The sequence below is a fragment of the Panulirus ornatus genome, chromosome 31 (genome assembly GCF_036320965.1).
Source record: "Panulirus ornatus isolate Po-2019 chromosome 31, ASM3632096v1, whole genome shotgun sequence".
Lineage (NCBI taxonomy): Eukaryota > Metazoa > Arthropoda > Malacostraca > Decapoda > Palinuridae > Panulirus > Panulirus ornatus.
The window spans coordinates 17,076,005-17,148,093 of record NC_092254.1 but is presented as its reverse complement, the minus strand read 5'-3'; the positions used below and the strand labels follow the sequence as shown (position 1 = coordinate 17,148,093).

Here is a 72,089-nt window from a genome sequence, read left to right as displayed (position 1 = left end):
ATCAAACACATTCAACAAACCTTCAAAATACTCACTCCATCTCCTTCTCACATCACCACTACTTGTTATCACCTCCCCATTTCCGCCCTTCACTGAAGTTCCCATTTGCTCCCTTGTCTTATGTACTTTATTTACGTCCTTCCAGAACATCTTTTTATTCTCCCTGAAATTTAATGATACTCTCTCACCCCAACTCTCATTTGCCCTCTTTTTCGCCTCTTGCACCTTTCTCTTGACCTCCTGTCTCTTTCCTTTATACATCTCCCACTCAATTGCATTCTTTCCCTGCAAAAATCGTCCAAATGCCTCTCTTTTCTCTTTCACTAATACTCTTACTTCTTCATCCCACCACTCACTACCCTTTCTAATCAACCCACCTCCCACTCTTCTAATATATATATATATATATATATATATATATATATATATATATATATATATATATATATATATATATACATATATATATATATATATATATATATATATATATATATATATATATATATATATATATATATATATATATATATATATATATATATATATATAAATATATATATATATATATATATATATATATATATGTAAATATATATATATATATATATATATATATATATATATATATATATATATATATATATATATATATATATATATATATATATATATATATATATATATTTACATATATATATATATATATATATATATATATATATATATATATATATATATATATATATATATATATATATATATATATATATATATATATATATATATATATATATATATATATATATAAACTCACACTCATGCTCATATACATACATATATATTCCAACGTATACATACATATATCCCGCCACACAGGATATAGTATTCCCCTCCCCACCCACCCACCAGGAAAGCAACGCTAGGATGCAACAATAACGGCCAAGTCTGTTCACACTCATTCTCTAGCTGTCATGTATAATGCACCGAAACCACAGCTCCCTTTCCATATCTAAGCACAACAAAACTTTCCATTGTTTATCCCAGACGCTTCACATGGCTTGGCTCAGTCCACTGACAGCTCGTCGACCCCGTATACTACATGCTCTGTACATGACTACCCTCTTAATCAATACCCCCCCAAATGATTTTTTATGAATACTCAACAAGTTCAAGCCTCTGTAATTTGAACAAACACGTACAATGGCACTATACATTAATTCTGGCAATCCTCAGGGACTTCACCAAGGTCCTTACATACAACGAATATCCTTACCAACCACTCAACAACAAAGTCACCCCCTTATTCTGATAAATTCCACTGCAATACCATCCAAACCTGCTGCCTTGCCGGAAAGCTTTGACTACCTCTTCCCTGTTTACCAAACCATTCAACCTGACCCTCTCACTTCGCACACCACCTCGATCAAAACACTATATATTTGTAACTCTGTCATTAAACACATTCAACAAACCCTCAAAATACTCACTTCATCTTCTTACTTCTTTACTGAATATTATTGCCTCCCCATTTGCCCCCTTCACCGATGGTTCCATTTGTTCCCTAGTCTTACACACGTTATTTACCTCCTTCCAAAACATCTTTCTATTCTCCTTAAAATTCAATGATTCTTTCTCACCTCAACTCTCATTTGACCTCTTTTTGAACCATTGCGCCTTTTTCTTTAACTCCCTCCGCTTTCTTCTATACATCTCCCAATCTTTTGCACTCCTTCCTTGCAAGTATCGTCCAAACGCCTCTGTTTTCTCTTTTACTAACAACCTTACTTCATCATCCCACCACTCACTACCCTTTCTAATCTGCCCACATCCTACCTTTCTCTTGTTACATGCATCTTTTGCGTAAGCCATTACTGCCTCCCTGAGTGCATCCCATTCCTCACCTACTCCATTCACGTCACTTGCTCTCACCTTTTGCCATTCTACACTCAATCTCTCCTGGTACGTCCTCACACAAGTCTTCTTTCCAAGCTCACTTACTCTCACTACTCTCTTCTCACCGACATTCTCTCTTCTTTTCTGGAAACCTATACAAATCTTCACCTTCGCCTCCACAAGACAGTGATGAGACATCCCACCAGTTGCCCCTTTCAGCACAATAACATCCAGAAGTCTCTCCTTTACACGCCTATCAATTAACTCGTAATCCATTGACGCCCTTTGACCATCTCTCCTACTCACGTACGTGTACTTATCTCTCTTTTGAAATCAGGTATTTCCAATCACCAGTCCTTTTTCAGCACACATGTCCAAAAGCTTTTCAACATATCTATTTACAACAATGAACACCCATGTACACCAATTATACCCTCAACTGCCACATTACTCACCCTCACATTCAGATCACTCATCACTATAAGACGGTCTCGTGAATCAGAGATGACTAACACACTCACTTAGCTGCTCCCAAAACACTTGCCTCTCATGATCTTCCTTATGAACAGGTGTATAGGTACCAATAATCACCCATCTCTATCCACTTTCAGTTTTACCCATATCAATCTTGAGTTTATTTTCGTATACTCTATCACATACTCCCACAACTCCTGTTTCAGGAGTAGTGCTACCCCTTCCTTTGCTCTTGTCCTCTCACAAACCCCTGACTTTACTTCAAAAACTTTCCCAAATCACTCTATCCCTTTAACACTTGAGCTTCGTTTCACTCAGAGCCAAAACATCCAGGTTCTTTTCCTCAAACATACAATCTAGCTCTCCTTTTTTCTCGTCTTGGTTACATCCACACACACACACACACACACACACACACACACACACACACACACACACACACACACACATATAATCCTATGAGTCCACGGGGAAAATGAAACACGAAAAGCTCCCATCATCAGGGGAGACACAAGAGAGAAATATAACAGTCAGTTGATATACATCGAAGAGATGAAGCTAGGACGCCGTTTGGTAAACATGTGATGGTCCAAAACATACAACGAGCTCGTTGTATGTTTTGGACAATCACATGGCGTCCTAGCTTCGTCTCTTCGATGTATATCAACTGACTGTTATATTTCTCTCTTGTGTCTCCCCTGATGATGTGATTATTACTCGAAAGAGCACTTAGGAACTTTTCGTGTTACATTTTCCCCGTGGACTCATAGGAATATCTTGATCACGCGCAAAATTGTGATCCTTTCCAACACACATATAAATACTTATGTATTTATTATATTTTGTCGCTGTGTCCAGCGTTAGTGAGGTAAGAGACGAAAGAATTACCCAACCAACCCACATACACATGTATATACGTACACGTCTACAGACGCACATATACATACGTATATATTTCAACGTATACATATATGTACATACGTAGACATGTACATACATACACATGTACATAATTCATACTTGCTGCCATCACTCATTCCGTCGCTATCTCGCCACACATGAAATGACAGCCCCTTCCCACGGCATGCGCGCGAGGTAGCGCCAGAAAAAGACAACAAAGGCCACATTCGTTCACACTCAGTCTGTAGCTGTCATGTATAATGTACCGAAACCAAAGCTCCCTTTCCACATCCAGGCCCGACAAAACTTTCCATGGTTTAACACAGACGCTTCACATGCCCTGGTTCAATCCACTGACAGCAAGTCGATTCTGTTATAACACATCGTCCCAATTCACTATATTCCTTGCACGCCTTTCACCCTCCTGCATGTTCAGGCTCCGATCGCTCAAAATCTTTTCCACTCCATCTTTCTACCTCCAATTTGGTCTCCCACTTCTCTTCGTTCCCTCCACCTCTGACACATATATCCTCTTTGTCAATCTTTCCTCACTTTCTCTCCATATGACCAAACCATTTCAAAACACCCCCTTCTGCTCTCTCAACTACACTCTTTTTTATTACCACACATCTCTCTTACCCTTTCATTACTTACTCGATCAAACCACCTCACACCACATATTGTCCTCAAACATCTCATTTCCAGCACATCCACCCTCCTCCGCACCACCCGATCTATAGCCCATGCCTCGCAACCATATAACATTGTTGGAACTACTATTCCTTCAAACATACCCATTTTTGCTTTCTGATATAATGCTCTCGCCTTCCACACATTTTTCAACACTTCCAGAACTTTCGCCTCTTCCCCCACCCTGTGACTCACTTCCGCTTCCATGATTACATCCGCTGCCAAATCCACTCGCAGACATTTAAAACACTTCACTTCCTCCAGTTTTCCTCCATTCAAACTTACCTCCCAACTGACTTGTCCTTCAACCCTACTGTACCTAATGACATTGCTATTATTTACATTTACTCTCAGCTTTCTTCTTTCACACACTTTACTAAACTCTGTCACCCGCTTCTGCAGTTTATCACCCGTATCAGCCTCTAGCGCTGTATCATCAGCAAACAACAACTGACTCATTTCCCAAGCCCTCTCCACCTCATCCACAACAGACTGAATACTTGCCTCTCTCTCCAAAAGTCTTGCATTTACCTCCCTAAAAACCATAAAACCTCCCTAAAATCCATAAAAAAATTAAACAATCATGGAGACATCATGCACGCCTGCCGCAAACTGGCATATATATATATATATATATATATATATATATATATATATATATATATATATATATATATATATATATATATATATATATATATATATATATATATATATTCATATAAATATATATATATATATATATATATATATATATATATATATATATATATATATATATATATTTATATGTATATATATATATATATATATATATATATATATATATATATATATATATATATATATATATATATATATATATATATATATATATATATATATATATATATATATATATATATATATATATATGCATATATATATATATATATACATATATATATATATATATATATATATATATATATATATATATATATATATATATATATATATATAATATTTTTTTTTTTTTTTTTTTTTTTTTTTTTTTTTTTTTATACTTTGTCGCTGTCTCCCGCGTTTGCGAGGTAGCGCAAGGAAAGAGACGAAAGAAATGCCCCCCCCCATACACATGTACATACACACGTCCACACACGCAAATATACATACCTACACAGCTTTCCATGGTTTACCCCAGACGCTTCACATGCCTTGATTCAATCCACTGACAGCACGTCAACCCCTGTATACCACATCGATCCAATTCACTCTATTCCTTGCCCTCCTTTCACCCTCCTGCATGTTCAGGCCCCGATCACACAAAATCTTTTTCACTCCATCTTTCCACCTCCAATTTGGTCTCCCTCTTCTCCTCGTTCCCTCCACCTCCGACACATATACCCTCTTGGTCAATCTTTCCTCACTCATTCTCTCCATGTCCCCAAACCATTTCAAAACACCCTCTTCTGCTCTCTCAACCACGCTCTTTTTATTTCCACACATCTCTCTTACCCTTACGTTACTTACTCGATCAAACCACCTCACACCACACATTGTCCTCAAACATCTCATTTCCAGCACATCCATCCTCCTGCGCACAACTCTATCCATAGCCCACGCCTCGCAACCATACAACATTGTTGGAACCACTATTCCTTCAAACATACCCATTTTTGCTTTCCGAGATAATGTTCTCGACTTCCACACATTTTTCAAGGCTCCCAAAATTTTCGCCCCCTCCCCCACCCTATGATCCACTTCCGCTTCCATGGTTCCATCCGCTGACAGATCCACTCCCAGATATCTAAAAGACTTCACTTCCTCCAGTTTTTCTCCATTCAAACTCACCTCCCAATTGACTTGACCCTCAACCCTACTGTACCTAATAACCTTGCTCTTATTCACATTTACTCTTAACTTTCTTCTTCCACACACTTTACCAAACTCAGTCACCAGCTTCTGCAGTTTCTCACATGAATCAGCCACCAGCGCTGTATCATCAGCGAACAACAACTGACTCACTTCCCAAGCTCTCTCATCCCCAACAGACTTCATACTTGCCCCTCTTTCCAGGACTCTTGCATTTACCTCCCTAACAACCCCATCCATAAACAAATTAAACAACCATGGAGACATCACACACCCCTGCCGCAAACCTACATTCACTGAGAACCAATCACTTTCCTCTCTTCCTACACGTACACATGCCTTACATCCTCGATAAAAACTTTTCACTGCTTCTAACAACTTGCCTCCCACACCATATATTCTTAATACCTTCCACAGAGCATCTCTATCAACTCTATCATATGCCTTCTCCAGATCCATAAATGCTACATACAAATCCATTTGCTTTTCTAAGTATTTCTCACATACATTCTTCAAAGCAAACACCTGATCCACACATCCTCTACCACTTCTGAAACCACACTGCTCTTCCCCAATCTGATGCTCTGTACATGCCTTCACCCTCTCAATCAATACCCTCCCATACAATTTACCAGGAATACTCAACAAACTTATACCTCTGTAATTTGAGCACTCACTCTTATCCCCTTTGCCTTTGTACAATGGCACTATGCACGCATTCCGCCAATCCTCAGGCACCTCACCATGAGTCATACATACATTAAATAACCTTACCAACCAGTCAACAATACAGTCACCCCCTTTTTTAATAAATTCCACTGCAATACCATCCAAACCTGCTGCCTTGCCGGCTTTCATCTTCCGCAAAGCTTTTACTACCTCTTCTCTGTTTACCAAATCATTTTCCCTAACCCTCTCACTTTGCACACCACCTCGACCAAAACACCCTATATCTGCCACTCTGTCATCAGACACATTCAACAAACCTTCAAAATACTCATTCCATCTCCTTTTCACATCACCACTACTAGTTATCACCTCCCCATTTACGCCCTTCACTGAAGTTCCCATTTGCTCCCTTGTCTTCGCACCCTATTTACCTCCTTCCAGAACATCTTTTTATTCTCCCTAAAATTTACTGATAGTCTCTCACCCCAACTCTCATTTGCCCTCTTTTTCACCTCTTGCACCTTTCTCTTGACCTCCTGTCTCTTTCTTTTATACTTCTCCCACTCAATTGCATTTTTCCCTGCAAAAATCGTCCAAATGCCTCTCTCTTCTCTTTCACTAATACTCTTACTTCTTCATCCCACCACTCACTACCCTTTCTAAACAGCCCACCTCCCACTCTTCTCATGCCACAAGCATCTTTTGCGCAATCCATCACTGATTCCCTAAATACATCCCATCCCTCCCCCACTCCCCTTACTTCCATTGTTCTCACCTTTTTCCATTCTGTACACAGTCTCTCCTGGTACTTCCCCACGCAGGTCTCCTTCCCAAGCTCACTTACTCTCACCACCTTCTTCACCCCAACATTCACTCCTCTTTTCTGAAAACCCATACTAATCTTCACCTTTGCCTCCACAAGATAATGATCAGACATCCCTCCAGTTGCACCTCTCAGCACATTAACATCCAAAAGTCTCTCTTTCGCACGCCTGTCAATTAACACGTAATCCAATAACGCTCTCTGGCCATCTCTCCTACTTACATAAGTATACTTATGTATATCTCGCTTTTTAAACCAGGTATTCCCAATCATCTGTCCTTTTTCAGCACATAAATCTACAAGCTCTTCACCATTTCCATTTACAACACTGAACACCCCATGCATACCAATTATTCCCTCAACTGCCACATTACTCACCTTTGCATTCAAATCACCCATCACTATAACCCGGTCTCGTGCATCAAAACCGCTAACACACTCATTCAGCTGCTCCCAAAACACTTGCCTCTCATATATATATATATATATATATATATATATATATATATATATATATATATATATATATATATATATATATATATATATATATATATATATATATATATATATATATATATATATATATATATATATATATATGTATGCCTTACATCCTCGATAAAAACTTTTCACTGCTTCTAACAACTTGCCTCACACACCATATATTCTTAATACCTTCCACAGAGCATCTCAATCAACTCTATCATATGCCTTCTCCACATCCATAAATGCTACATACAAATCCATTTGCTTTTCTAGGTATTTCTCACATACATTCTTCAAAGCAAACACCTGATCCACACATCCTCTACGACTTCTGAAACCACACTGCTCTTCCCCAATCTGATGCTCTGTACATGCTTTCACCCTCTCAATCAATACCCTCCCATATAATTCACCAGGAATACTGAACAAACTTATACCTCTGTAATTTGAGCACTCACTCTTATCCCCTTTGCCTTTGTACAATGGCACTAAGCACGCATTCCGCCAATCCTCAGGCACCTCAACATGAGTCATACATACATTAAATAACCTTACCAATTATCTTGTGGCATGAGAAGAGTGGGAGGTGGGTTGATTAGAAAGGGTAGTGAGTGGTGGGATGAAGAAGTAAGATTATTAGTGAAAGAGAAGAGAGAGGCATTTGGACGATTTTTGCAGGGAAAAAATGCAATTGAGTGGGAGATGTATAAAAGAAAGAGACAGGAGGTCAAGAGAAAGGTGCAAGAGGTGAAAAAGAGGGCAAATGAGAGTTGAGGTGAGAGAGTATCCTTAAATTTTAGGGAGAATAAAAAGATGTTCTGGAAGGAGGTAAATAAAGTGTGTAAGACAGGGGAGCAAATGGGAACTTCAGTGAAGGGCGCAAGTGGGGAGGTGATAACAAGTAGTGGTGATGTGAGAAGGAGATGGAGTGAGTATTATGAAGGTTTGTTGAATGTGTTTGATGATAGAGTGGCAGATATAGGGTGTTTTGGTCGAGTTGGTGTGCAAAGTGAGAGGGTTAGGGAAAATGATTTGGTAAACAGAGAAGAGGTAGTAAAAGCTTTGCGGAAGATGAAAGCCGGCAAGGCAGCAGGTTTGGATCTTAAAAAAGGGGGTGACTGTATTGATGACTGGTTGGTAAGTTTATTTAATGTATGTATGACTCATGGTGAGATGCCTGAGGATTGGAGGAATGCTTGCATAGTGCCATTGTAGAAAGGCAAAGGGGATAAGAGTGAGTGCTCAAATTACAGAGGTATAAGTTTGTTGAGTATTCCTGGTAAATCATATGTGAGGGTATTGATTGAGAGGATGAAGGCATGTACAGAGCATCAGATTAGGGAAGAGCAGTGTGGTTTCAGAAGTGGTAGAGGATGTGTGGATCAGGTGTTTGAACAATGCATGTGAGAAATACTTAGAAAAGCAAATGGATTTGTATGTAGCATTTATGGATCTGGAGAAGGCATATGATAGAGTTGATAGAGATGCTCTGAGGAAGGTATTAAGAATATATGGTGTGGGAGGCAAGTTGTTAGAAGCAGTGAAAAGTTTTTATCGAGGATGTAAGGCATGTGTACGTGTAGGAAGAGAGGAAAGTGATTGGTTCTCAGTGAATGTAGGTTTGCGGCAGGGGTGTGTGATGTCTCCATGGTTGTTTAATTTGTTTATGGATGGGGTTGTTAGGGAGGTGAATGCAAGATTTTTGGAAAGAGGGGCAAGTATGAAGTCTGTTGTGGATGAGAGAGCTTGGGAAGTGAGTCAGTTGTTCTTCGCTGATGATACTGATGTTCGGTAAAACGCTATCAGCTGGCTATGTGCTCTGTTCGGAAACAACCGATAGTCCCCGTTGCTCACCATTGTGAGACGAAGGGTATTCGAGTACTTAGTATTTCGAATAGTTGTTTCCTATTATACAGTCCCTTAGCCTAGCGGTTAGCATGCCTGCCTCTTGCACAAGGGGTCCCAGGTATATATATATATATATATATATATATATATATATATATATATATATATATATATATATATATATATATATATATATATATATATATATATATATATATATATATATATATATATATATATATATATATATATATTATCCCTGGGGATAGGGGAGAAAGAATACTTCCCACGTATTCCCTGCGTGTCGTAGAAGGCGACTAAAAGGGGAGGGAGCGGGGGGCTGGAAATCCTCCCCTCTCAATTTTTTTTTTAATTTTCCAAAAGAAGGAACAGAGAAGGGGGCCAGGTGAGGATATTCCCTCAGTGGCCCAGTTCTCTGTTCTTAACGCTACCTCGCTAGCGCGGGAAATGGCGAATAGTTTGAAAAGAAAAAAAAAAATATATATATATATATAAATATGTATATATATATGTATATATATATATATATATATATCATACAAAGCTCCATCAGCCAGGATCGAACCTGGGACCCATTGTGCAAGAGGCAGGCATGCTAACCGCTAGGCTAAGGGACTGTATAATAGGAAACAACTATTCGAAATACTAAGTACTCGAATACCCTTCGTCTCACTATGGTGAGCAACGGGGTCTATCGGTTCTTTCCGAACAGAACACATAGCCAGCTGAGAGCGTTTTACCGAACCTGACTGTACAACGCGGAGTTATATGAATACGAATAAAGTGTATATGAACGCGCACCTTCATAGAACATACAAAGCTCCATCAGCCATATATATATATATATATATATATATATATATATATATATATATATATATATATATATTTTTTTTTTTTTCTTTCTTTCATACTATTCGCCATTTCCCGCGTTAGCAAGGTAGCGTTAAGAACAGAGGACTGGGCCTCTGAGGGAATATCCTCACTTGGCCTCGTTCTCTGTTCCTTCTTTTGGAAAATCAAAAAAAAAACGAGAGGGGAGGATTTCCAGCCCCCCGCTCCCTCCCCTTTTAGTCGCCTTCTACGACACGCAGGGAATACGTGGGAAGTATATATATATATATATATATATATATATATATATATATATATATATATATATATATATATATATATATATATATATTATCCCTGGGGATAGGGGAGAAAGAATACTTCCCACGTATTCCCTGCGTGTCGTAGAAGGCGACTAAAAGGGGAGGGAGCGGGGGGCTGGAAATCCTCCCCTCTCGTTTTTTTTTTAATTTTCCAAAAGAAGGAACAGAGAATTGGGCCAGGTGAGGGTATTCCCTCAAAGGCCCAGTCTCCTCTGTTCTTAACGCTACCTCGCTAATGCGGGAAATGGCGAATAGTTTGAAAGAAAGAAAGATATATATATATATATATATATATATATATATATATATATATATATATATATATATATATATATATATATATATATATATATATATATATCCCTGGGGATAAGGGAGAAAGAATACTTCCCACGCATTCCTCACGTGTCGTAGAAGGCGACTAAAGGGGACGGGAGCGGGGGGCCAGAAACCCTCCCCTCCTTGTATTTTAACTTTCTAAAAGGGGAAACAGAAGAAGTCACGCGAGGAGTGCTCATCCTCCTCGAAGGCTCAGATTGGGGTGTCTAAATGTGTGTGGATGTAACTAAGATGAGAAAGAAGGAGAGATAGTATGTTTGAGGAAAGGAACCTGGATGTTTTGGCTCTGAGTGAAACGAAGCTCAAGGGTAAAGGGGAAGAGTGGTTTAAGAATGTCTTAGGAGTAAAGTCAGGGGTTAGTGAGAGGACAAGAGCAAGGGAAGGAGTAGCACTACTCCTGAATCAGGAGTTGTGGGAGTATGTGATAGAGTGTAAGAAAGTAAATTCTAGATTGATATGGGGTTAACTGAAAGTTGATAGAGAGAGATGGGTGATTATTGGTGCATACGCACCTGGGCATGAGAAGAAAAATCATGAGATGCAAGTGTTTTGCGAGCAGCTGAATGAGTGTGTTACTGGTTTTGATGCACAAGACCGGGTTATAGTGATAGGTAATTTGAATGCAAAGGTGAGTAATGTGGCAGTTGAGGGAGTAATTGGTATACATGGAGATGTTCAGTGTTGTAAATGGAAATGGTGAAGAGCTTGTAGATTTATGTGCTGAAAAAGGACTGGTGATTGGGAATACCTGGTTTAAAAAGCGAGATATACATAAGTATACGTATGTAAGTGGGAGAGATGGCCAGAGAGCGTTATTGGATTACGTGTTAATTGATAGACGCACGAAAGAGAGATTTTTGGATGTTAATGTGCTGAGAGGTGCAACTGGAGGGATGTCTGATCATTATCTTGTGGAGGCGAAGGTGAAGATTTGTGGGGGTTTTCAGAAAAGAAGAATGTTGGGGTGAAGAGAGTGGTGAGAGCAAGTGAGCTTGGGAAGGAGACTTGAGTGAGGAAGTACCAGGAGAGACTGAGTACAGAATGGAAAAAGGTGAGAACAAAGGAGGTAAGAGGAGTGGGGGAGGAATGGGATGTATTTAGGGAAGCAGTGAGGGATTGCGCAAAAGATGCTTGTGGCATGAGAAGTGTGGGAGTTGGGTTTTTATTAGAAAAGGTAGTGAGTGGTGGGATGAAGAAGTAAGATTATTAGTGAAAGAGAAGAGAGAGGCATTTGAACGATTTTTGCAGGGAAAGGGTGCAAATGAGTGGGAGAGGTATAAAAGAAAGAGGCAGGAGGTCAAGAGAAAGATGCAAGAAGTGAAAAAGAGGGCAAATGAGTTGGGGTGAGAGAGTATCATTAAATTTCATGGAGAATAAAAAGATGTTTTGGAAGGAGATAAATAAAGTGCGTAAGACAAGGGAGCAAATGGGAACTTCAGTGAATGGGGCTAATCGGGAGGTGATAACAAGTAGTGGTGATGTGAGGAGATGGAGTGAGTATTTTGAAGGTTTGTTGAATGTGTTTGATGATAGAGTGGCAGATATAGGGTGTTTTGGTCGAGGTGGTGTGCAAAGTGAGAGGGTTAGGGAAAATGATTTGGTAAATAGAGAAGAGGTAGAAAAAACTTTACGGAAGATGAAAGCCGGTAAAGCAGCAGGTTTGGATGGTATTGCAGTGGAATTTATCAAAAAAGGGGGTGACTGTATTGTTGACTGGTTGGTGAGGTTATTTGATGTATGTATGATTCATGGTGAGGTGCCTGAGGATTGGCGTAATGCTTGCATAGTGCCATTGTACAAAGGCAAAGGGGATTAGAGTGAGTCCTCAAATTACAGAGGTATAAGTCTGTTGAGTATTCCTGGTAAATTATATGGGAGGGTATTGATTGAGAGGGTGAAGGCGTGTATAGAGCATCAGATTGGGGAAGAGCAGTGTGGTTTCAGAAGTGGTAGAGGATGTGTGGATCAGGTGTTTGCTTTGAAGAATGTATGTGAGACATACTTAGAAAAACAGATGGATTTGTATGTAGCATTTATGGATCTGGAGAAGGCATATGATAAAGTTGATAGAGATGCTCTGTGGAAGGTTTTAAGAATATATGGTGTGGGAGACAAGTTGTTAGAAGCAGTGAAAAGTTTTTATCTAGGATGTAAGGCATGTTTATGTGTAGGAAGAGAGGAAAGTGATTGCTTCTCAGTGAATGTAGGTTTGCGGTAGGGGTGTGTGATGTCTCCATGGTTGTTTAATTTGTTTATGGATGGGGTTGTTAGGGAGGTGAATGCAAGAGTTTTGGAAAGAGGGGCAAGTATGCAATCTGTTGTGGATTAGAGAGCTTGGGAAGTGAGTCAGTTGTTGTTCGCTGATGATACAGCGCTGGTGGCTGATTCATGTAAGAAACTGCACAAGCTGGTGACTGAGTTTGGTAAAGTGTGTGAAAGAAGAAAGTTAAGAGTAAATGTGAACAAGAGCAGGGTTATTAGGTACAGTAGGGCTGAGGGTCAAGTCAAATGGGAGGTAAGTTTGAATGGAGAAAAACTCGAGGAGGTAAAGTGTTTTAGATATCTGGGAGTGGATCTGGCAGCGGATGGAACCATGGAAGCGGAAGTGAATCATAGGGTGGGGGAGGGGGCGAAAATCCTGGGAGCCTTGAAGAATGTGTGAAAGGCGAGAACATTATCTCGGAAAGCAAAAATGGTTATGTTTGGTTCCAACAATGTTGTACGGTTGCGAGGCGTGGGCTATGGATAGAGTTGTGCGCAGGAGGGTGGATGTGCTGGAAATGAGATGTTTGAGGATAATGTGTGGTGTGAGGTGGTTTGATCGAGTAAGTAATATAAGTGTAAGAGAGATGTGTGGAAATTACAAGAGTGTGGTTGAGAGAGCAGAAGAGGGTGTTTTGAAATGGTTTGGTCACGTGGAGAGAATGAGTGCGGAAAGATTGAGCAAGAGGATATATGTGTCGGAGGTGGAGGGCACGAGGAGAAGTGGGAGACCAAATTGGAGGTGGAAAGATGGAGTGAAAAAGATTTTGAGTGATCGGGGCCTGAACATGCAGGAGGGTGAAAGGCGTGCAAGGAATAGAGTGAATTGGATCGATGTGGTATACCATGGTCGACGTGCTGTCAATGGATTGAACCAGGGCATGTGAAGCGTCTGGGGTAAACCATGGAAAGTTGTGTGGGGCCTGGATGTGGAAAGGGAGCTGTGGTTTCGGGCATTATTGCATGACAGCTAGAGACTGAGTGTGAACGAATGGGGCTTTTGTTGTCTTTTCCTAGCAATACCTCGAACACATGAGGGCGGAGGGGGATGTTATTCTATGTGTGGCGAGGTGGCGATGGGAATGAATAAAGGCAGACAGTGTGAAGTGTGTGCATGTTTGTATATGTGTGTGTTTGTGTGCGTATATATGTGTGTGTACGTTGGGATGTGTGGGTGTGTATGTTTGCGTGTGGACGTGTTTGTGTGTGCATGTGTGTGGGGGTAGGTTGGGCCATTTCTTTCGTCTGTTTCCTTGCGCTACCTCGCAGGAGCGGGAGACAGCGGCAAAAAAAAAAAAAATATATATATATATATATATATATATATATATATATATATATATATATATATATATATATATATATATATGTATATATATTCTCCCGATAATTTCATTACAAAGTTGAGAAAGCAAAGTGTCTGTCAAGACGCTTGTAAACAACAATGTTGGTCAATATTTGCCACAGTTAAGTTTCTTACTTGAGTTGTATTCCTGGCAGTCAGGGGTGGGCAGAAACATGTCATGACACGCGTCGTACTGCTCGCGGGATCCATAGTTAAGTAGTGGGCAGCATATGAACATAGAGGGGATAATTTGGGCGTCGCTTGCTCTCAGCAACGTTAGTGTAGCCAACAAGAGCATCACAAATCACTGCGGTTTTCCTGCAACATTACAGATACATGATAAAGTAGTGAAGTTTCGATAATGATAATAAACATCTGAGCTTCCTTCTTGACTTCCGTTTACATCCCTACTCGAGCTGTCATGTGTATTACCCCGAAACCATAGCTCCCTATCCACATCCCGGCCACATACATCTCTCCCTGGTATACCCGAGCGTGTCACAAGCCCTAGTTCAGTTGAGTGACAACACGTCTACCCAGGTATACCACATTTTTCCAATTCTCTTTCCCGTGTTAGCCTTCTACCCTTCCGCATGTCGAGGCCAAGATTACTCAAAATCTTTTTCACTCCATCTTTCCACCTCCAATTTGGTCTCCATTTGCTTTTCTAAGTATTTCTCACATACATTTTTCAGAGCAAACACTTGATCCACACATCCTCTACCACTTCTGAAACCACACTGCTCTTCCCCAATCTGATGCTCTGTACATGCCTTCACCCTCTCAATCAATACCCTCCCATATAATTTACCAGGAGTACTCAACAAACTTATAATTCAGTAATTTGAGCACTCACTTTTATCCCCTTTGCTTTTGTACAATGGCACTATGCAAGTATTCCTCCAATCCTCAGGCACCTCACCATGAATCATACATACGTTAAATAACCTTACCAACCAGTCAACAATACAGTCACTCCTTTTTTGATAAATTCCACTGCAATACCATTCAAACCCACTGCCTTGCCGGCTTTTATTTTCCGCAAAGCTTTTACTACCTCTTCTCTGTTTACCAAATCATTTTCCCTAACCCTCTCTCTTTGCACACCACCTCCACCAAAACACCCTATATCTGCCACTCTATTATCAAACACATTTAACAAACCTTCAAAATATTCACTTTATCTCCTCACATCACCACTATTTGTTATCACCTCCCCCATTAGCCCCCTTCACTGAAGTTCCTATTTGTTCCCTTGTCTTACGCACTTTATTTACCTCTTTCCAAAACATCTTTTTATTCTCCCTAAAATTTAATGATACTCTCTCACCCCAACTCTCATTTGCCCTCTTTTTTACCTCCTGCACCTTTCTCTTGACTTCCTGCCTCTTTCTTTTATACATATTCCAGTCATTTGTATTATTTCCTTGCAAAAATCGTCCAAATGCCTCTCTTTTCTCTTTCACTGATAATCTTTCTTTTTCATCCCACCACTCACTACCCTTTCTAATCTGCCCACCTCCCACGCTTCTCATGCCACAAGCATCTTTTGCGCAAGCCATCACTGCTTCCCTAAATACATCCCATTCCTCCCCCACTCCCCTTATCTCCTTTGTTCTTACCTTTTTCCATTGTGTACTCTCTCCATATATATTCATGTATATACATGCACATATACATGTATATACATACACGTCCACACACGCAAATGTACATACCTATACATCTCAACGTATACATATATATATGTATATATATATATATATATATATATATATATATATATATATATATATATATATATATATATATATATATATATATATATATATATATATATATATAATTTTCCAAAAGAAGGAACAGAGGGGGCCAGGTGAGGATATTCCAAAAAAGGCCCAGTCCTCTGTTCTTAACGGTACCTCGCTAACGCGGGAAATGGGGAATAGTTAAAAGGAAAAAAGAAAAGATATATATATATATATATATATATATATATATATATATATATATATATATATATATATATATATATATCTTCTTTCTTTCTTTCAAACTATTCGCCATTTCCCGCATTAGCGAGGTAGCGTTAAGAACAGAGGACTGGGCCTTTGAGGGAATACCCTCACCTGGCCCAATTCTCTGTTCCTTCTTTTTGAAAAAAAAAAAAAAAAAACGAGAGGGGAGGATTTCCAGCCCCCCGCTCCCTCCCCTTTTAGTCGCCTTCTACGACACGCAGGGAATACGTGGGAAGTATTATTAATCCCCTATCCCCAGGGATAATATATATATATATATATATATATATATATATATATATATATATATATATATATATATATATATATATATCTTTCTTTCTTTCATACTATTCGCCATTTCCCGCATTAGCGAGGTAGCGTTGAGAACAGAGGACTAGGCCCTTGAGGGAATATCCTCACCTGGGCCCCTTCTCTGTTCCCTCTTTTGGAAAAAAAAAAAAAAAAAAAAAAAAAAAAAAAAAGTGAGAGGGGAGGATTTCCAGCCCCCCGCTCCCTCCCCTTTTAGTCGCCTTCTACGACATGCAGGGAATACGTGGGAAGCATTCTTTCTCCCCCATCCCCAGGGATAATATATATATATATATATATATATATATATATATATATATATACATATATATATATATATATATATATATATCTTTCTTTCATACTATTCGCCATTTCCCGCATTAGCGAGGTAGCGGTATATATATATATATATATATATATATATATATATTTTTTTTTTTTTTTTTTTTTTTTTTATACTTTGTCGCTGTCTCCCGCGTTTGCGAGGTAGCGCAAGGAAACAGACGAAAGAAATGGCCCAAACCCCCCCCCATACACATGTACATACACACGTCCACACACGCAAATATACATACCTACACAGCTTTCCATGGTTTACCCCAGACGCTTCACATGCCTTGCTTCAATCCACTGACAGCACATCAACCTCTGTATACCACATGACTCCAATTCACTCTATTTCTTGCCCTCCTTTCACCCTCCTGCATGTTCAGGCCCCGATCACACAAAATCTTTTTCACTCCATCTTTCCACCTCCAATTTGGTCTCCCTCTTCTCCTCGTTCCCTCCACCTCCGACACATATATCCTCTTGGTCAATCTCTCCTCACTCATTCTCTCCATGTGCCCAAACCATTTCAAAACACCCTCTTCTGCTCTCTCAACCACGCTCTTTTTATTTCCACACATCTCTCTTACCCTTACGTTACTTACTCGATCAAACCACCTCACACCACACATTGTCCTCAAACATCTCATTTCCAGCACATCCATCCTCCTGCGCACATCTCTATCCATAGCCCACGCCTCGCAACCATACAACATTGTTGGAACCACTATTCCCTCAAACATACCCATTTTTGCTTTCCGAGATAATGTTCTCGACTTCCACACATTTTTCAAGGCTCCCAAAATTTTCGCCCCCTCCCCCACCCTATGATCCACTTCCGCTTCCATGGTTCCATCCGCTGACAGATCCACTCCCAGATATCTAAAACACTTCACTTCCTCCAGTTTTTCTCCATTCAAACTCACCTCCCAATTGACTTGACCCTCACCCCTACTGTACCTAATAACCTTGCTCTTATTCACATTTACTCTCAACTTTCTTCTTCCACACATTTTACCAAACTCAGTCACCAGCTTCTGCAGTTTCTCACATGAATCAGCCACCAGCGCTGTATCATCAGCGAACAATATATATATATATATATATATATATATATATATATATATATACACACACACACAGATATATACATATATACATAATTCATACTGTGTGCCCTTATTCCTTCTCGTCGCCACCCCACCTACATGGAATAACAGCCAGGTGAGGATATTCCCTCAGAGGCCCAGTCCTCTGTTCTTAACGCTACCTTGCTAATGCGGGAAATGGCGAATAGTTTGAAAGAAAATATACATATATATATATATATATATATATATATATATAGAGAGAGAGAGAGAGAGAGAGAGAGAGAGAGAGAGAGAGAGAGAGAGAGAGAGAGAGAGAGAGAGAGAGAGAGAGAGAGAGAGGAGAGAGAGATGGTGAGGGAAACGTACCTACGTAAGTGAGATGTTAATGTTAAGGTCTGGCTGGTGTTGGTCGTGACTCCTGACTGAACACCCGTCGACCTTCGCTTGTCAACTTTATAACCTTCGGTGACGTAACGAGAAGTGGCGAGTGTGTCATCATACATGTCCGGGATTTATGTGCAAACCTCACTTGAATACATGCATTGTTTTTTGGCTTGATCTCAAGATTCACCAGATATAAGTGAAGGTATTCCTGACCCTGTGGAGGGTACAGTGTGCAGGTGGACAGTAAGTTTTTCTCATTATCAAGATCGTGCAACCACAAGGCCACAGCAGCCACAGGTGTGGAAACCTTTGTGTCAGTTTATCCTTATGTTTAACAAACGTACATCCGCTTACTCTACAGTGTTTTGCCAGTGGCATATTCGCATCCAAGTGCTTATAAACAGTGGCGGCTGAGTGTGGAATACAAGTAGTGCAGAAGGAAGGACTTCTGGGACAACTATTACATATCTATAGAAATTTGTGAGTTACGTGTTTACTCCAGGTAATGTTTAGAGAACAAGATGTGTTTATACTGACTAACATTTCTTTTTTGAAAATAGAGATCTGGTACATATAATGACAGGTAAATAATTGTCAGGACACATTCAGATGATATTATGTATATTTCAGTGATAAGATTCTATCTAAATCCAAAATCAACTGGACATAAAAAACAGTTTCATTAGTCATGCCTTCACCCTCTCAATCAATACCCTCCCATATAATTTACCAGGAATACTCAACAGACTTATACATCTGAAATTTGAGCACTCACTCTTATCCCCTGTGCCTTTGTACAATGGCACTATGCACGCATTCCGCCAATCCTCAGGCACCTTACCATGAGTCATACATACCAACCAGTCAATAATACAGTCACCCCTTTTTTAATAAATTCCACTGCAATACCATCCAAACCTGCTGCCTTGCCGGCTTTCATCTTCCGCAAAGCTTTTACTACCTCTTCTCTGTTTACAAAGTCAATTTCCCCAACCCTCTCACTTTGCACATCACCTCGACCAAAACACCCTACATCTGCCACTCTATCATCAAACACATTCAACAAACCTTCAAAATACTCACTCCATCTCCTTCTCACATCACCACTACTTCTTATCACCTCCCCATTTGCGCCCTTCACTGAAGTTCCCATTTGCTCCCTTGTCTTACGCACTTTATTTACCTCCTTCCAGAACATCTTTTTATTCTCCCTTAAAATTTAATGATACTCTCTCACCCCAACTCTCATCTGCCCTCTTTTTCACCTCTTGCACCCTTCTCTTGACCTCCTGTCTCTTTCTTTTATACATCTCCCACTCAATTGCATTTTTTCCCTGCAAAAATCTTCAAAATGCCTCTCTCTTCTCTTTCACTAACAATCTTACTTCTTCATCTCACCACTCACTACCCTTTCTAATCAACCCACCTCCCACTCTTCTCATGCCACAAGCATCTTTTGCGTAATCCATCACTGATTCCCTAAATACATCCCATTCCTCCCCCACTCCCCTTACTTCCATTGTTCTCACCTTTTTCCATTCTGTACTCAGTCTCTCCTGGTACTTCCTCACACAAGTCTCCTTCCCAAGCTCACTTACTCTCACCACCCTCCTCACCCCAACATTCACTCTTCTTTTCTGAAAACCCATACAAATCTTCACCTTAGCCTCCACAAGATAATGATCAGACGTCCCTCCAGTTGCACCTCTCAGCACATTAACATCCAAAAGTCTCTCTTTCGCGCGGCTGTCAATTAACACGTAATCCAATAACGCTCTCTGGCCATCTCTCCTACTTACATACGTATACTTATGTATATCTCGCTTTTTAAACCAGGTATTCCCAATCACCAGTCCTTTTTCAGCACACAAATCTACAAGCTCTTCACCATTTCCATTTACAACACTGAACACCCAATGTATACCAATTATTCCCTCAACTGCCACATTACTCACCTTTGCATTCAAATCACCCATCACTATAACCCGGTCTCGTGCATCAAAACCACTAACACATTCATTCAGCTGCTCCCAAAACACTTGCCTCTCATGATCTTTCTCCTCATGCCCAGGTGCATATGCACCAATAATCACCCATCTCTCTCCATCAACTTTCATGGTAAACATGTGAATCACATGTTTACCAAATGTGAATTACTTCCGCTTCCTTGGTTCCATTCGCTGCTAAAATCACTCCCAGATATCTAAAACACTTCACTCAATCCAATTTTTCTCCATTCAAAGTTTTATCCCAGTTAACTTGTCCCTCAACCTTACTTAGCCTAATAACCTTGTTCTTATTCACATTTACTCTCAACTTTTTTCCTTTTACACACTTTACCAATCTAAGTCATCAGCTTCTGCAGCTTCTCACTCGAATCTTCTACTAGAACTGTATCATCGGCGAACAACAACTGGCTCACTTCCCATGCCCTCTCCTCCTTTACAGACTGCATACTTGCCCCTCTCTCCAAACTTGTTGCATTCACCTTCTGAACCAACCCATTCATAAGCAAGTTAAACAACCAAGGTGACATCACACACTCCTGCTGGAAACCGATATTCACTGAGAACCATTCGCTCACCTCTCTTCCTACTCGTACACATGCCTTACATCATTGGTAAAAACTTTCCACTATTTCTAACAACTTCCCTCCTATAGGATATTCTCTTATGACCTTCCACGAAGCATCTCTATCAACCCTATCACATGCCTTCTCCAAATCCATAAATGCTACATGCAAAACCATCTGTTTTTCTAAGTATTTCTCATATACATTCTTCAAAGCAAATACCTGATCCACACATCATCTACTACTTCTTAAACCACGCTGCTCTTTCCAACTTTGATGCTCTGTCATGCCTTCACCATCTCAATCAATACCCTCCCATATAATTTCCCAAGAATACTCAACAAACTTATACTTCTGTAATTTAAACACTCACCTTTATCCCCTTTGCCTTTGTACAGTGGCACTATGCATGCATTCCACCAATCCTCTGGGACTTCACCATGATCCATGCATACACTGAACATCCTTACCAACCAATCAACAACACAGTCACCCCCTTTTTTGATGAATTCTACTGCAATATCATCCAAACCCACCGCCTTGCTGGATTTCACCTTCCACGAAGCTTTCACTACCTCTTCTCTCTTAACCAAATCATTCTCCCTGACCCTATATCTGCCACTATATCATCAAACACATTCAATAAACCTTCAAAATGCATACTCCATCTCCTTCTCACTTCATCACCACCTGTTATTACTTCCCCATTTGCCCCTTCACCGATGTTCTTTCGTCTTACGCACGTTATTTTCTTCCTTCCAAGACATCTTTCTATTTTCCCTAAAGTTTAATGATACTCTCTCACCCCAACTCTCAATTGCCCTCCTTTTCAACCCTTGCACTTTCTCTTGACCTCCCGCCGCTTTCTATTAAATATCTCCCAGTCTTTTGCACTCCTTCCTTGCAAGTATCTTCCAAGCCCTTCTCTTTCCTCTTTCACTAACAACTTTACTTCTTCATCCCACCACCATTACTTTTTCTAATCTGCCCACTTCCCACCTTTCTCGTGCCACATGCAATTTTTGCACAAGCCATCACTGCTTCCTTAAATATATTCCATTTCTTCACCACTCCCCTTAAGTCGTTTGCTCTCACCCTTTGCCATTGTAAACCCAATTTCTCCTGGTACTTCCTCACACAAGTCTCTTTTCCAAGCCCACTTACTCTCACCACTCTCTTCTCTTCAGCATTCTCTCTTCTTTTCTGAAAACCTCTACATATCTTCACCTTCGCCTCCCCAAGATAGTAATCAGATATCCCTCCAAGTGCCCCTCTCAGCACATTAACATCCACAAGTCTCTCTTTTACACGCCTATCAATTAACACGTAATCCAATAATGGCCTTTGGCGAGCTTTCCTACTCACATATGTATACTTATGTATATTTCTCTTTTTAAACCAGGTATTCCCAATCACCGATCATTTTTAGCACACAAATCCACAAGGTCTTCACCATTTCCATTTACAACACTGAACATCTCATGTACGCTAATTATACTCTCAACCGCCACATCACTCAGCTTTACATTCAAATCACCCATCACTATAACCCGGTCTCGTGCATCAAAAATGCTGACACATTCACTCATCTGGTCCCGAAACACTTGCCTCTCATGATCTTTCTTCTCGTGACCAGGTGCATAGGCACCAATAATCACTCATCTCTCTCCATCCACTTTCAGTTTTACCCATATCATTCAAGAGTTTACTTTCTTACACTCTATCGCATACTCCCACAACTCCTGTTTCAGGAGTAGTGCTACTCCTTCCCTTGCTCTTGTCCTCTCACCAACCCCTAACTTTACTCCCAAGACATTTCCAAACCACTCCTTCCCTTTACCCTTGAGCCTCGTTTCAGTCAGAGCCAAAACATCCAGGTTCCTTTCCTCAAACATGCTACCTAACTCTCCTTTCTTCTCATCTTGGTTACATCCACACGTTCTTATCTTATATCTACCTGTGTTTTTTGTTGACCTCTTTATCAGTTTGGGAGCAACTGTTTTTGAAATATTAGAATCTCTAATGCTGAGGATGACGAAAGACGCAATTTATTAGTATATATATATATATCTTGTTTCCGATCGTAACATGATAATCTGTTACATTATCATCGGGTGTCAGTGTATAATTCAGAAGAATCCGAATAAGAAAACATAATTATCTAATTATTGCATTAAGGTTACATTATCTGCATTTCTTGTTGGCAGTGTGCGCAAATGTCTGCTCAGAGTATTACAACACAATGACTCACGCTGTGAAGTTTGTCAATAATAGCGACAGTGTGGCTTTTCGTCGTCATGTTGTCAAACATGGCAGCGTTGATGGTGGTGAACCTTGCTCAACACAGTCAAGTTTTCTTGATACGTTGACTGTGGTTTGACGAAGGATGCCAGACACCAGGTTCAGTGACCTATGTACTTACAACTTTTCTGGGCTGTTGTACTTGACTTGTAGTTATTAACACTGTATTCACATTTATTGAAGATATGCACATTAATACATCAAGGAAGACATATAATACAGGAAAGACTCATGCAAATAATTGTAATGTTACATACAGTGTTGCAAGTGGAAGCCATGGCGGGTATAAGCAGGCGAGAGCAGACGTGGGTGGCAGTGTTGTCAAGTTGGGCTTACAGTCACTTCATTTCTAAGGTGAGCCGCGCTACACCCCATAAATAGTCTCGTATTTCATCATTGTAGAATTATGGAAAACATAGATTTCATATATAAATCTTAACCATCATAAATAGACTCGTATTTCATCATTGTAGAATTATGGAAAACATAGATTTCATATATAAATCTTAACCATTATAAATAGTCTCGTATTTCATCATTGTAGAATTATGGAAAACATAGATTTCATATATAAATCTTAACCATCATAAATAGTCTCGTATTTCATCATTGTAGAATTATGGAAAACATAGATTTCATATATAAATCTTAACCATCATAAATAGACTCGTATTTCATCATTGTAGAATTATGGAAAACATAGATTTCATATATAAATCTTAACCATCATAAATAGACTCGTATTTCATCATTGTAGAATTATGGAAAACATAGATTTCATATATAAATCTTAACCATCATAAATAGACTCGTATTTCATCATTGTAGAATTATGGAAAACATAGATTTCATATATAAATCTTAACCATCATAAATAGACTCGTATTTCATCATTGTAGAATTATGGAAAACATAGATTTCATATATAAATCTTAACCATCATAAATAGACTCGTATTTCATCATTGTAGAATTATGGAAAACATAGATTTCATATATAAATCTTAACCATCATAAATAGACTCGTATTTCATCATTGTAGAATTATGGAAAACATAGATTTCATATATAAATCTTAACCATCATAAATAGACTCGTATTTCATCATTGTAGAATTATGGAAAACATAGATTTCATACATGAATCTTAACCATCATAAATAGTCTCGTATTTCATCATTGTAGAATTATGGAAAACATAGATTTCATATATAAATCTTAACCATCATAAATAGACTCGTATTTCATCATTGTAGAATTATGGAAAACATAGATTTCATATATAAATCTTAACCATCATAAATAGACTCGTATTTCATCATTGTAGAATTATGGAAAACATAGATTTCATATATAAATCTTAACCATCATAAATAGACTCGTATTTCATCATTGTAGAATTATGGAAAACATAGATTTCATATATAAATCTTAACCATCATAAATAGACTCGTATTTCATCATTGTAGAATTATGGAAAACATAGATTTCATATATAAATCTTAACCATCATAAATAGACTCGTATTTCATCATTGTAGAATTATGGAAAACATAGATTTCATATATAAATCTTAACCATCATAAATAGACTCGTATTTCATCATTGTAGAATTATGGAAAACATAGATTTCATACATAAATCTTAACCATCATAAATAGTCTCGTATTTCATCATTGTAGAATTATGGAAAACATAGATTTCATATATAAATCTTAACCATCATAAATAGACTCGTATTTCATCATTGTAGAATTATGGAAAACATAGATTTCATATATAAATCTTAACCATCATAAATAGACTCGTATTTCATCATTGTAGAATTATGGAAAACATAGATTTCATATATAAATCTTAACCATCATAAATAGACTCGTATTTCATCATTGTAGAATTATGGAAAACATAGATTTCATATATAAATCTTAACCATCATAAATAGACTCGTATTTCATCATTGTAGAATTATGGAAAACATAGATTTCATATATAAATCTTAACCATCATAAATAGTCTCGTATTTCATCATTGTAGAATTATGGAAAACATAGATTTCATATATAAATCTTAACCATCATAAATAGTCTCGTATTTCATCATTGTAGAATTATGGAAAACATAGATTTCATATATAAATCTTAACCATCATAAATAGTCTCGTATTTCATCATTGTAGAATTATGGAAAACATAGATTTCATATATAAATCTTAACCATCATAAATAGTCTCGTATTTCATCATTGTAGAATTATGGAAAACATAGATTTCATATATAAATCTTAACCATCATAAATAGTCTCGTATTTCATCATTGTAGAATTATGGAAAACATAGATTTCATATATAAATCTTAACCATCATAAATAGTCTCGTATTTCATCATTGTAGAATTATGGAAAACATAGATTTCATATATAAATCTTAACCATCATAAATAGTCTCGTATTTCATCATTGTAGAATTATGGAAAACATAGATTTCATATATAAATCTTAACCATCATAAATAGTCTCGTATTTCATCATTGTAGAATTATGGAAAACATAGATTTCATATATAAATCTTAACCATCATAAATAGTCTCGTATTTCATCATTGTAGAATTATGGAAAACATAGATTTCATATATAAATCTTAACCATCATAAATAGTCTCGTATTTCATCATTGTAGAATTATGGAAAACATAGATTTCATATATAAATCTTAACCATCATAAATAGTCTCGTATTTCATCATTGTAGAATTATGGAAAACATAGATTTCATATATAAATCTTAACCATCATAAATAGTCTCGTATTTCATCATTGTAGAATTATGGAAAACATAGATTTCATATATAAATCTTAACCATCATAAATAGTCTCGTATTTCATCATTGTAGAATTATGGAAAACATAGATTTCATACATGAATCTTAACCATCATAAATAGTCTCGTATTTCATCATTGTAGAATTATGGAAAACATAGATTTCATATATAAATCTTAACCATCATAAATAGTCTCGTATTTCATCATTGTAGAATTATGGAAAACATAGATTTCATATATAAATCTTAACCATCATAAATAGTCTCGTATTTCATCATTGTAGAATTATGGAAAACATAGATTTCATATATAAATCTTAACCATCATAAATAGTCTCGTATTTCATCATTGTAGAATTATGGAAAACATAGATTTCATATATAAATCTTAACCATCATAAATAGTCTCGTATTTCATCATTGTAGAATTATGGAAAACATAGATTTCATATATAAATCTTAACCATCATAAATAGTCTCGTATTTCATCATTGTAGAATTATGGAAAACATAGATTTCATATATAAATCTTAACCATCATAAATAGTCTCGTATTTCATCATTGTAGAATTATGGAAAACATAGATTTCATATATAAATCTTAACCATCATAAATAGTCTCGTATTTCATCATTGTAGAATTATGGAAAACATAGATTTCATATATAAATCTTAACCATCATAAATAGTCTCGTATTTCATCATTGTAGAATTATGGAAAACATAGATTTCATACATGAATCTTAACCATCATAAATAGTCTCGTATTTCATCATTGTAGAATTATGGAAAACATAGATTTCATATATGAATCTTAACCATCATAAATAGTCTCGTATTTCATCATTGTAGAATTATGGAAAACATAGATTTCATACATGAATCTTAACCATCATAAATAGTCTCGTATTTCATCATTGTAGAATTATGGAAAACATAGATTTCATACATGAATCTTAACCATCATAAATAGTCTCGTATTTCATCATTGTAGAATTATGGAAAACATAGATTTCATATATGAATCTTAACCATCATAAATAGTCTCGTATTTCATCATTGTAGAATTATGGAAAACATAGATTTCATATCTAGATTTTAACCATCATAATTCTCTCTTTTGGGAGACGATATGTAAACAGATATCTCAGATATATTGAAGTATGTCTGGGAGAGGCCAGATGGATGTATATCCAGCGTGTCGTAGGTAGTAAGAGGGAGGGAAGCGCCTTCCTATCTGCCTCCCTTCGCTTATAATTCACAAAAGTAGCAACAGAAAGAACAATGGGTGAGTCTTGGGTGAAAATGGGTGAATCATGGATGAAAATGGGTGAAAAGGGATGAATAATGGATGAAAATTGGTGAAAATGGGTGAATCTTGAGTGAATCATTGGTGAAAATGGGTGAATTATGGATGAAAATGGGTGAATCTTGGATAATATGGGCGAATCATGAACGAATATGGGTGGTTCATGGGTGAAAATGGGTGATTATTTCAAAGTTCAGTTCCTGATCCTCATCCTACCTCGCTTAAGAGAGAGGAGCGAGTGCATATATATATATATATATATATATATATATATATATATATATATATATATATATATATATATATATATATATATATATATATGTATATATATATATATATATATATATATATATATATATATATATATATATATATATATATATGTATATATAAATATATATATATATATATACATATATATATATATATATGTATATATATATATATATATATATATATATATATATATATATATATATATATATATATATATATATATATATATATATATATATATATATATATAGAGTGATAGATAGATAGATGATAGAATGGCAGATATAGGGTGTTTTGGTCGAGGTGGCGTGCAAAGTGTGAGGGTTAGGGAAAATGATTTGGTAAACAGAGAAGTAGTAAAAGCTTTGCGGAAGATGAAAGCCGGCAAGGCAGCAGGTTTGGATGGTACTGCATTGGAATTTATTTAAAAAGGTGGTGACTGTATTGTTGACTGGTTGGTAAGGTTATTTAATGTATGTATGACTCATGGTGAGGTGCCTGAAGATTGGCGGAATGCGTGCATAGTGCCATTGTACAAAGGCAAAGGGGATAAGAGTGAGTGCTCAAATTACAGAGGTATAAGTTTGTTGAGCATTCCTGGTAAATCATATGGGAGGGTATTGATTGAGAGGGTGAAGGCATGTACAGAGCATCAGATTGGGGAAGAGCAGTATGGTTTCAGAAGTGGTAGAGGATGTGTGGATCAGGTGTTTGCTTTGAAGAATGTATGTGAGAAATACTTAGAAAAGCAAATGGATTTGTATGTAGCATTTATGGATCTGGAGAGGGCATATGATAGAGTTGATAGACATGCTCTGTGGAAGGTATTAAGAATATATGGTGTGGGAGGCAAGTTGTTAGAAGCAGTGAAAAGTTTTTATCGAGGTTGTAAGGCATGTGTACGTGTAGGAAGAGAGGAAAGTGATTGGTTCTCAGTGAATGTAGGTTTACGGCAGGGGTGTGTGATGTCTCCATGGTTGTTTAATTTGTTTATGGATGGGGTTGTTAGGGAGGTGAATGCAAGAGTTTTGGAAAGAGGGGCAAGTATGAAGTCTGTTGTGGATGAGAGAGCTTGGGAAGTGAGTCAGTTGTTGTTCGCTGATGATACAGCGCTGGTGGCTGATTCATGTGAGAAACTGCAGAAGCTGGTGACTGAGTTTGGTAAAATGTGTGAAAGAAGAAAGTTAAGAATAAATGTGAATAAGAGCAAGGTTATTAGGTACAGTAGGGTTGAGGGTCAAGTCAATTGGGAGGTAAGTTTGAATGGAGAAAAACTGGAGGAAGTAAAGTGTTTTAGATATCTCGGAGTGGATCTGGCAGCGAATGGAACCATGGAAGCGGAAGTGGATCATAGGGTGGGGGAGGCGGCGAAAACCCTGGGAGCCTTGAAGAATGTGTGGAAGTCGAGAACATTATCTCGGAAAGCAAAAATGGGTATGTTTGAAGGAATAGTGGTTCCAACAATTTTGTATGTTTGCGAGGCGTGGGCTATGGATAGAGTTGTGCGCAGGAGGGTGGATGTGCTGGAAATGAGATGTTTGAGGACAATGTGTGGTGTGAGGTGGTTTGATCGAGTAAGTAACGTAAGGGTAAGAGAGATGTGTGGAAATAAAAAGAGCATGGTTGAGAGAGCAGAAGAGGGTGTTTTGAAATGGTTTTGGCACATGGAGAGAATGAGTGAGGAAAGATTGACCAAGAGGATATATGTGTCGGAGGTGGAGGGAACGAGGAGAAGTGGGAGACCAAATTGGAGGTGGAAAGATGGAGTGAAAAAGATTTTGTGTGATCGGGGCCTGAACATGCAGGAGGGTGAAAGGAGGGCAAGGAATAGAGTGAATTGGATCGATGTGGTATACCGGGGTTGACGTGCTGTCAGTGGATTGAATCAGGGCATGTGAAGCGTCTGGGGTAAACCATGGAAAGCTGTGTAGGTATGTATATTTGCGTGTGTGGACGTGTATGTATATACATGTGTATGGGGGTGGGTTGGTCCATTTCTTTCGTCTGTTTCCTTGCGCTACCTCGCAAACGCGGGAGACAGCGGCAAAGCAAAAAAAAAAAAAAAGATATATATATATATATATATATATATATATATATATATATATATATATATATATATATATATATATATATATATATATATATATATATATATATATATATATATATATATATATATATATATATATATATGCATATATATATATATATATATATATATATATATATATATATATATATATATATATATATATATATATATATATATATATATATATATATATATATATATATATATATATATATATATATATATATATATATATATATATATATATATATATATATATATATATATATATATATATATATATATATATATATATATATATATATATTACTATCATATTATTTTGCTTTGTCGCTGTCTCCCGCGTTTGCGAGGTAGCGCAAGGAAACAGACGAAAGAAATGCCCCAACCCACCCCCATACACATGTATATACATACACGTCCACACACGCAAATATACATACCCATACATCTCAATGTACACATATATATACACACACAGACATATACATATATACACAAGCACACAATTCACAGTCTACCTTTATTCATTTCCATCGCCACCTCGCCACACATGGAATAACATTCCCCTCCTCCCTGATGTGTGCGAGGTAGCGCTAGGAAAAGACAACAAAGGCCCCATTCGTTCACACTCAGTCTCTAGCTGTCATGCAAAAACGCCCGAAACCACAGCTTCTTTTCCGTATCCAGGCCCCAAAGAACTTTCCATTGGTTACCCCAGAGGCTTCACATGCCCTGAATCAATCCATTGACATTACGTCGACCCCGGGAAACCACATCGATCCAATTCACTCTATTCCTTGCCATCCTCTCACCCTCCTGCATGTTCAGGCCCCGATCACTCAAAATCTTTTTCACTCCATCTTTCCATCTCCAATTTGGTCTCCCACTTCTCCTCGTTCCCTCTACCTCCGACACATATATCCTCTTGGTCAATCTTTCCTCACTCATTCTCTCAATGAGTCCAAAGCATTTCAAAACACCCTCTTCTGCTCTCTCAACCACGCTCTTTTTATTCCCACACATCTCTCTTACCCTATCATTACTTACTCGATCAAACCACCTCACACCACATATTGTCCTCAAACATCTCATTTCCTGAACATCCATCCTCCTGCGCACAACTCTATACTTTGCCCACGCCTCGCAACCATACAACATTGTAAACATAGCCATTTTTGCTTTCGGAGATAATGTGTGTGTGTGTGTGTGTGTGTGTGTGTGTGTGTGTGTGTGTGTGTGTATGTCTGTATATATGTGTGTGTGTGTGTGTGTGTGTGTGTGTGTGTGTGTGTGTGTGTGCGTGTGTGGGAGAAGCCTGCAATCCTGTCAGAAATTTAATTCCAAGTATTTCTAAACCGTGTGTTGTGCAGGTGGAGCAGAGTGTGTGATGCTACTAGAAGTTACCTTGGTCATGGTGGCAGTGGCCCCTGGCTTGGGGTCTGTGAGCGTCGGGTTCAACTTGCCCAAAGACTTAATGTGTTGTCCTTTGTTAAATCATGGTCATACTGAAGAATACGAGCTTTGTGCTGCTAAGTTTGATTCTCCTCCTCAATGCGAACATTATCAGACAAGTAAGTCCTCATAACTATATATTGGTCATATGTTCATCATGTTTACATATGTACGTATAGCTTGGGTCAGTAATACAGAACAAGATGGGAAATGCTTTCATGATGTATGTCATATAAACCGTGTGTGGAATGTCCATGATATATACCATGTGTGTAATGAATTGTAAACCCTGTATGGAATTCCTGAAAAATCCTGTGTTTAATGTCTTAGAGACCCGGTGTATAATGTCTTATAAAGCCCTGTGTGTAATGTCTTATAAACCCTGTGTGTAATGTCTTATAAACCCTGTGTGTAATGTCTTACATACCCTACGTCTAATGTCTTATACACCTTCTGTGTAGTGTCTTGTAAACCTTCTGCGTAATGTCATATAAACCCTGTGTGTAATGTCTTATAAACTCTATGTGTAATGTCTTATAAACCCTGTATGTCATGTCTTTTAAACCTTGTGTGTAATTTCATACAAACAATTCTATGTATTGTCTTCTATACCCTGTGTGTAATGTCTTATAAACCTTGTGTGTAATGTCTTATAAACCCTGTGTGTAATGTTTTATAAACCCTCTGTGTAATGTCTTATAAACCCTATGTGTAATATCTTATAAACCTTGTATGCAGTATCTTATAAACCCTATGTGTAATGTCTTATATACCCTGTGTGTAATGTCTTATATACCCTGTGTGTAATGTCTTATAAACCCTGTGTGTAATGTCTTATAAACCCTGTGTGTAATGTCTTATAAACCCTGTGTGCAATATCTTATAAACCCTGTGTGTAATGTCTTATAAACCCTGTATGTAATGTCTTATAAACTCTATGTGAAGTGTTTTATAGTCCCTGAGCGTAATGTCTTTAAACCCTGTATCTAATGTCTTATAAACCCTATGTGTAATGTCATATAAAACCTGAGTGGAATTTCTTATCAACCATGTGTGAAATGTCTTAAGAAAACCTGTGTGTAATGTCTTAAGATAACCTGTGTGTAATGTCTTATAGACCCAGTGTGTAATGCCTTATAAACCCTGTGTGTAATGTCTTATAAACCCTGTGTGTAATGTCTTACATACCCTACGTCTAATGTCTTATACACCTTCTGTGTAGTGTCTTGTAAACCTTCTGCGTAATGTCATATAAACCCTGTGTGTAATGTCTTATAAACTCTATGTGTAATGTCTTATAAACCCTGTATGTCATGTCTTTTAAACCTTGTGTGTAATTTCATACAAACAATTCTATGTATTGTCTTCTATACCCTGTGTGTAATGTCTTATAAACCTTGTGTGTAATGTCTTATAAACCCTGTGTGTAATGTTTTATAAACCCTCTGTGTAATGTCTTATAAACCCTATGTGTAATATCTTATAAACCTTGTATGCAGTATCTTATAAACCCTATGTGTAATGTCTTATATACCCTGTGTGTAATGTCTTATATACCCTGTGTGTAATGTCTTATAAACCCTGTGTGTAATGTCTTATAAACCCTGTGTGTAATGTCTTATAAACCCTGTGTGTAATGTCTTATAAACCCTGTGTGTAATGTCTTATAAACCCTGTATGTAATGTCTTATAAACTCTATGTGAAGTGTTTTATAGTCCCTGAGCGTAATGTCTTTAAACCCTGTATCTAATGTCTTATAAACCCTATGTGTAATGTCATATAAAACCTGAGTGGAATTTCTTATCAACCATGTGTGAAATGTCTTAGGAAAACCTGTGTGTAATGTCTTAAGATAACCTGTGTGTAATGTCTTATAGACCCAGTGTGTAATGCCTTATAAACCCTGTGTGTAATGTCTTATAAACCACGTGTGGAATGTCTTATAAACCCTGTGTGTCATGTCTTATAATCCCTGTGTGATGTCATATATATCCTGTGTGTAATGTCTTATAAACCCTGAGTGTAATGTCTTGTAAACCTTGTGTGTAATGTCTTACAAACCCTGTGTGTAATGTCTTATATACCCTCTGTGTAATATCTTATAAACCTTGTGTGCAATATCATATAAACCTTGTTCGTAATGTCTTGTAAACCCTGTGAGCAATGTCTTATAAATCCTGTATGCAATGTGTTATAGATCCTGAGTGTAATGTCTTATAAACCCTCGGTATAATGTCTTATAAACCCTCTGTGCACTGTTTTGTAAACCAAACCTGTGTGTAATGTCTTATAATCCCTGTGCGTAATATCTTATAAACCCAGTATGTGATGTCTTATAAACCTCTGTGTAATGTCATATAAACCCTGTGTGTAATGTCATATAAACCACTTGTGTAATGTCTTATAAACCCTCTGTGTAATGTCTTATAAGCTATGTGTGTACTGTCTTATAGACTATGTTTGTAATGTATCATAAACCCTGTATGCAATGTCTTATAAACCCTGTGTGTGATGTCTTATAGTTTCTGTTTGCAATGTCTCATAAAGCCTTTGTGTAATGTCTTATAGACCCTGTATGTAATGTTTTATAAACCCTGTGTGTATTGTCTTTTAAACACTGTGTGTAATGTCTTATAAACCCTGGGTGTAATGTCTTATATACCCTGTATGTAATGTTTTATAAACCCTGTGTGTATTGTCTTTTAAACACTGTGTGTAATGTCTTATAAACCCTGGGTGTAATGTCTTATATACCCTGCATGTAATGTTTTATAAACCCTGTGTGTATTGTCTTTTAAACACTGTGTGTAATGTCTTATAAACCCTGGGTGTAATGTCTTATAGACCCTGCATGTAATGTTTTATAAACCCTGTGTGTATTGTCTTTTAAACACTGTGTGTAATGTCTTATAGACCCTGCATGTAATATTTTATAAACCCTGTGTGTATTGTCTTATAAACACTGTGTGTATTGTCTTATAAACCCTGTGTGTAATGTCTTATAAACCCTGTGTGTAATGTCATATAAACCCTGTGTGTAATGTCTCTAAACCCTGTGTGTAATGTCTTCAAACTCTGTGTGTAATGTCTTATAAACCCTGTGTGTAATTTCTTATAAACCCTGTGTGTAATGTCTCATAAACCCTGTGTGTAATGTTTTATAAACCCTGTGTGTAAATCATTATAAACCCTGTGTGTAATGTCTTATAAACCCTGTGTGTAATTTCTTATAAACCCTGTGTGTAATGTCTCATAAACCCTGTGTGTAATGTTTTATAAACCCTGTGTGTAAATCATTATAAACCCTGTGTGTAAATCATTATAAACCCTGTGTGTAATGTCTTATAAACCCTGTGTGTAATGTCTCATAAACCCTGTGTGTAATGTTTTATAAACCCTGTGTGTAAATCATTATAAACCCTGTGTGTAATGTCTTATAAACCCTGTGTGTAAATCATTATAAACCCTGTGTGTAAATCATTATTAACCCTGTGTGTAATGTCTCATAAACCCTGTGTGTAATGTCTCATAAACCCTGTGTGTAATGTCTCATAAACCCTGTGTGTAATGCCGTATACCATGTGGTAACGGTATGTGGTATGTGATGCTATTATGGTTAAGATGTGGTTAAGGACGATATCACCTCGGTCTGTCTGCCTGTGCGTAACAGTTACCCTTTAGACCTCACTGTAATGGTAAGTCATATGATTGGTTTAGTGATGGGGGTGTAGGATGAGGGTGAGGTGATAACAGCGTAGTAGTGGGTGTGTAGGATGAGGGTGAGGTGATAACAGCGTAGTAGTGGGTGTGTAGGATGAGGGTGAGGTGATAACAGCGTAGTAGTGGGGGTGTAGGATGAGGGTGAGGTGATAACAGCGTAGTAGTGGGGGTGTAGGATGAGGCTTTAGTGATATGATAACAATGCAGTGATGGGGTGTAGGTTGAGGGTGAAGTGATAACAGAACAGTGATGGGGTGTAGGTTGAGGATGTACTGATAACAGAACAGTGATCGGGGTGTAGGATGAGGGTGAAGTGATAACAGAACAGTGATCGGGGTGTAGAATGAGGGTGTAGTGATAACAGAACAGTGATGGGGATGTAGGATGAGGGTATAGTGATGACGGAGTAGTGATGGGGGTATAGGATGAGGGTATAGTGATGACGGAGTAGTGATGGGGGTATAGGATGAGGGTGTAGTGATGACAGAGTAGTGATGGGGGTGTAGGATGAGGGTGTAGTGATGACAGAGTAGTGATAGGGGTTTAGGTTGAGGGTGTAGTGATGACGGAGTAGTGATGGGGTGTAGGATGAGGGTGTAGTGATAACGGAGTAGTGATGGGGTTGTGGAATGGGGGTGTAGTGATGACGAAGTAGTGACGGAGGTGTAGGATGAGGGTGTAGTGATGACGGAGTAGTGATGGGGGTGTAGGATGGGGGTGTAGTGATGACGAAGTAGTGATGGGGGTGTAGGATGAGGGTGTAGTGATGACGGAGTAGTGATGGGGTGTAGGATGAGGGTGTAGTGATGACGGAGTAGTGATGGGGGTGTAGGATGGGGGTGTAGTGATGACGAAGTAGTGATGGGGGTGTAGGATGAGGGTGTAGTGATGACGGAGCGGTGATGGGGTGTAGGATGAGGGTATAGGAATGATGGAGTAGTGATGGGGATGTAGGATGAGGGTGTAGTGATGACGGAGTAGTGATGGGGGGTGTAGTGATGATGGTCTTAGTAGAGAACACACAAAATGATCCAAGTTAGCTTCCTGGTGGAGGAAGATGGTGTCGAACACCACACAGACGACTACCAGAAGAATATTGACACATCTCACTCAGTGTACAGGGGAGAGTTTGACACACATCTCTCTCAGTGTACAAGGGAGAGTTTGACACACACATGTCACTCAGTGTACAGGGGAGAGTTTGACACACACATCTCACTCAGTGTACAGGGGAGAGTTTGACACACATCTCTCTCAGTGTACAGGGGAGAGTTTGACACACACATGTCACTCAGTGTACAGGGGAGAGTTTGACACACACATGTCACTCAGTGTACAGGGGAGAGTTTGACACACACATCTCACTCAGTGTACAGGGGAGAGTTTGACACACATCTCACTCAGTGTACAGGGGAGAGTTTGACACACACGTCACTCAGTGTACAGGGGAGAGTTTGACACACACATGTCACTCAGTGTACAGGGGAGAGTTTGACACACACATCTCACTCAGTGTACAGGGAAGAGTTTGACACATTAAGATCAGTGATTTAATCTGAACCGAAATGAAATGATGATACAAGGATCATAAGACAATGACAAGAATAATGATATGAACATACAACAAACGATGGTTTTGCTTGTCTCAAACATGAGGACCATCAAGGACGGAGGTAGTTAGTTAGCACTTAATATGACCCACATGCATGATGATAATTTAACTCTGTCATGTTGAGATGAGTAATAATGGATATATGAGCATACATTGGTGGGTTTTCTGTATATGCTAAAGTTAAACTTGTTTCCTTGTCTATGGATCATGCAATCTAAAAATGTTAACATATCATTATTTTCATTTTCTACAGTAAATTTGATGGAAGGTACTAAATCGTTGAGTAAGGGGAGAAACGTTTGTAAATTATCATGAACAATGTAGATTTAGTCAACAAGCTAAACAACATCAATGTTCATTTTGATTTCAAACTAGTTAGCTTTCATGTTCCTCACTTTTCACTAAAGTTCCAGTTGATGACCTTTTAGAATATTTATTTGATGTCTTGGATGATATTCATTTACCTGTTTCAAAGTCTGTTTTCATTGAACTGATAAAATTGTGTATAAAAGACTGTATATTTCAATTCAATGGAGATTATTATGCTCAAAAATTTGGTATGGCAATGGGTAACCCTCTTTCACCTGTGCTAAGCAATCTTTATATGGAATTTTTTGAAACAAAATTACTAAAGGATATCTTACCTTCTAATGCAATTTGGTTTCGGTATGTAGATGATGTTCTTTGTGTTTGGCCAACAAATGAAAATTTACAAATATTTCTCCCCTTACTTAACAATTTAGTACCTTCCATCAAATTTACTGTAGAAAATGAAAATAATAATATGTTACCATTTTTAGATTGCATGATCCATAGGCAAAGAAACAAGTTTAAAACTTAGCATATACAGAAAACCTACCAATGTATGCTCATATATCCATTATTACTTACCTCAACATGACAGAGTTAAATTATCATCATTTCAATCTATGTTCCTTAAGGCATTACGTATTTGCAGTCCAGAGTTTATTGATGATGAGTTTCAGAAAATATTTTCTATTGGACCTAAGTTAAAGTACCCTAGATCTTTCATTGATAAATCCCTTAAGTTAGCAAAGAAATCATTTTATAGAGTTGAGCCCAAACCTCCCATTGACACCAACAATCTTTTAGTTCTCCCTTTTGATGATAATTTTACTTTACTTCCCATGTTGCTTAAATCCTTTAATGTAAATGTTGCCTTTAGCAACAATAATACTATAAAGAATATCTTAATTAGGAATTCACCAGAAAATTCTCTTGGATGCATCTATACTGTGCTATGTGGAAATTGTGATGAATTTTATGTTGGTCAGACTGGTAAGGGTCTTTGTGTTAGACTTAAACATAAATATAGTATAAGAACGGGACAAGAATCAAATGCCCTGTTTGATCACGTTAAAAACTATGATCATTGTATTGACTGGAGTAATTCCATCTCAGTTATTAACTCTAACTCTATTACCAAGAGAAATATTATTGAATCTTCTATTATTAAATATACAAAGAATTATAATCTTAATATTAGTGATGGTCTATACAAATTAGATAAGTTTATTGTTGATAAAATTTGTAAAATGATATGTTTATGAACGCTCGTTGTATGTTTTGAACAATCACATGTTTACCAAATGGCGTCTTAGCTTCGTCTCTTCGATATATATCGACTGACTTATATTTCTCTCTTGTGGCTCCCCTGATAATGTGATTATTACACGAAAGTGCACTTGGGAACTTTTCGTGTTTCATTTTCCCCGTGGACTCATAGGAATATATATATATACATATATATATATATATATATATATATATATATATATATATATATATATATATATATATATATATATATATATATATATATATTTTCTTTCGTACTATTCGCCATTTCCCGCATTGGCGAGGTAGCGTTATGAACAGAGGACTGGGCCTTAGAGGGAATATCCTCACCTGGCCCCCTCTGTTCCCTCTTTTGGAAAATTAAAATATATATATATATATATATATATATATATATATATATATATATATATATATATATATATATATATATATAAATATATATATATATAATAGATAATGTTCTCGACTTCCACACATTCTTCAACGCTCCCAGAATTTTCGCCCTCTCCCCAACCCTATGATTCACTTCCGCTCCCATGGTTCCATCTGCTGCCAAATCCACCCCAGATATCTAAAATACTTTACTTCCTCCAGTCTGTTTCCATTCATCCTTACCTCCCAGTTGACTTGACCCTCAACCCTACTGTACCTAATAACCTTGCTTTTATTCACATTTACTCTCAACTTTCTTCTTTCACACACTTTATCAAACTTAGTGACCAGCTTCTGCAGTTTCTCACATGAATCACCCACCAGCGCACTATCATCAGCGAACAACAACTGACTCACTTCCCAAGCTCTCTCATCCACAACAGACTGCATACTTGCCCCTCTTTCCAAAACTCTTGCATTCACCTCCCTAGCAACCCTATCCATAAACAAATTAAACAACATTAGAGACATCACACATCCCTGCCACAAACCTACATTCACTGAGAGACAATCACTTTCCTCTCTTCCTACTCGTACACATGCCTTACATCCTCAATAAAAACTTTTCACTGCTTCTACTGACTTGCCTCCCACACCATTTATTCTTAATGCCTTCCACAGAGCATCTCTATCACCTCTAAAATATGCCTTCTCAAAATCCATAAATGCTACATACAAAACCATTTTTTACTTTTCTAAGTATTTCTCACATACATGCTTCAAAGCAAACACCTGATCCACACATCCTTTACCACTTTTGAAACCACACTGCTCTTCCCCAATCTGATGCTCTGTACAAGCCTTCACCCTCTCAATCAATACCCTCCCATATAATTTACCAGGAATACTCAAACTTATACATCTGTAATTTGAGCACTCACCTTTGTCCCCTTTGCCCATTGTCAATGGCACTATGCAAGCTTCCGCCAATCCTCAGGCACCTCACCATGAATCATACATACATTAAATAACCTTATCAACCAGTCAACATTACAGTCACCCCCTTTTTTAATAAATTCCACTGCAATACCATCCAAACCTGCTGCCTTGCCGGCTTTCATCCTCCGCAAAGATTTTACTACCTCTTCTCTGTTTACCAAATCATTTTCCCAAACCCTCTCACTTTGCACACCACCTCGACCAAAGCACCCTATATCTGCCACTCTATCATCAAACACATTCAACATCCTTCAAAATACTCACTCCATCTCCTTCTCACATCACCACTACTTGTTATAGCCTCCCCATTGGCCCCCTTCACTGAAGTTCCCATTTGTTCCCTTGTCTTACGCACTTTATTTACCTCCTTCCAAAATATCTTTTTATTCTCCCTAAAATTTAATGATATCTCTCACCCCAACTCTCATTTGCCCTCTTTTTCACCTCTTGCATCTTTCTCTTGACCTCTTCCATCTTTCTTTTATACATCTCCCACTAATTTGCATTATTTCCCTGCAAAAATCGTCCAAATGCCTCTCTCTTCTCTTTCACTAATAATCTTACTTCTTCATCCCACCACCCACTACCCTTTCTAATCTGCCCACCTCACACGCTTCTCTTGCCACAAGCATCTTTTGCGCAAGCCATCACTGCTTCCCTAAATACATCCTATTCCTCCCCCACTCCCCTTATCTCCTTTGTTCTCACCTTTTTCAATTCTGTACTCAGTCTCTCCTGTTACTTTTTCACACAAGTGTCCTTCCCAAGCTCACATGCTCTCACCACCCTCTTCACCCCAACATTCTCTCTTCTTTTCTGAAAACCTTTACAGATCTTCACCTTAGCCTCCACAAGGTAATGATCACACATCCCTCCACTTGCACCTCTCAGCACATTGACATTGAAGGTCTCTCTTTCGCGTGCCTATCAATTAACACGTAACCAAATAACGCTCTCAGGCCATTTCTCCTACTTACGCATATGTAAATGTGAATAAGAGCAAGGTTATTAGGTACAGTAGGGTTGAGGGTCAAGTCAATTGGGAGGTAAGTTTGAATGGAGAAAAACTGGAGGAAGTAAAGTGTTTTAGATATCTGGGAGTGGATCTGGCAGCGATGGAACCATGGAAGCGGAAGTGAATCATAGGGTGGGGGAGGGGGCGAAAATCCTGGGAGCCTTGAAGAGTGTGTGGAAGTCGAGAACATTATCTCCGAAAGCAAAAATGGGTATGTTTGAAGGAATAGGAGTTCCAACAATGTTGTATGGTTGCGAGGCGTGGGCTATGGATAGAGTTGTGCGCAGGAGGGTGGATGTGCTGGAAATGAGATGTTTGAGGACAATATGTGGTGTGAGGTGGTTTGATCGAGTAAGTAATGTAAGGGTAAGAGAGATGTGTGGAAATAAAAAGAGCGTGGTTGAGAGAGCAGAAGAGGGTGTTTTGAAATGGTTTGGGCACATGGAGAGAATGAGTGTGGAAAGATTGACCAAGAGGATATATGTGTCGGAGGTGGAGGGAACGAGGAGAAGTGGGAGACCAAATTGGAGGTGGAAAGATGGAGTGAAAAAGATTTTGAGTGATCGGGGCCTGAACATGCAGGAGGGTGAAAGGCGTGCAAGGAATAGAGTGAATTGGATCGATGTGGTATACCGGGGTCGACGTGCTGTCAATGGATTGAATCAGGGCATGCGAAGCGTCTGGGGTAAACCATGGAAAGTTGTGTGGGGCCTGGTTGTGGAAAGGGAGCTGTGGTGTCGGGCATTATTGCATGACAGCTAGAGACTGAGTGTGAACGAATGGGGCCTTTGTTGTCTTTTCCTAGCGCTACCTCGCACACATGAGGGGAGGGGGGATGTTATTCCATGTGTGGCGAGGTGGCGATGGGAATGAATAAAGGCAGACAGTGTGAATTGTGTGCATGTGTATATATGTATGTGTCTGTGTGTGTATACATATGTGTACATTGAGATGTATGGGTATGTATATTTGCGTGTGTGGACGTGTATGTATATACATGTGTATGTGGGTGGGTTGGGCCATTTCTTTCGTCTGTTTCCTTGTGCTACCTCTCAAACGCGGGAGACAGCGACAAAGCAAAATAAATAGATAAATAATTTTTTTTTCATAGTAATCGCAATTTCCCGCGTTAGCGAGGTAGCTTTAAGAACAGAAGCCTGGGCCTTTGAGGGAATGTCCTCACCTGACCCCCTTCTGCGTTCCTTCTTTTGGAAAATTAAGAAAAAAAAAAACGAGAGGGGAGGATTTCCAACCCCCCGCTCCCTTTCCTTTTAGTCGCCTTCTTCGACACGCAGGGAATACGTGGGAATTATTCTTTCTCCCCTATCCCCAGGGATATATATATATATATATATATATATATATATATATATATATATATATATATATATATATATATATATATATATATATATATATATATATATATATATATATATATATTATTGCCATTATTGTTTTGCTTTGTCGCTGTCTACCGCGTTAGCGAGGTAGCGCAAGGAAAAAGACGAAAGAATGGCCCAACCCACCCACATACATATGTATATACATACACGACCACATACGCACATATGAATACCAATACATCTCAACGTATACATATATACACACACACACAGACATATATACACATGTACATAATTCATACTATCTGCCTCTATTCATTCCCATCGCCACCCCGCCGCACATGAAATAACAACCCCCTCCCCTCTCATGTGCGCGAGGTAGCGCCAGGAAAAGACAACAAAGGCCACATTCGTTCACACTCAGTCTCTAGCTATCATGTAATAAAGCGTCGAAACCACAGCTCCCTTTCCACATCCATGTCCCACAGAACTTTCCATGGTTTACCCAAGACGCTTCACATGCCCTGGCTCAATCCATTGACAGCACAACGACCCCGGTATACCACATCGTTCCAATTCACTCTATTCCTTGCACGCCTTTCACCCTCCTGCATGTTCAGGCCCCGATCACTCAAAATCTTTTCCACTCCATCTTTCCACCTCCATTTTCGTCGGCCACTTCTCCTCATTCCCTCCACCTCTGACACATATATCCTCTTGGTCAATCTTTCCTCACTCATTCTCTCCATGTGACCAAACCATTTCAAAACACCCTCTTCTGCTCTCTCAACCACAATCATTTTATTACCACGCATCTCTCTTACTTCGTTATTACTTACTCGATCAAACCACCTCACTCCACATATTGTTCTCAAACATCTCATTTCCAGCACATCCACCCTCCTGCGCACAACTCTATCCAAAGCCGCGCCTTGCAAACATATAACATTGTTGGAACCACTATTCCTTCAAACATACCCATTTTTGCTTTCCGAGATAACGTCTTCGATTTCCACACATTCTTCAACGCTCCCGAACTTTCGCCTCCTCCCCCACCCTATGATTCACTTCCGCTTCCATGGTTCAATCCGCTGCCAGATCCACTCCCAGATATCTAAAACACTTCACTTTCTCCAGTCTGTCTCCATTCAACCTCACATCCCAGTTGACTTGTCCCTCAACCTTACTGTCCCTAATAACCTTGCTCTTATTCACATTTACTCTCAGCAATATTCTTTCACACACTTAACCAAACTCAGTCACCATCTTCTACAGTTTCTCACATGAATCAGCCACCAGCGCTGTATCATCAGCAAACAACAACTGACTCACTTCCCAAGCTCCCCTCATCCACAACAGAGTGCATACATCTCCTCTTTCTAAAACTCTTGCATTCACCTCTCTAACAACCCCATCCATAAACAAATCAAACAACCATGGAGACATCACACACCCCTGCCGTAAACCTACATTCACTGAGAACCAATCACTTTCCTCTCTTCCTACACGTACACATGCCTTATATCCTCGATAAAAACTTATCACTGCTTCTAACAACTTGCCTCCCTCACCATATATTCTTAATACCTTCCACAGACCATCTCTATCAACTCTATCATATGCCTTCTCAAGATCCATAAATGCTACATACAAATCCATTTGCTTTTTTATGTATTTCTCACATACATTTTTCAAAGTAAACACCTGATCCACACAGCCTTTACCACTTCTGTAACCACACTGCTCCTCCCCAATCTGATGCTCTGTACATGCCTTCACCCTCTCAATCAATACACTCCCATATAATTTCCTAGGAATATTCAACAAACTTATACCTCTGTAATTTGAGCACTCACTTTTATCCCCTTTGCCTTTGTACAATGGCACTATGCAAGCATTCCGCCATTCCTCAGGCACCTCACCATGAGTCATACATACATTAAATAACCTTGCTAACCACTCCACAATGCAGTCACCCTCTTTTTTGATAAATTCCACTGCAATACCATCTAAACCCGCTGCCTTGCCAGCTTTCATCTTCCGCAGAGCTTTTACTACCTCTTCTCTGTTTACCCAACCATGTTCCCCAACCCTCTCACTTTGCTCACCACCTCTACCAAAACACCCTATATCTGCCACTCTATCATCAAACACATTCAACAAACCTTCAAAATACTCATTCCATCTCCTTCTCACATCATCACTACTTGTTATCACCTCCCCATTAGCCCCCTTAACTGAAGTTCCCATTTGTTCCCTTGTCTTACGCACTTTATTGACCTCCTTCCAAAACATCTTTTTATTCTCCCTAAAATTTAATGATACTCTCTCACCCCAACCCTCATTTGCCCTCTTTTTCACCTTTTGCACCTTTCTCTTGACCTCCTGCCTCTTTCTTTTATACATCTCCCACTTATTTGCATTATTTCCCTGCAAAAAAATCGTCTAAATGCCTCTCTCTTCTCTTTCACTAATGATCTAACTTCTTCATGCCACCACTCACTACTCTTTCTAATCTGCCCACCTCCCACGCTTCTCATGCCACAAGCATCTTTTGCGCAAGCCATCACTGCTTCCCTAATTACATCCCATTCCTCCTCCACTCCCATCACGTCCTTTGTTCTCACCTTTTTCCATTCTGTACTCAGTCTCTCCTGGTACTTCCTCACACAAGTGTCCTTCCAAGCTCACTTACTCTCACCACTCTTTTCACCCCAACATTCTCTCTTCTTTTCTGAAAACCTCTACAAATCTTCACCTTCGCCTTCACAAGATGATGATCAGACATCCCTCCAGTTGCACCTCTGAACACAATAACATCCAAAAGTCTCTCTTTCGCATGCCTATCAATTACCACGTAATCCAATAACGCTCTCTGGCCATCTCTCCTACTTGCATACGTAAATTTACGTATATATCTCTTCTAAACCAGGTATTCCCAATCGCCAGTCCTTTTTCAGCACATAAATCAACAAGCTCTTCACCATTTCCATTTACAACACTGAACACCCCATGTGTACCAATTATTCCCTCAACTGCCACATTACTCACCTTTGCATTCAAATCACCCATCACTATAACCCGGTCTCGTGCATCGGAACTACTAACACTCACTCAGCTGCTTCCAAAATACTTGCCTCTCATGATCTTTCTTCTCATGCCCAGGTGCATAGTCACCAATAATCACCCATCTCTCTACATCCACTTTCAGTTTTACCCATACCAATCTAGAGTTTACTTTCTTACACTCTATCACATACTCCCACCACTCCTGTTTCAGGAGTGTTGCTACTCCTTCCATTGCTCTTGTCCTCCCACTAGGCCCTGACTTTACTCCCAAATTTCCAAACTAATCTTCCCCTTTCCCCTTGAGCTTCGTTTCACTTAAAGCCAAAACATCCAGGTTCCTTTCGTCAAACATACTACCTATCTCTCCTTTTTTCTCATCTTGGTTACATCCACACACTTAGACACCCCAGTCTGAGCCTTCGAGGAGGATGAACACACCGCGTGACTCCTTCTTATGTTTCTCCTTTTAGAAAGTGAGGAATGCGTTGGAAGTATTCTTTCTCCCCTATCCCCAGGGATATATATGTATGCATATTTATATATATATATATATATATTTTTTATCTATTTATATTTTTTTATGCTTCGTCGCTCCCCCGCGATAGCAAGGTAGCGCAAGGAAGCAGACGAAAGAATGGCCCAACCCACCCACATACAAATGTATATACATACACGTCCACAAGCGCACATATACATACCTATATATCTCAACGTATACATATATATACACACATAGACGTATAGGTACATATATACACATGTACATAATTCATACTGTCTGCCCTTTATTCATCCCCGTCGCCATTCCGCCACAAATGAAATGACAACCTCCTCCCCCCGCATGTGCGCGAGGTAGCACTAGGAAAAGACAACAAAGGCCCCATTCGTTCACACTCAGTCTCTAGCTGTCATGCAAAATGCACCGAAACCACAACTCCCCTTCCACATCCAGGCCCCACAAAACTTTCCATGGTTTACCCCAGACAGCTTCACATGCCCTGGTTCAATCCATTGTCAGCACGTCGAACCCGATATACCACATCTTTCCAATTCACTCTATTACTAGCGCGCCTTTCACCCTCCTGCATGTTCGGGCCCCGATCACTCAAAATCTTTTTCACTCCATCTTTCCACCTCCATTTGGTCTCACACTTCTCGTTCCCTTCACCTCTGATACATATATCCTCTTTGTCAATCCTCCCTCACGCATTCTCTCCATATGACCAAACCATTTCAAAACACCGTCTTCTGCTCTCTCAACCACACTCTTTTTATTACCACACATCTCTCATACCCTTTCATTACTTACTCGATCAAACAACCTCACACCACATATTGTCCTCAAACATCTCATTTCCAGCACATCCACCCTCCTTCGCAAAACTCTAGCTATAGCCCAAGCCTGGCAGCCATATAACATTGTTGGAACCACTAATCCTACAAACATACCCATTTTTGCTTTCCGAGATAACGTTCGCGCCCTCCACACATTTTCAAACGCTCCCAGAATTTTCGCCCCCTCCCCCACCCTATGACTCACTTCTGCTTTCATGGTTCCATCCTCTGCCTAATCTACTCTCAGGTATCTAAAACACCTCACTTCCAGTTTTTGTACATTGAAACTTACCTCTAAATTGACTTGTCCCTCAACCCTACTGTAACTAATAACCTTGCACACACCTGAGGTTGATACCAGACTGCTGCACACACTTGAGGTTGGCTCCAGACTGCTGCACACCACTGAGGTTGACACCAAACTGGTGCATGCAGCTGAGGTTGACACCAGATTGTTGTACACAACTGAGGTTGACACCAGACTGTTGTACACAGCTGTGGTTGACATCAGAGTGCTGCACACAGTTGAGGTTGACACCAGACTGCTGCACACAGCTGGGGTTGACACTAGTCTGTTGCATACCACTGATGTTGACACCAAACTGCTGCACACAGCTGAACTTGACACCAGACTGCTCCACACAGCTGAGGTTGACACCAGACTGCTGCACACAGCTGAGGTTGACATTACAGTGCTGCACACCGCTAAGGTTGACACTACACTGCTGACACAGCTCAGGTTGACACTGGACTGCTGCACACCGCTGAGGTTAACGCCACACAGCTGCACACAGCTGAGGTTGAAATCACACTATTAAACACAGCTGAGGTTGACACCAGATTGCTGTAAACAGCAGACGTTGACACCAGAGTGTTGCACACAGCTGAGGTTGACACCAAACTACTTCACACCGTTGAGGTTGACACCAGACTGCTGCACACAGCTGAGGTTGACACTAGACTGTTGCATACACCTAAGATTGACAATAGATTGCTGCACACAGCTGAGGTTGACACCAGACAGCTGCACACACCTCAGGTTAACACCATACTGCTGTACACACCTGAGGTTAATACTAGACTGTTGCACACCACTGAGCTTGATACTAGACAGCTGCACACAGCTAAAGTTGACACTAGACTGCTGCACACAGCTAGGGTTGACACCAGACTTCTGAACACACATGAAGCTGACACCACAGTGCTGCACACACCTAAGTTTGACACCAGATTGCTACACACCACTGAGGTTCACAAGAAACTGCTCCACACAACTGACGTTAACACCAGACTGTTGTCACTCACCTGAGGTTGACATTAGAATGATGCATACAGCTGAGGTTGACACCATACTGTTGCACACAGCGTAGGTTGACACCAGAATGCTGCACACAGCAGAGATTGACACCAGACTGCTGCACACAGCTGAGGTTGACACCAGACTGCTGCAGACAGCTGAGGTTGACGCCAGATTGCTGCATACCACGGAGGTTGAAACCAGACTGCTGCAAAAAGCTAAGATTAAAACCAGAGTGCTACAAGCAGCTGAGGTTGACAGCAGACTGTTGCACACTACTGAGGTTGACACCAGACTGTTGCACACCACTGAGGTTGACACCAAACAGTTGCACACCACTAAAATTGACACCAGACTGCTGCACACAGCTGAGGTTGACACCAGACTGCTGCAAACAGATGAGGTTGACACCAGACAGCTACACACACCTGAGATTGACACCAGACTACTGCAAACAGCTGAAGTTGAAACCAGAGTGTTGCACACAGCTGAGGCTGACACTAAACTGCCGCACACCGCTGAGGTTGACACCAGACTGCTGTACACAGCTGAGGTTGACACCAGACCATTCCACAACACTGAGGCTGACACCAGACTGTTGCACACGGCTAAGGTTGACACCAGACTCCTGAACACGGCTGAGGTTGACACCAGACTGCTGCAAACACCTCAGGTTGACACCGGACTGCTGCACACAGCTGATATTGACACCAGATTGCTGCACACAGTTGAGGTTGAAGCCAGACTGCTGCACACCGCTGAGGTTGACACCAGACTGTTCCACACAGCTGAGGTTGACACCGGAGTGCTGCACACTGCTGAGATTGACAGCAGACTGTTCCACACACCTGAGGTTGACAGCACGCTGCTGCAAACAGCTGAGGTTGACATCAGGCAGCTACACACAGCTGAGATTGACACCAAACTACTGCAAACAGCTGAAGTTGAAACCAGACTGTTGCACCACACTGAGGTTGACACCAGACTACTGCACACAGCTGAGCTTGATACTAGACTGTTGCAAACCACTGACGTTGACACCAGACTGTTGCACACACTTGAGGCTTACACCAGACTGCTGCCCACAGCTGAGGTTGATGCCAGAAAGTTGTACAGCACTGAGGTTAACACCAGACTGCTGCACACAGCTGAGGTTGACACCAGAGTGTTGCACACAGCTAAACTTGACACCAGACTGCCGCACACCGCTAAGATTTGCACCAGACTGCCGCACACATCTGATATTGACACCAGACTGCTGCACACAGCTGACGTTGACACCAGACTGCTGCACACAGCTAAGATTTCCACAAGGCTGACGAACATTACTGAGGTTGACACTAGACTGTTGCACACCACTGAGGTTGACACCAGTTAGCTACACACAGCTGAAGTTGACAACAGACTGTTGCACACAGCTGATGTTGACTCTAGACTGCTGTACTCAGCTGAGGCTGACACCAGACTGCTACAAACAGCTGAGGTTGACATCAGACTGCCGCACACATCTAAGGTTGACGCTACACTGCTGCACACAGCTGAGGTTGACACTAGATTTCTGCACACAGCTGAGGTTGACACCAAACTGCTGCACACAGCTGAAGTTGACACCAGGCTATCAAACACAGCTGAGATTGTCGCCAGACTGCTGCAAACAGTAGAGGTTGACACAAGACTTTTGCACACAGCTAAGGTTGACATCAGACTGCTACAAACAGATGAGGTTAACACCAGACTGCTGCACACAGCTGAGGATGACACCAGCTTGTTTCACACAACTGAGGTTGACACTAGACTGTTGCACACCGCTGAGGTTGACACCAGACTGCCACACAACACTGAGGTTGTTACCAGCCTGCTGCACAGAGTTGATGCTGACACCAGACTGCTGCACACAGCTAAAGTTGACACCAGACCATTAAACACAGCTGAGGTTGACATCAGACTGCTGCACACACCAGAGGTTGACACTACGCTGCTGCACACTGCTGATGTTGACACTAGACTGCTGCACACAGCTGTGGTTGACACAAAACTGCTGCAAACAGCAGATGTTGACACCAGACTGCTGCACACAGCTGAGGTTGACACCATACTGCTGCACACAGCTGAGGCTGACACCAGACTGCTGCACACTCCTCGGGTTGACACCAGGCTATTGCACACACCTGAGGTTGAAATCAGACTACTGCACACAGCTGAGGTTGACACTAGATTGTTTCACACCAGTGAGATTAACACCAGACTGTGCACACTGCGAAGGTTGACATCAGACTGCCGCACACTACTGAGATTGTTACCTGACTGCTGCACACACTTCGGGTTGACACCAGACTGCTGCAAACACCTGAGGTTGACATCAGACTACTGCACACAGATGAGGTTGACAACAGATTGTTCCACACTAGTGAGGTTGACACCAGACTGTAGCACACCGCTGAGGTTGACACCAGACTGCCGCACGCCACTGTGGTTCTTACCAGACTGCTTGCACACAGCTAAGTTTGACACCAAACAGTTGCACATAGCTGAGGTTGACACCAGACAACTGCACACAAATGAAGTTGACACCAGAACATTAAACACAACTGAGGTTGACTCTAGACTCCTGCACACACCAGAGTTTGACACCAGACTGCTACACATAGCTGAGGTTGACACCAGACTGCTGCACACAGCTGAGATTGACACCAGGCTTTTAAACTCAGCTAAGGTTGACACCAGACTGCTGCACACAGATGAGGTTGACACCAGACTGCTGCACACAGCTGAGGATGACACCAGTCTGTTTCACACCACTGAGGTTGACACCAGACTGTTGACATAGCGCTGATGTTGACACCAGACTGCCGCACACCACTGAGGTTGTTACCAGACTGCTTCACACAGCTGAGGTTGACACCAGACTGCTACACACAGCTCTGAGGTTGACACCAAACTTTTGCATACAGCTGAGGTTCACACCAGACTGCTGCACACAGCTGAGGATGACACTAGTTCATTTCACACCACCGAGGTTGAAACAAGACTGTTGCACACCGCTGAGGTTGACTCCAAACTGCTACACACACTGAGGCTGTTACCAGACTGCTTCACACAGCTGAGGTTGACACCAGACTGCTGCACACAGCTGAGATTGATGCCAGACTGCTGCATACAGCTGAGGTTGTCACCAGACCGTTGCACACCACTAAGGTTAACACTAGACCCCTGCACACAGCTGAAGTTGACACTAGACTGCTGCACACCGCTGAAGTTGACACCAGACTGCTGCACAAAGCTGAGGTTGACACTAGACTGCTGCACACAGCTGAGGTTGACACCAGACTGCTGTACACAGCCGAGGTTGACACCAGACTGCTGCAGACAGCTGAGGTTGACATCAGACTCTTGCACACCTCAGAGGTTGACACCAGACTGCTGCACACAGTAGATATTGACACTAGACTGCTGCACACAGATGAGGATGACACCAGACTGCTGCACACAATTGAAGTTGACACCAAACTTTTGCACAAAGCTGAGGTTGACACCAGACTCCTGCACAAACCTCGGGTTGACACCAGAATGCTGCACACATCTGAGGTTCACACCAGACTACTGCCCACAGCTGAGGTTGACACCAGATTGTTTCACACTAGTGAGGTTGACACCAGAGTATTGCACACCGCTGAGGTTGACACCAGATTGCTGCACACAGCTGAGGTTGACATCAAACTTTTCCACTCAGCTTAAGTAGACACCACAGCTGAGTTTGACACCAGACTGCTACACACAGATGAGGTTGACACTAGACTCCTACACACAGCTAAGGATGACACCAATTAGTTTCACACCACTGAGGTTGACATCAGACTGTTGCACACAGCTGAGGTTGACACCAGACTGCCGCACACCACTGAGGTTGTTACCAGACTGCTTCACACAACTGAGGTTGACAATAGACTGCTGCGCACAGCTGAGGCTGACACCAAACTGCTGCACACAGAAGAAGCTGACACCAATCCATTAAACACTGCTGATGTTAACATCAGACTGCTGCACACACCAGAGGTTGACACCAGACTGCTGCGCAAAGCTGAGGTTGACACCAGACTGCTGCACACAGCTAAGGTCGACACCAGACTGCTGCGCAAAGCTGAGGTTGACACTAGACTGCTGCACACAGCTGAGGTTGACAACTGACTGGTTCATACAGCTAGGGTTGAAACAAGGACTGTTGCACACCACAGAGGTTGACACCAGACTGCTGCACACAGCTGAGGATGACACCAGACTGGTGCTCACAGATGAGGTTGACACCAGACTGCTGCACACAGCTGAGGTTGACACCAGACTGCTGCACACAGCTGAGGTTGACACAAGACAGTTGCGCACCACTGAGGTTGACACAAGACTGCTGCATACAGCTGAGGTTGATGCCAGACTGCTGCATACAGCTGAGGTTGTCACCAGACCGTTGCACACCCTAAGGTTAACACTAGACTCCTGCACACAGCTGAAGTTGACACTAGACTGCTGCACACCGCTGAAGTTGACACCAGACTGCTGCACAAAGCTGAGGTTGACACTAGACTGCTGCACACAGCTGAGGTTGACACCAGACTGCTGTACACAGCCTGAGGTTGACACCTGACTGCTGCACACTGCTGAAGCTGACACCAAACTGTTGCTCACAGCTGAGGTTGACACCAGACTGTTGTACACAGTCTAGATTGACACCAGACTACTGCACACAGCTGATGCTGACACCAGACTGCTGCACACACCTAAGGTTGACACCAGACTACCTGCACACACCTGGGGTTGACACCAAACGGCTGCACACAGTTGAGGTTGACAAAAGAATGCTGCAGACAGCTGAGGTTAACATCAGACAGCTGCAGACAGCTGGGGTTGACACCAGACTGCTGCAAACACCTGAGGTTAACACCAGACTGATGCACACACCTAGGTTTGACACAAGATTGCTGAACACTGCTGCACACGGCTGGTGATTGACAGCAGACCGCTGCACACAGCTGAGGTTAACACCAGACTGCCGCACACCGCTGAGGTTGACACCAGACTGCTGTACGCAGCTGAGGATGAAACCAAACTGTTGCACACATGTGAGGTTGACACCAGACTGCTGCACACAGGTGAGGTTGACACCAGACAGTTGCACACAGCTTGGTTTGACACGAGACTGCTGCAAACAGCTGACGTCGACACCAGACTGTTGCACACAGTTGAAGCTGACAATAAACTGCTGCACATAGTTGAGGTTGACACTAGACTGCTGCATACATCTTAGGTTGACACCAGACTGCTGCACACAGCTGAGGTTGACACTAGACTGTTGCACACCGCTGGGTTTGTCACCAGACTGCTGCACACCATTGAGGTTGACACCAGACTGCCGCACACACCTGAGGTTTACACCAGACTGCTGCACATAGCTGAGGTTGACACCAGACTTTTGCACACTACTGTGGGTGACACCAGACTGTTGCAAACCACTGAGGTTGACACCAGACTGTTGCACACACCTGAGGTTTACACCAGACTGCTGCACACAGCTGAGGTTGACACCAGACTGTTGCACACAGTTGAGATTGACAATAAACTGCTGCACATAGCTGAGGTTGACACTAGACTGCTGCACACAGCTTAGGTTGACACCAGACTGCTGCACACAGCTGAGGTTGAAACTAGACTGCTGCACACCACTGAGTTTGTTACCAGACTGCTGCACACCATTGAGGTTGACACCAGATTGTTGCATACAGCTGGGGTTGACACGAGACTGCTGCAAACAGCTGAGGAAGACACCAGACTGTTGCACACAGTTGAGGTTGAAACGAGACAGCTGCACACATCTGAGGTTGACACTAGACTGCTGCACACATCTGAGGTTGACACTAGACTGCTGCACACTGCTTAGGTTGACACCAGACTGCTGCACACAGCTGAGGTTAACACTAGACTGTTGCCCACCACTGAGGTTGTTACCAGACTGCTGCACACCATTGAGGTTGACACCAGACTGCCGTACACACCTGAGGTTTACACCAGACTGCTGCACATAGCTGAGGTTGACACCAGACTGTTGCACACCACTCTGGCTTACACAAGACTTCTGCACACAGCTGCGGGTGACACCAGACTGTTGCACGCAGGTCAGGTTGACACCAGACTGCTGCACACCGCTGAAGTTGGCACCAGACTGCTGCACACAGTTGAAGTTGACACCAGACTGCTGCACATGGCTGGTGGTTGGCACCAGACTGCTGCACACAGCTGCGGTTGACACCAGACTGTTGCACGCAGGTCAGGTTGACACCAGATTGCTGCACACAGCTGAGGATGACACCAGACTGCTGCACACAGGTGAGGTTGACACCAGACTGATTCACACATCTGAGGTTGACACCAGACTGTTGCACACAGCTGGGGTTTACACCAGACTGCTGCACACAGCTGAGGTTGACACCAGATTGTTGCACACAGTTGAGATTGACAATAAACTGCTGCACATAGCTGAGGTTGACACTAGACTGCTGCACACAGCTTAGGTTGACACCAGACTGCTGCACACAGCTGAGGTTGAAACTAGACTGCTGCACACCACTGAGTTTGTTACCAGACTGCTGCACACCATTGAGGTTGACACCAGATTGTTGCATACAGCTGGGGTTGACACGAGACTGCTGCAAACAGCTGAGGAAGACACCAGACTGTTGCACACAGTTGAGGTTGAAACGAGACAGCTGCACACATCTGAGGTTGACACTAGACTGCTGCACACATCTGAGGTTGACACTAGACTGCTGCACACTGCTTAGGTTGACACCAGACTGCTGCACACAGCTGAGGTTAACACTAGACTGTTGCCCACCACTGAGGTTGTTACCAGACTGCTGCACACCATTGAGGTTGACACCAGACTGCCGTACACACCTGAGGTTTACACCAGACTGCTGCACATAGCTGAGGTTGACACCAGACTGTTGCACACCACTCTGGCTTACACAAGACTTCTGCACACAGCTGCGGGTGACACCAGACTGTTGCACGCAGGTCAGGTTGACACCAGACTGCTGCACACCGCTGAAGTTGGCACCAGACTGCTGCACACAGTTGAAGTTGACACCAGACTGCTGCACATGGCTGGTGGTTGGCACCAGACTGCTGCACACAGCTGCGGTTGACACCAGACTGTTGCACGCAGGTCAGGTTGACACCAGATTGCTGCACACAGCTGAGGATGACACCAGACTGCTGCACACAGGTGAGGTTGACACCAGACTGATTCACACATCTGAGGTTGACACCAGACTGTTGCACACAGCTGGGGTTGACACCAGACTGCTGCAAACAGCTGAGGTTGACACCAGACTGTTGCACACAGTTGAGGTTCATACTAAACTGCTGCACATAGCTGAGGTTGACACTAGACTGCTGCACACAGCTTCGGTTGACACCAGACTGCTGCACACAGCTGAGGTTGACGCTAGACTTTTGCACACCACTGAGTTTGTTACCAGACTGCTGCACACCATTGAGGTTGACACCAGACTGCCGCACACACCTGAGGTTTACACCAGACTGCTACACATAGCTGAGGTTGACACCAGACTGTTGCACACCACTTTGACTGACACCAGACTGCTGCACACCACTGAGGTTGACACCAGACTGTTGCATACAGCTTAGGTTGACACCAGAGTGCTGCACCAGCTGAGGTTGACACGAGACTGCTGCAAACAGCTGAGGTTGACACCAGACTGTTGCACATAGTTGAGTTGACACTAAACTGCTGCACACAGCTGAGGATGACACTAGACTGCTGCACACAGCTGGGGTTGACACCAGACTGCTGCACACAGCTGAGGTTGACACTAGACTGTTGCACACAGTTGAGGTTCATACTAAACTGCTGCACATAGCTGAAGTTGACACTAGACTGCTGCACACAGCTTAGGTTGACACCAGACTGCTGCACACAGCTGAGGTTGACGCTAGACTTTTGCACTCCACTGAGGTTGTTACCAGACTGCTGCACACCATTGAGGTTGACACCAGACTGCCGCACATACCTGAGGTTTACACCAGACTGCTGCACATAGCTGAGGTTGACACCAGAGTGTTGCACACCACTGTGGCTAACACCAGACTGCTGCACATAGCTGAGGTTGACACCAGAGTGTTGCACACCACTGTGGCTAACACCAGACTGCTGCACACCACTGAGGTTGACACCAGACTGTTGCACGCAGGTCAGGTTTACACCAGACTGCCGCACACCGCTGAAGTTGGCACCAGACTGCTGCACACAGTTGAGGTTGACACCAGACTGCAGCACACAGCTGAGGTTAACACCAGACTGCAGCACACAGCTGAGGTTGACACCAGACTGCTGCACACATGTGAGGTTGACACCAACCTGCTGCACACATCTGAGGTTGACACTAGAGTGCTGCACACAGTTGAGGTTGACACCAGATTGTTGCATACAGCTGGGATTGACACCAGACTGCTGCAAACAGCTGAGGAAGACATCAGACTGTTGCACACAGTTGAGGTTGACACTAGACAGCTGCACACAGCTGAGTTTGACACTAGACTGCTGCACACTGCTTAGGCTGACACCAGACTGCTGCACACAGCTGAGGTTGACACTAGACTGTTGCCCACCACTGAGGTTGTTACCAGACTGCTGCACACCATTGAGGTTGAGACCAGACTGCCGTACACACCTGAGGTTTACATCAGACTGCTGCACATAGCTGAGGTTGGCACCAGACTGCTGCACACGGCTGGTGGTTGACACCAGACTGCCGCACACAGCTGAGGTTGACACCAGACTGCCGTACACACCTGAGGTTTACACCAGACTGCCGCACACGGCTGGTGGTTGACCCAGACTGCTGCACACAGCTGAGGTTGACACCAGACTGCTGCACACAGCTGAGGTTGACACCAGACTGCCGCACACGGCTGGTGGTTGACCCCAGACTGCTGCACACAGCTGAGTTTGACACCAGACTGCTGCACACAGCTGAGGTTGACACCAGACTGCTGTACACAGCTGAGGTTGACACCAGACCACCAGAGCAACTTTACTGTACTGTATTGGCTGGTAGAATTCAAGACGAACTTACATTAAAGACAAACTCTTACGTCATTCTTACTATGAAGTACAAGTTAGATCCCAGTTCGCGAGTGCTACTGAGGATATGAATATGTTGAAGGAATTTCAGATGTGACCTTACATTACGTCTTTAACCTGTAAACAAAGTGTTTACTCACAAAGTGTTTGTTCACAAATTGTTCGCTCACAAAGTGTTTGCTCACAAAGTGTTTGTTCACAAATTGTTTGCTCACAAAGTGTTCGCTCACAAAGTGTTTGCTCACAAAGTGTTTGCTCTGTAAGTAGAATGTAACGAAGATTTTTTTTCCGTTTTTTTTAGAATGTTTGTATAATGACAAGTGGTATATGAGCGGCGAGACGATCGTGCTGTTGGCGGACAAGTGCATTAAACTGACGTGTGTCGCATCAGCATCTGCCAAGGTGAGAACCCACAACGTGTTGACTCCTGCTCTCATGCATGTCACGCCTCACGTTTTCTCTCTGCTCATGTCACGCCTCACGTTTTCTCTCTCTGCTCATGTCACTCCTCACGTTTTCTCTCTGCTCATGTCACGCCTCACGTTTTCTCTCTCAGCTCATGTCACGCCTCACGTTTTCTCTCTGCTCATATCACGCCTCACGTTTTCTCTCTCTGCTCATGTCACGCCTCACGTTTTCTCTCTGCTCATATCACGCCTCACGTTTTCTCTCTCTGCTCATGTCACGCCTCACGTTTTCTCTCTGCTCATGTCACGCCTCACGTTTTCTCTCTACTCATGTCACGCCTCACGTTTTCTCTCTACTCATGTCACGCCTCACGTTTTCTCTCTGCTCATGTCACGCCTCACGTTTTCTCTCTGCTCATGTCACACCTCACGTTTTCTCTCTCTGCTCATGTCACGCCTCACGTTTTCTCTCTGCTCATGTCACGCCTCACGTTTTTCTCTCTGCTCATGTCACGCCTCACGTTTTCTCTCTGCTCATGTCACGCCTCACGTTTTCTCTCTGCTCATGTCACGCCTCACGTTTTCTCTCTCTGCTCATGTCACGCCTCACGTTTTCTCTCTGCTCATGTCACGCCTCACGTTTTCTCTCTGCTCATCCTTTTGGGGGATCATGAACATTTGCCATTGTACATATCATTCGGTTTGGCTGGTGATTTATTTTACTCCAGGTTATGATATACCAAGTGTCCTTACACATGAGGGGTTTACAGGCACTTCTCTGTCCCATACACTTTGAAGTATATATATGACCCTTTGGTGAGAGCGTGTACGTGACACATGATGCGTGAGAGTTAGAAATTTACTAGAATGGTTTTTGGGAACATTTGCTTACATTTTCTATGGTCACATGTGTAAAGCCTGTATCTTGCAGGCGGCATTTCAGATAAATCATATTGATATGAAATTTAAGACCAAAAAGTTATATTCAATGTCTTCTGTAACCATCAGTCCAGCGAAATCTCTTTCAAACTTCTGCGAGCCAAGAAAAATGTTGAAAATGCTATGACAATTTACGATAGTTACGCACATTATTACATCAATGGTTAACATGTCATAAGCTTTTGTGTTTAAGTTGATGTTTGTTAATAGTGACCCTATTGACCCACCAAGGCTGGAGTAACTACGCAAATTGTTCTCTAAATGTCTCTCTCGTCTTAAAATGATCAATTATCAATAACAAGCTTGTTTACCAACGATAATAACCCTGTTTATCTACAGTAACTCGTCTGTTTATCTACGATGGTAAGTCTGTTCATCTATTATAATAATCCTGTTTTTCTACTATAATTAGCCTGTTTATCTACTATAACAAGCTAGTTTATCTACGATAATAAGTATGTTTATCTACGATAATAAGCCTGTATATCTACGATAACAAGCCTGTATATCTAGGATAACAAGCCTGTATATCTACGATAACAAGCGTGTTTATCTAGGATAACAAGCCTGTATATCTAGGATAATAAGCCTGTATATCTAGGATAACAAGCCTGTATATCTACGATAACAAGCCTGTATATCTAAGATAACAAGCCTGTATATCTACGATAACAAGCGTGTTTATCTAGGATAACAAGCCTGTATATCTAGGATAATAAGCCTGTATATCTAGGATAACAAGCCTGTATATCTACGATAACAAGCCTGTTTATCTAGGATAGCAAGCCTGTATATCTAGGATAAGAAGCCTGTATATCTAGGATAACAAGCCTGTATATCTAGGATAACAAGCCTGTATACCTAGTAGGATAACAAGCCTGTATATCTAGGATAAGAAGCCTGTATATCTACGATAACAAGCCTGTATATCTAGGATAAGAAGCCTGTATATCTAGGATAACAAGCCTGTATATCTAGGATAACAAGCCTGTATATCTACGATAACAAGCCTGTTTATCTAGGATAACAAGCCTGTATATCTAGGATAACAAGCCTGTATATCTAGGATAACAAGCCTGTTTATCTAGGATAACAAGCCTGTATATCTAGGATAACAAGCCTGTATATCTAGGATAACAAGCCTGTATATCTAGGATAAGAAGCCTGCATATCTAGGATAACAAGCCTGTATATCTACGATAACAAGCCTGTTTGTCTTGGATAACAAGCCTGTATATCTACGATAACAACCCTGTTTATCTAGGATAACAAGCCTGTATATCTACGATAACAACCCTGTTTATCTAGGATAACAAGCCTGTATATCTAGGATAAGAAGCCTGTATATCTAGGAAAACAAGCCTGTATATCTACGATAACAAGCCTGTTTATCTAGGATAACAAGCCTGTATACCTAGGATAACAAGCCTGTATATCTAGGATAATATGCCTGTATATCTAGGATAATAAGCCTGTATATCTACGATAACAAGCCTGTATATCTACGATAAGGAGCCTATTTATCTAGGATAATGAGCCTGTATATCTAGGAAAAGAAGCCTGTATATCTAGGATAACAAGCCTGTATATCTAGGATAATATGCCTGTATATCTAGGATAATAAGCCTGTATATCTACGATAACAAGCCTGTATATCTACGATAAGGAGCCTATTTATCTAGGATAATGAGCCTGTATACCTAGGAAAAGAAGCCTGTATATCTAGGATAACAAGCCTGTATTTCTAGGATAATAATCCTGTATATCTAGCATAACAAGCCTGTTTATCTAGGATAAGAAGCCTGTATATCTACGATAACAAGCCTGTTTATCTGGATAACAAGCCTGTATATTTAGGATAAGAAGCCTGTATATCTAGGATAAGAAGCCTGTATATCTAGGATAACAAGCCTGTATATCTAGGATAATGAGCCCGTATATCTAGGATAAAAAGCCTTTATATATACGATAACAAGCCTGTTTATCTAGGATAACAAGCCTGTATATCTAGGATAAAAAGCCTGTATATCTAGGATAACAAGCCTGTATATCTACGATAACAAGCCTGTTTATCTAGGATAAGAAGCCTGTATATCTAGGATAAGAAGCCTGTATATCTAGTAAAACAAGCCTGTATATCTACGATAAGAAGCCTGTTTATCTAGGATAACAAGCCTGTATATCTAGGATAACAAGCCGGTATATCTAGGATAATAAGCCTGTATATCTAGGATAATAAGCCTGTATATCTAGGATAACAAGCCGATGTATCTACGATAACGAGCCTGTTTATCTAGGATAACAAGCCTGTATATCTAGGATAAGAAGCCTGTATATCTACGATAACAAGCCTGTATATCTACGATAACAAGCCTGTATATCTAGGATAAGAAGCCTGTATATCTACGATAACAAGCCTGTATGTCTAGGATAATAAGCCTGTATATCTAGGATAACAAGCCTGTATATCTCGGATAAGAAGCCTGTATATCTACGATAACAAGCCTGTTTATCTGGGATAAGAAGCCTGTATATCTAGGATAAGAAGCCTGTATATCTAGGATAAGAAGCCTGTATATCTAGGATAAGAAGCCTGTATATCTACGATAACAAGCCTGTATATCTAGGATAAGAAGCCTGTATATCTACGATAACAAGCCTGTATGTCTAGGATAACAAGCCTGTATATCTAGGATAACAAGCCTGTATATCTACGATAACAAGCCTGTATATCTAGGATAAGAAGCCTGTATATCTACGATAACAAGCCTGTATGTCTAGGATAATAAGCCTGTATATCTAGGATAACAAGCCTGTATATCTCGGATAAGAAGCCTGTATATCTAGGATAAGAAGCCTGTATGTATAGGATAACGAGCTTGTATATCTAGGATAACAAGCCTGTATATCTAGGATAACAAGCCTGTATATCTAAGATAATAAACCCGTATATCTAGGATAACAAGCCTGTATATATACGATAACAAGCCTGTATCTCGGATTACATGCCTGTATATCTAGGATAAGAAGCCTGTATATCTAGGATAACAAGCCTGTATATCTAGGATAACAAGCCTGTTTATCTATGATAACAAGCCTGTATATCTAGGATAAAAAGCCTGTATATCTAGGAAACAAGCCTGTATATCTACGATAACAAGCCTGTTTATCTAGGATAATAAGCCTGTATATCTAGGATAATAAGCCTGTATATCTAGGATAATAAGCCTGTATGTCTAGGATGAGAAGCCTGTATATTTAGGATAATAAGCCTGTATATCTAGGATAACAAGCCTGTATATCTAGGATAATAGGCCTGTATATCTAGGATAACAAGCCTGTATATCTAGGATAATATGCCTGTATATTTAGGAAAAGAAGCCTGTATATCTAGGATAATAAGCCTGTATATCTAGGATAACAAACCTGTATATTTAGGATAAAAAGCCTGCATTTCTAGGATAACAAGCCTATATATATAGACAAGCCTGTATATCTAAGATAACAATCGCCAAACCCATATGTTCACCTTTCCTCTTACGGAGATCACTGTGGTACAATTAACCCATACCTTCAACTTTAGGGAGAATAAAATGATGTTTTACGAGGAGGGAAATAACGTGCGAGACAGAAGAGAACAAATGGGAACATTGGTGACAGGGGCAAAGGGGGGAACTGATAACAGATAGTATGGAGTAAGATGAAGTAAGTAATCTAAAGACTTGTAAAATGTGATGATAGAGTGGTGGAGGTAGGGTGGTTTGGTCAGGGTGGTGCGCGAAGTGCGAGGGTCAGGGAGAATGGTTTCCTTAAGAGAGAAGAGGTAGTGAAAGCTTTGCGAAAGATGAAAGCCGGCAAGGCGGCGGGTTTGGATGGTACTGCTGTGGATTTATCACAAAGGGGGTGACAGGGTTGTTGACTGCTTGGTGAGGATATTCAGTGTACGTATGGCTCATGGTGAAGTGCCTGAGGATTGGCGGAATGCATGCATAGTGCCATTGTACAAAGGCAAAGGGGGTAAAGGATGAGTGTTCAAATTACAGAATATTCTTGGGAAATTGTATGGGAGGGTATTGATTGGGAGAGTGAAGGCATCAGGCTGGGGAAGAGCAGTGTGGTTTCAGAAGAGGTAGAGGATGCGTACATCAGGTGTTTGCTTTGAAAAATGTATGTGAGAAATACTTAGAAAAACAGATTGATTTCTATGTGGAATTTATGGATCCGGAGAAGGCATATGATAGAGTTAATAGAGATGTTTTGTAGAAGGCCTTAGTAGTATATGGCGTGGGAGGTAAGTAGCTAAATGAAGTGAAATTCGTTTAACAAAGAAGTAAGGCATGTGTACAAGTAAAAAGAAGGGAGAGTGATTAGTTGCCAATGAAGGTCGGTTCGCGGCAGGGGTGCTTGATGTGTCCACGGTTGTTTAATTTGTTTATGGATGGGGTTGTTAGGGAGATGAATGCAAGAGTTTTAGAGAGGGGCGAGTATGCAGTCTGTTGGGGATGAGAGGGCTTGGGAAGTGAGTCAGTTGTTGTTCACCGATGGTACAGCACTGATGGCTGATTCGAGTAAGAAACTGCAGAAGTTAGTGACTGAGTTTGGAAAAGTGTATGAAAGGAGAAAGTTGAGAGTACATGTGAATAAGAGCAAGGTTATTAGGTATAGCAGGGTTGAGGGACAAGTTAGTTGGAATGTAAGTTTGAATGGAGAAAAATTGAGGGAAGTGAAGTGTTTTATATATCTGGGTGTGGACTTTTCAACGAATGGAACCATGGAAGTGGAAATGAGTCACAGGGTGGAGGAGGGGGCGAATCTTCAGGGAGCGATGAAGAATGTGTGGAGGGAGAGAACGCTATATCGGAAAGCAAGAATGGATATGTTTGAAGGAATACTAGATCCAACAACATCATATGGTTTCGAGGCGTGAGCTATAGATAAGGTTGTACAGAGGAGGGTGGAAGTGTTAGAAATGAAAAGATTGAGGAAAATATGTATGTAGTGTGAAGTGGTTTGATCGAGTAAGTAATGAAAGGGTAAGATATGCGTTGATGTAAAAAGAGTGTGGTTGAGAGAACAGAAGAGGGAGTATTGAAATGGTTTGGTCTCATGGAGAAAATGAATGAGGAGGGATTGACAAAGAGGATATATGTGTCAGAGGTGGAGGGAACGAGAAGTAGGAGCCCAAATTGGAGGTGGAAGGATGGAGTGAAAAAGATTTTGAGCGATTAGGGCCTGAACAAACAGGAGGGTGAGAGACGTGGAAGGAAAAGAGTAAATTGGAACAATGTGGTATACCGGGGACGACCTGCTGTCAAGGGACTGAACCAGGGCGTGTGAAACGTCTGGGGTAAACAATGAAAAGGTCTGTTGGGCCTAGATGTGGATAGGAAGCTGTGGTTTTGGTGAATTATACATGGCAGCTACAGACTGAGTGTGAACGAATGTGGCCTTTTACATCTGTTTTCCTGGCGCTACCTCGCTGAAACTCAAGGGTAAAGGGGAAGAGTGGTTTGGGAATGTCTAGGGAGTAAAGTCAAGGGTTGGTTAGAGGACAAGAGGTAAGGAAGGAGTGGCACTACACCTGAGGCAGGAGTTGTGGGAGTATATCTGGGTGTGAACTTTGCAACGAATGGAACCATGGAAGTGGAGGTGAGTCACAGGGTGGGGGAGGGGGCGAAGGTTCTGAGAGCAACGAATAATGTGTGGAGAAAGAGATAGGTGATTATTGTTGCTTATGCACCTGGGCATGAGAAGAAAGATCATGAGAGGCATGTCTTTGGGGGGCAGTTCAGTGAGTGTATTAGCAGTTTTGATGCACGAGATCGGGTTATATTGATGGGTGATTTGAATGCAAAGGTGATTAATGTAGCAGTTGAGGGTATAATTGGCGTACATGGGGTGTTGAGTGTTGTAAATGGAAATGGTGAAGAACTTGTGGATTTGGTTGCTAAAAAGGACTGGTGATTGGGAATACCTGGTTTAAAAAGAGAGATATATATAAGTATGCGTATGTGAGTAGGAGAGATGGTCAGATAGCGTTATTGGATTATGTGCTAATTGATAGGCGCGAGAAATAGAGACTTTTGGATGTTAATGTGCTGAGAGGTGCCACTGGAGGTATGTCTGATCATTATCTTGTGGAGGCGAAGATGAAGATTTGTAGAGATTTTCAGAAAAGAAGAGACAATTCTGGGGAGAAGAGAGTGGTGGGAGTAAGTGAGCTTGGAGAGATTTGTGTGAAGAAGCATCAGGAGATATTGAATAAAGAATGGCAAAAGGTTAGAGTAAAGGACGTGAGTGGAGTGGGTGAGAAATGAAATGTGTTTAGGGAAGCAGTGATGGCTTGCGGAAAAGATGTATGTGATACGAGAAACGTGGGAGGTGGGCAGATTAGAAAGGGTAGTGAATGATGGGTTCAAGAACTAAGATTGTTAGTGAAAGAGAAAAGAGAGGCGTTTGAACGATATTTGCAGGGAAGTAGTGCAAATGACTGGCTAGAGGTCAAGGAAAAGGTGCAAGACTTGAAAAAGAGGGCAAATGAGAGTTGAGTGAGAGAGTATCATTAAATTTTAGGGAGAATAAATATGTTTTGGAAGGAGGTAGATAACGTGCGTAAGACAAGGAGAACAAATGGGAACATCGGTGAAAGGAGCAAGTGAGGAAGTGAAAACAGGTGGTGATGAAGTAGAAAGGAGGTGGAGTGAGTACTTCTTCGGTTTGTTAAATGTGTTTGATGATAGAGTGGCAGATATAGGGTATTTTGGTCGGGATGGTGTAGGAAGGGTTAGGGTCAGAGAATATGATTTGATGAACAGAGAGGAGATACTGAAAACTTTGCGGAAGATGAAAGCCGGCAAGGCGGCGGGTTTGGATAGTATTGCAGCGGAATTCATTAAAAATGTGAGTGACTGTGTTTTTGATTGGTTGATAAGGATATTCAGCGTATGTATGGACCATGGAGAAGTGCCTGAGGATTGGCGGAGTGCATGCATAGTGTCACTGTACAAAGGCAACTGGGATGAATGTGAGTGTTCAAACTACAAGGGTGTATGTATGGCTCATAGTGAAGCACCTGAGTATTGGCGGAATGCATGCATAGTGCCATTGTACAAAGGCAAAGGGAATAAAAGTCAGTGTTCAAATCGCAAAGGTATACGTTTATTGAGTATTCCTAGGAAATTATATGGGAGGGTATTAATTGAGAGGGTGAAAGCGTGTACAGAACATCAAATTGGAGAAGAGCAGTGTGGCTTCAGAAGTGATAGAGGATGTGTTTATCAGGTGTTTGCTGTAAAGAATGTATGTGAGAAATACTTAGAAAGACAAATGGATTTGTATGTAGCATCTATAGATCTGGAGATGGCATATGAGAGTTGATAGAGATGCTCTGTTGAAGGTGTTAAGTGTATATGGCATGGAAGGCAAGTTGCTAGAAGCAGTGAAAAGTTTTTATGGAGGATGTAAGGCATGTGTACGCGAAGGAAGAGAGGAAAGTGATTGGTTCCCAGTGAATGTCGGTTTGCGGCAGGGGTGGGTAACGTATCCATGGTTGTTTAATTTGTTTATGGATGGGGTAAATGGGAGGTAAATGCAAGAGTTTTGGAGAGAGGGGCAAGTTTGCAGTCTGTTGTGGATGAGAGGGCTTTGTAAGTGAGTCAGCTGTTGTTCACTTATGATACAGCGCTGGTGGCTGATTCGGATGAGAAACTGCAGAAGCTGGTGACTGAGTTTGGCAGAGTGAAAGAAGAAATCCGAGAGTAAATGTGAATAAGAGCAAGGTTGTTAGGTACAGTAGGGTTGAGGGATAAGTCAACTGGGAGGTAAGTGTGAATGGAGAAAAACTGAAGGAAGTGAAATGTTTTAGATATCTGGGAGTGGATTTGGCAAGAGATGGAGCTATGGAAGCAGAAGTGAGTCACAGAGTGGGGTAGGGGGCGAAGGTTCTGGGAGAGTTGAAGACTGTGTGGAAGGCGAGAGCATTATCTCGGAAAGCAAAAATGGGTATGTTTGCAGGTATAGAGGTTCCAACAATGTTATATGGTTGCTAGGCGTGGCCTATAGATAGGTTTGTGCGGAGGAGGGTAGATGTGTTCGAAATGAGATGTTTGAGGACACTCTATGGTGTGAGGTGGTTTGATCGAGTAAGTGATGAAAGGGTAAGAGAGATGTGTAGTAATAAAAAGAGTGTGGTTGAGAGAGCAGATGAGGGTGTATTGAAATTGTTTGGTCACATGGAGAGAATGAGTGAGGAAAGATTGACAAAGAGGATATATGTGTCAGAGGTGGAGGGAACGAGTAGTGGGAGACCAAATTGGAGGTGGAAGGATGGAATGAAAAAGATTTTGAGTGATCAGGGCCTGAACATGCAGGAGGGTGAAAGGCGTGTAAGGAATGGAGTGATTTGGAACGATGTGGTATACCGGGATCGACGTGCTCTCAATGGATTGTACCAGGGCATGTGAAGTGACTGGGGTAAACCATAGAAAGTTTTGTGGGGCCTAGATGTGGATAGGGAGCTGTGGTTTCAGTGCATTACGCATGAGGGCTAGAGACTGAATGTGAACAAATGTGGCTTTTGTTGTCTTTACCTAGCGCTACCTCGCGCGCGTGCCAGGGGAGCGAGGTGCCATTTCATATGTGCTGGGGTGGCGACGGAAATGGCTGAAGGCAGCAAGTATGAATATGTATATGTGTATATATGTGTTTGTCTATGTATGCATATGTATGTATACATTGAAATGTATAGGTATATATAAATGTGCTTGTTTGGGAGTGTATGTATATACATGTGTATGTGGGTAGGTTAGGCCATTCTTTCGTCTGTTTCATTGCGCTATCTCGCTGACGCGGAGGACAGCGACAAAATATGATAAGAAAAAAGAATAACATCTCTCTTACCCTTTCATTACTTACTCGATCAAAGCACCTCACACAACATATTGTATTCAAACATTTCATTTCCAACACATCCATCTTCCTCCGCACGCCTCGCAACCATAGAACATTGTTGGAACCACTATTCCTTCAAACATACCCATTTTTCTCTCCGAGATAACGTTCTCGCCTTCCACACATTCTTCATCGCTCCCAGAATCTTCGCTCCCTCCCCAACCATCTGACACTTCCGCTTCCATGGTTCATCCGCTGCTAAGCTTACTCCCATATATCTAAAACACTTCACCTCCTCCAGTTTTTCTCCATTGAAACTCACCTCACAATTAACGTGTCCCTCATCCCTACTGAACCTAATAACTTTGCTCTTATTCACTTTTACTCTCAGCTTTCTTCTTTCACACACTTTACCAAACTCAGTCACCAGCTTCTGCTGTTTCTCACCCGAGTTAGCCACCAGCGCTGTATCATCAGCGAACAAAAACTGACTCACTTCCTAAACCCTCTCATCCACAACAGACTGCATACTTGCCCCTTCTCTCCAAAACTCTTGCGTTCACTTTCCTAACAACCTCATCTATAAGCAAATTAAACAACCATGGAGACATCACGCACCACTGCCGCAAACCGACATTCACTGGGAACCAGTCACTTTCCTCTCTTCCTGCTCGTACCAATGCCTTACATTTTTTCTTATACTTAATCGCTGTTTTCTACGTCAGCGAAGCAGCACCTGGAAACAGATGAAGAATGACCCATCCACTCGTATACACATATACATACTTAAACGCCCATACACTCCCATATGCATACATATACATATCAACATATACATGCACAGACATACATATGTACACTTGTACGTATTCATACTTGCTTGCCTTCATCCATTCCTGTCAATACCCCCACCACACAGAAATAGCATCCCCACCCCATCCCCGTCACCGAGGTAGCGCCAGGAAATGACAACAAATTCACATTCGTTCACACTCAGTCTCTAGCTGTCATGTATAAAGCACCGAAATCACAGTTCCTTATCCACATCCAGGCCCTACAAGCCTTTCCATGGTTTACCTCAGACGCTTCACATGCCCTGGTTCAGTCCATTGACAGCAAGTCGACCCCGGTATACCACATCGTTCCAATTCACTCTATTCCTTGCACGCGTTTCACCCTCTTGTATGTTCAGGCCCCGATCGCTCAAAATCTTTTTCACTCCATCCTTCCATCTCCAGTTTGGTCTCCCATTTCTCGTTCCCTCCACCTCTGACACATATATCGTCTTTGTCAATCTTTCCTCACTCATTCTCTCCATATGTCCAAACCAATTCAACACACCTTCTGCTCTCTCAACCACTCTTTTTTATTACCACACATCTCTCTTACCCTTTCTTTACGTACTCAATCAATCCACTTCACGCCATATATTGTTCTCAAACATTTCATTTCCAACACATCCACCCTCCTCCGTACAACTCTATCTGTAGCCTATGCCTCGCAACCACATAACATTGTTGGAAACACTATTCCTTCAAACATACCCATTTTTGCTCTCCGAGATAATGTTCTCTCCTTCCACACATTCTTCAACGCTGCCGAAACCTTTGCCCCCTCCCCCACCTCGTGACTTACTTGCGCTTCTATGCTCCATCCACTGCTAAGTCCACTTCCAGATATCTAAAACACTTCACTTCCTTCAATTTTTTCTCCATTAATACATATATCTCAATTGACTTGTCTCTCAACCCTACTGAACCTAGTAACCTTGCTCTTATTCACATTTACTCTCAGTTTTCTTCTTTCACACACTTTACCAAACTCGGTCACCAACTTCTGCAATTTCTCACCCAAATCAGCCACCAGCGCTGTATCATCAGCGAACAACAACTGACTCACTTCCCAAGCCCGCTCATCCACAACAGGCTGCCTATTTGCCTCTCTTTCCAAAACTCTTGCATTTACCTCACTAATCACTCCATCCATAAACAAATTAAACAAACATGGAGACATCACGCACCTCTGCCGGAAACCGACATCCACTGGGAACCAATCCCTCTCCTCTCTTTCTGCTCGTACACATGTCTTACATCCTTGGTAAAACTTTTCACTGCTTCTAGCAACTTACCTCCCACACCATATACTCTTAAAACATTCCACAGAGCATCTCTATCAACCCTATCATATGGGTTCTCCAGATCCATAAATGCTGTATACAAATCCATCTATTTTTCTAAATATCTCTCACATAGATTCTTCAAACCACTTCTGAGGCCACACTGCTCTTCTTCAATCTGATGCTCTGTACATGCCTTTACCCTCTCAATTAATACCCTCCCATATAATTTCCCAGGAATACTAAACAAACTTATACCTCTGTAATTGAACACTCACCTTTATCCCCTTTGCCTTTGTACAATGGCACTATGCATGCATTCCGCCAATCCTCAGGCACTTAACCATGAGTCATACATACATTGAATATCCTCACCAACCAGTCAACAACACAGTCAACCTCTTCTTTAATAAATTCCACTGCAATACCATCCAAACCCGCCGCCTTGCCGGCTTTCACCTTCCGCAAAGCTTTCAATGCCTCTTCTCTGCTGACCGAACCATTCTCCCTGACCCTGTCACTTCTGTCACTATAGCGTGTGTGTGACAGGTGTAATGGACACAGTGTGATGAGCAGCGAGGGATGGTTAGCCAGTGATGGATCAAGAGTGACGGTTAGAAGCGAAGGGTGGCGAGTGGCGGACGGAATGTGATGGTTGGAGAATGACGGATGGATTGTGACGGTTGGAATGTAACGGATGGAGTGTTACGGGTCAAATGTGACGGTTGGAGTGTGACGGTTGGAAAATGACGGGTGAAGTGTGACGGTTCGAGTGCAACAGATGTCATGTTACCGATGAAGTGTGACGGTTGGAGTGTGACGGTTGAAGTGTGACGGGTGAAGAGCGACGGTTGGATTGTGACGGTTGAAGTGTGACGGATGGAGTGTGATGGATGGAGTATGACAGGTGAAGTGTGACGGATAGAATGTGACGTGTGAGAAGGAGCGGACAATACTTGAATGAGGGAAGATGAGGAGTGAGGAGGTGTGAGTATATCATGAGAGGTGGGGAGTGAGGAGTGAGGAGGTGTGAGTATATCATAAGAGGTGAGGAGTGAGGAGGTGTGGGTATATCATGAGAGGTGGGGAGTGAGGAGTGAGGAGGTGTGGGTATATCATGAGAGGTGGGGAGTGAGGAGGTGTGGGTATATCATGAGAGGTGGGGAGTGAGGAGTGAGGAGGTGTGGGTATATCATGAGAGGTGGGGAGTGAGGAGTGAGGTGTGAGCATATCATGAGGGGTAGGGAGTGAGGAGTGAGGAGGTGTGGGTATATCATGAGGGGTGGGGAGTGAGGAGTGAGGAGGTGTGGGTATATCATGAGAGGTGGGGAGTGAGGAGGTGTGGGTATATCATGAGAGGTGGGGAGTGAGGAGTGAGGAGGTGTGGGTATATCATGAGAGGTGGGGAGTGAGGAGTGAGGTGTGAGCATATCATGAGGGGTAGGGAGTGAGGAGTGAGGAGGTGTGGGTATATCATGAGGGGTGGGGTGTGAGGAGTGAGGTGTGAGCATATCATGAGGGGTGTGGGGGGGGATGCTATCACTAGTAATGAGTAGTGTTATGTTACACAGCTATTTACCCACTATAGGTCAAGGTTGCCACACGTTACATTACCGAGTCTTTTCATTGTAGTTAAGAAACAGCGACACTTTACTGTCTACAATATATATATTACCTGCAAGAATAATGATTAATGACGAGTCATTATGATAAACACAAGATATCAGGTCAAAGTCCGAACTGGTGCCTTGTATCCCCCAGGTTGTGAGAGCAAAGGTCAGCTTCACCCCAGTGGTCATATCCTGTACGAACACACGCAGCATTGTACCAGGGAAGTCTGTACGAACGGCATTTGGCTCACCCAAGTGGACAACAACTGTAAGTAACCAGGCTGCCAGGCTTACGTCCAACACACATACCAGGTGAGTTATGTGATAATGACCTGACTCAACCACGCTCCAGGTATCCCACTGTATGAGATGTACACAGAACCCGTCAAACCTAACACAGAGATGAATGTTCATCTACACAGAACCCGTCAAACCTAACACAGAGATGAATGTTCATCTGTTTCCAGGCACCTGTCTGCTGCACCTGACACCTGTAAGTAACGTAATAGATAGTTGGTCTATTTAGTGCGGGTATGCCATACACACATGGACACTGTGTTCTAGCCGACAGGTGTGCAAATAAGGGGTTGTTGTATGTGAATGTGCAGAAAGAGGTATGATGTGGGATGTCTGATCATTTCATCGTGGAGGCGAGTGTAAGAAATCTTAGTGGTCGACGGAAAAGAGAAAATGACATGTGTATGAAAGAACACGTGAAATCGACGAAAAGATATTGAGTGAAGAGTGACATAGGGTGAGAATACGGGGAAACAAGGGTAGAGAGGGATAGAAGTTGTGTATATTTTGGGAAAACTGTTTACAGTTATGAGTGAAGTGTGTGGCAAGTGGAAGGTGGGAGAGGCACGTATGAGAGAGG

At 41.2% G+C, this 72,089-nt stretch overlaps 1 protein-coding gene and 2 long non-coding RNA genes across 6 annotated transcripts in view; 2 read left to right on the top strand and 1 right to left on the bottom strand.

Annotated features, from left to right (window-relative positions):
• LOC139758846 (BMP-binding endothelial regulator protein-like) overlaps positions 1–18,989 on the bottom strand; it is a 254,066-nt gene extending 235,077 nt beyond the window's left edge. For 2 of the 4 annotated variants that reach the window (XM_071680701.1, XM_071680704.1), the window contains exons 1-2: positions 18,885–18,989; positions 14,903–15,085 (exon numbers count right to left, since the gene is read on the bottom strand). In XM_071680701.1, coding sequence (XP_071536802.1) covers positions 14,903–15,065 — 163 coding nt within the window. In that variant the 5' untranslated portion in view covers positions 15,066–15,085; positions 18,885–18,989. The remainder of the gene's footprint in view (positions 1–14,902; positions 15,086–18,884) is intronic. The other 2 variants (XM_071680702.1, XM_071680703.1) reach the window with 2 other exon arrangements.
• Positions 18,990–24,044: 5,055 nt separating this feature from the next.
• On the top strand, positions 24,045–57,654 carry LOC139758876 (uncharacterized). Its single transcript, XR_011714961.1, has 3 exons — positions 24,045–24,129; positions 31,648–31,848; positions 57,553–57,654. It is a non-coding gene; the product is annotated as an uncharacterized lncRNA (long non-coding RNA).
• Positions 57,655–71,344: 13,690 nt separating this feature from the next.
• LOC139758875 (uncharacterized) overlaps positions 71,345–72,089 on the top strand; it is a 15,568-nt gene continuing 14,823 nt past the window's right edge. The window contains exon 1 of the long non-coding RNA XR_011714960.1: positions 71,345–71,480. This is a non-coding gene — a long non-coding RNA (uncharacterized lncRNA). The remainder of the gene's footprint in view (positions 71,481–72,089) is intronic.